The following is a 72,089-nucleotide window of genomic DNA, read 5'->3' on the forward strand; positions in this document are numbered from 1 at the left end:
TTGTATCTTGAGCAGTGTACCTTGTACCTTGACTGGCGGCTTCTTCAGATCGCGACGTAGATGGCGGTATGACGCTGGACGTGAGAGAGGGATGGGATCAAAATGTGAGAGGACATTATTGGCTCCAGTCTCTATTCATTGTGGTAGCGGTTCTCCTGATGGAAATTACCTCCCTTATCCATTCTGATGGGCGCTATCTTTTTTTTTTTTTTTGCCAAGAATACGGCTCTCGTTCCCTTGGATGGAATGGTTACTGAGGTTCTAGGACTTCTCCCCCGGAGGACAACTCCCCCGGGGACTACTCCCACCTGACAACTCCCCCGGAGGACGTCTCCCCCGGAGGACTACTCCCCCGGAGGCGATTTTTTTTTTCCGTAACCCTAACGCGTCGAAATTGCCAATTGTGTCACTTGAGCAAAGACTATCGGTGAACAAGTTGGTTTTTGTACGCATGTGCGTGGACTTACCATGACTTGGGCAGTTTCGTAGCTCCATGGTAAGGCCAAGGAGGTACTAGGCGTTGAGTTTGTACTGTATATCTACAGTACCACTGGCATGGTCGTCTGCTAACTACAGAATCAAATTACAATGTGAGAATGGGACGCCGTCCTTCAAACAGAAACATAACAACGGGTTTATGGGTATATGGGTATGTGATGGGTGTGTTTGTGTGTTTGTGTGTGTGTGTGTGTGTGTGTGTGTGTGTGTGTGCGTGGTTTCCACTTCACATGTCATCGGCATCGCGTTCGCCTTTGCCTTAGCTTACGTGGTATTTCTGTGGTTTTGTTCGCCGTCTGCTGACACTTTTCCTGTATCTCGCAAGACTTGCGTTTCTAGGATGCATGCAAACTCGACGTTGTCATCAATATCTTGCAAAAAGTAAATTTGAAATCTAATTGAAGCTTGGAATAGATTAAAATCAATATCTTGCAAAAAGTAAATTGGAAATCTAATTGAAGCTTGGACTAAATTAAAATCAATATCTTGCAAAAAGTAAATTGGAAATCGTATTGAAGCTTGGAATAAATTATAATCAGAGTATCATATTTAGGCCAACAGCTGCAGCATTGCTATTGTTATCAACATTGATCATGTTTATTAAGCCCCACAAAATCAGATTCAAAGTGGGCATTGGGTCTTGGGTAGATGAACTACTGGGTTAATTTGGGTTTATCCTCCGACTTCACGATGATTCAGAAAGCCGTAGTATAGGCTCCTTTTTAGTTCAGGTTCATATATATCAAGATATATGATTACATTCTCAATAATATAACATCCAAGATGAAGATGGGGGAGGGAAGAGAAACTGTGGGGGGGGGGGGAGCTATAGTAATCATCGATTTTGATCGATAATCTCTCTATAAATAGTTTTATTTAATCAGCTTTAAAAGGGCATTTTGGATCGGCCAAAAATCAAAAGATGTGCTATTTCCAACAAATTCTATTCATTTTCCCAGTCCATACATGTACAAAATTGTTCTAGTATCACGGTTTGAATTGCTCTATCAATATTTTTTTTTTTTGATTTTCACTTTATCATTGCCAACCCTATAGTCCTTCTCATCACGTACCATCGTCACCTCTACCACCTTTGAAGGAAACCAAAACCCAAAAAGAAATGTGGATTGAGTGAAAGCAGCAACATTAGTAGAACACATCACTGAAAGTTTAAGGAAAAGCGGGCAATCAGTGCAAAAGTTATAAATTTTTAACGTTTTGATGTTGGAACCACTGGCTGCATGACATCAGGGGTGGGCAACAACATAAAGAAAATATAAAGAAAACAAACATGTTTTCACTTTTCTTGAGTAATGGAAGAGCATTTGATTAACCACTTTCAGAAAGTAGGGGGAATGATTACTACCCTCAACATAAATTATGTCAGTATCAATTAAGTGAGGGAATGTGTAATTTTATTGATTTTTTTTTTGGTGTGGAATTCTCTTCATATTTTCTTTACATTGTTGTCCACTAAAGACGTCATGGTCTCTAGTAGTCTCTTTATTAAGTGATTACAACACCAAAATATAAAAACGAATAACTTTTGATTGTCCGATTTTTCCTCAAACTTTCACTGATGTGTACTGCTAATGTTGCTGCGTTCACTCAATCCATATTGTTCTTTGGGTTTGGTTTCCTTTCCCAGGTCAAAAAACCAGTAGAAACCAGTAGAAACTAGTCAGCATTTTTAACTGGTCGTTACTGGTTTTAACTGGTCTTAACTGGTTTCAACTGGTTCCAGTTGAAACCAGCAAGGTAACTCTAACTTTCCAGTAACAAAATGAGCAATTCTAATTGAAACCAGTTGAAGACGTACTGGTACCAGTTGATACCAGTTTAAACATACTGGTACGAGTTTATACCAGTTGAAACCAGTAAAAGTCTACTGATGGCCAGTTGTAATACCAGTTCAAGCCTCACTGTACCAGTTGGTAACAGTTTCTGTCGGTTAAAGTTTTACTGCATGGTATACTAGTTGATACCAGGGGGGGGGGGGGGCGTTTCATCAACGAGTTCGTCGGAGGTTTTCACCGACAAATTTGCTATCAGCCAATCAGACGCAAGGATTTCAGTAGCTTTTAACAGTTGTCGGAAAAACGTTTCATGAAACACCCCCCAGTTCAAGTGTCATTTTGTACCAGTTGATACCAAATGAAGGCTACTGGTCTATTATAAGTTAATACGAGTTGAAGTTCCCAGTTGATACCAGTTCAAGTCTTAATGTGTACAACGGTACCACTTGATATATTAACCAATCATCACTATACCATCATTGCTTTTATCGGATTACCATGCACGACCATAAACATCATTACTATCATTTCATCTTATCATCATCACCACGATTATCACTCGTATTACCATCGTATACATATCACCACAAGCAATGAATCTTCCACCACAGTAGTTATAGTAGTCTAAATGGTGACGCCCTATGGGAAATCGCGTGTTGTAGGCGAATCGGGGGTGTTCACTTTCCATAGGCCCTGTGTTAAAGTTGGACTTAGAATTTCTCCATAGACGCTGTAGTTAAGAAATTGGTCGAAATTTTTTGGTGACGCCCTATGTTATAACGTGTGAAGTGATGTTGATATTTTGTCTAAGTCCGAGATATGTTGGAACTTAGAATTTTTTGGGTGATGTGTTGAGTGAATGGGTGAACATGTCTTGGTGACGGTTGTATACAATGTTATAACGTGTGATGTGGTTTGCGTGTGAAGATTGTACATGAATGTGTTAGTACCGGTTTTGGTGTTGCGTTGTGTGCGTGTGTGCGTGGTGTAATGGTCCTATGTTATAACGTGTGATGTGATGTTGATATTTTGTCTAAGTCCGAGATATGTTGGAACTTAGAATTTTTTTTGGGTGATGTGTTGAGTGAATGGGTGAAAATGTCTTGGTGACGGTTGTATATGTTATAACGTGTGATGTGCTTTGGATTCGGTTGGTGAGGACCGTGTGAAGATTGTACATGAATGTGTTAGTATTGGTCTGGCGTTGCGTTGTGTGCGTTGTGTGCGTGTGTGCGTGGAGTAATGTGTGGTTGATGTGTGATTGATGTGGGCATGTTTTTTCTTTGTGTGTGTGTGCGCGTGGTCGTGGGATACAAGGGGTTCTTTCATATTTCTTTGTTTTACTCTTTATTTTCTTCTTCGGAGAATGTGTTGCGCTGTGTGCGCGTGATCGTTGGATATAAGGGGCTTTTTCATATTTCTTTGTCTTCTTCTTCATTTTTTTCTTCATTTTTTTCTTAATGGTGGACATGCGTGGAATATACATCAAACATCGATGTAGGTAAAGAAGTTCGTTGGTATTTCTTTATTTTTTTTTCTGAATGGATGAGGAGAATGATATATAATATATTTATATATATATATATATATATATATATATATACAAAAAATGATTTTGAATGACGTTCTTTTATGCATTTCTTTATTTTCCTCTTTATTTTTTATCTTCTATATGTTACGTGTGGTATACTATGTTAGATTTGAAAGCATTGTAAACACAATGAGAATATATCATCGATAATAAATCTATCGAATTATTTAGTTTTAATGATTCTATGCTTGTAATGACTAGATAGGACTATATACAGTACATATACAGCTTAGCTACAAGGCAGCGAAAACTCGACATTTTTTTTTTTAAAAATCGCTTTCCTCTGTATCGGTTATACAAGCAAGCTATGTCTATACAACAAATAGCAACCGAGTTATATGGATTTTCGTTATTTATCGTCTTTTTATTGGTAACACAAGTGATATACGAGGAACATGGCAGAGACGTATGTACTTTGTTTAAGAATTAATATTACAAATGTACTAAAAAATTATCCGAGATATACCAATAACATATATATCTAGGTCTATATTACAAAGGTACTTAAAATCAACCCAAGATATACCAATAACATAATAGGTCTATACACTAATTTTTTACCTTAACCCGTTCCTTCCGTAATTTCCCGAGAACTGTCGATGCCCCCAATTCCTTTACGCGTAAGAACGAGAATGGACAATATTGGTCATCCGCCAATGCGAATGCACTCACTCATTATTAGTTGAGAAGTTGCTTGGTTGTTCTCTGTCGTTTTTATATACCTGTACATTGTATCCGAACACAGCTTAGATACACCCAGCAGCGAGAGCTGCTCTTGCGTTCGTGTCTGTACTCGCGCGTAACATGATAGTCTTGAACGTATGGTCGGCCGATTCTGCCCGGGCTCGTCCACTTACCATGCGTCGAGGCTGCGTGATATTCAATTTTATATTTCGTATACCAGTAACACTTTCTGCCACGACTGTATTGATAAAGCTGTATTGTAGACCTATGGCAGCGCTTACACATTGAATATATTTATTGAATATATTTCGTATCGGATCATATACAAACAATGTCATAAAGAAGGGATATGGGTGTGATGAATGCAAATAGCGTGAAATAGTAATATCATATTGTATTAAACATTTTCTGTGAATATTTGCAAATAGCGTGAAATAGTAAGATCATGGGCAAAATATGAACGTGAAAACAAAAGCTGTCAATCGTAATTACAAAGAGGTAACGCGGCAAAACTAAACCTACATGCCGATGACGTATGCAAACTCGCCGATTTCTCACGATTACTTACATCGATTCTATGACGCCGCAACCCATAGGGCAGTGTATCCAAATATTGCAGACTGATTGTGTACAAAACGATATTATGTTTTGTATTCCTTAGGAATTATTCTATTTGACCGTGTGATTTTTTTTCTCACTATTTTATGTCTATTTTTATCTTCGTGCAGGAGGAGGCATGATCGATGACTCCATTAAAGTATCTCTATTTTGGAAGAAAGTACGAATTTTATAGATTAGGGTTGAAATGGTTGAAAGTCTGGGTGTGAATGAAATCGGGATGTATCACGATTGCCTAACTGCAGAGGGGTCTGCCGCTGTTAACAAGCACCAATGATTTGAAACATTACATAAGGCAATTTTAACGAAATCTAAAGAAAATGCACTGGATATATTTTGAGATCAAACGTTGAAATCAGAACATTGTTGAACCACCTATGCTAGACGTACCTTACCAGTGGAATCAGTTGAATCAGGCTATCCATTGCACTTCGAATGTTAACTTTTTTGAAAAGTTGCACTCATGACTCATTTGTTCGTAACCGCTTTCGAGCATACAAAATGCAGATTATAGTTGTTGTTTTTTGTGATCATTATTGTTTCATTTATTTTTATGTACATGCGTGTGTAATTACTTTTGTATTCCATAATTTACTTTTCCTACTGCACCTTGAGTACATAATTATTTTGTCATGTGGAATTGGCGCATCAACGAGTGCCCGGTATACTGATTATTATTAGAATATAAGTGAATATTTTCTATGCAAAACAAAATAACAGTATGTTGATGTGAAAACTGCAATGATATGGTATAGTATAACATATAGAAAGAACGTACATCTTCTCGTGCGCTTGTACAAAGGAAGAGTGTGAGGTCAAGCAGCTTCGTATATGTACATTGTATTACATAACTTCTTTGCTTCCGACCGACGGCAGATTCGATATCATTGTGCTGGTGGGCTATACACTAAAACTGAATTGAAATTGATGTGAAAACTGCAATGATATGGTATAACATATAGAAACAACGTACATCTCGTGCGCTTGTATTGAGGAAGAGTGTGAGGTCAAGCAGCTTCGTGCGTATTACATAACTTCTTCGCTTTCGACCGACGGTAGATTCGCTGTCATTGTGCTGGTGGGCTATAACACCGTGACAAGTCGATGTCGTGATTTTATGCATATCGCTTACTGATTGTTTTTACGAGTTTGGTCTCCTGATTTGGTGAATTGTAATGGAAGGATACCTGTGATACGTCTCTGTTAGTTCTGTCAAGAAAAATACCATCATTTCATTTCATTTATTTCCACATTAAAAAGACGATCATTGCATTTCAAGTCATAGTATAAATAAATTCATTGTGGGGGACCAATTAAGGTATTTCAGGCTGGTTGGGAATAGGCCCCAAAGTAAATACAAGACTTTTTCAACTTACAATAATATATAGGTACAAAATACATAGGACACAAACGGTACACAATCAAAGCAGGCTACAGGAGGAAAAAAGAAAACAGTGAAATACTGGCAGAATATACAAAACTATGTTGCTATTAAGTACGAAAGTGCGTCTAAAATTCTTTATGAAATGCGGCAATGATTTGCAGTTTTTCAGTTCCTTTGGTAAATCATTCAACAAAATGGAACCTTGATAAAAAGAAATTGTTGACTTGGGTAGTTCAGTTCGGTAGAGGGGAGGATGAATTTTTTTGGTTCTTGTATTATTAGAATGAATGCTGCTGTTGAGATGTTAACATTGTTGTATAAAGGGCGTTGGTAATGCACCGAATAAATACTGTTGCATAAAGATTCCCGTTTGAAAGCAGATTATATCTTGAATTGGTAATGTATTCATATTTTTTTTGATAATGCAGATGTTTGCGACAAGTAATGTGAGTGGGTTATAATACGGAAAGCTTTTTCTTGCGACAAATGCATGCGTTTTACATTCTTTTTAGTTGAATGGCCCCAGACGGGAGTACAATAACTCAAATGAGATGAAATGGAAATGGTCGTCTGAGTATTTCAACTATTGTGGATTATGATATGAAACGAGAATTCCATCGTGTGAGATCCCTTCTTTTTAAATTTACTGAAGTGAAGGAATCAAACAGAAAAACACTGCTAATCCCGCAAGCTGTACATTCGGTATATACATAAGAACCTGACTGCGTGGGATTTAAATGTATAAAACTCACGTTGTTACTCTTCGGACTGTTTGATGAGCAAAAATAGTAAAACAGAATTTAATAGAACAAAAAAAAAAAAGCATTTCGCCTACAAACTTGCACGGTACATACAGGGGTTGTATATAATAACCACCACTATACGAATAATTGATGACATTGTTCACGAATCACCTATACACTCACGCATAATATTCACCACTCATGATACGAATTGACAACGATCAATCCATTGGGACTCACCTATATACCAAAGAAACATACTCTATATACAAATCGTATACGAATGAATTAACTTAACCGAAGCAAATTAATCAGACGCTCTGCTTGTCATTACCCCTCACAAATGCAAGGCACTATGCCCCAGGGAACGGCACCTGACAGTACGATAGATTTACCGAAATCAGTGGAAATGATTATGAGCACATTCGACCGTACATGGCACTGCATGGTGAATGAAGTTAAACGATGTGGACGAGGTTTCTCCCCCTTTCAAGTTGAAGAGAAGTTGTGGCTTTTGAAAATGGAGAAATACCGGTGCAAATGACACTGGGAAAGAACCAGGTGAAAGATGAAAGATGTATAGGGTGCCATGCTTCAATCTCTTGGTTAATTCTCGCTGACAACGCGTACCAGCACCTATATAAGATGGCTACTCCGAGCGAACTTTGCAACTCAGTGGAAACCAGCCAATCCTCCATGGCATCCGAGGGATCTCCTTCTATGTATCAGGGAAAAAGGGCAATGCCTCCTCTTACGGCTATACGGGTAAGTTAAACAAACATTACATAAAGTTGTAAATAATTTCACGTTTAAATCAAATGTATTAAAATCTTTGATGTAGAATAGAAAATGAGTGACTAGAAATATTTAACGTATCGAAATGTTACTGCAAACAAACACCTCTCGCACTCGAACAGCTTATATGTAGGATAAGTCACGCACCACACACACACACACACACACACATCCAGACACACACATCCACACACATTCACACACACACACACACACAGAGACACACACATCCAGACACATTCACACACACACACACAGACACATACACACACACAGTACATGTAACACGAGCTTATCATAATGCAGTCAGAAAAATAACACATTTTCAAAGATTGTAATTCCTTTGTTCACAATATTAGCTATGTTTATGAACGAGAAATAGACCACGTTTCAGTTTTTTTTTCAAACTGCTTCATTTCCTCTTGTCCTTTCATTTAATACATTTACACACTTGAATGACTGTATGTTTAAACGTTCACAACACATAGGTATATCAAGACACTCAAATCAACTATCAAATTGAATCTCCAAGTACCAAAGACATTCTGACGAGTTACAAAATATTTTTAATCGTTAAGAAATGCGACTGAGCAGGACAAACAACCGTACAAGTGTAAATCAATGCAGTATAAAATATTCGTCAAACATAAAAAGGTCCTTACAAATTAAGATATTGTTATTTCTCCTGTAATTATTTCATCCTTGAATCATTTTGGCGTTTAATCATAATCATAAGAGAGATAACTTTGTCAGTGTTTGTACGCCCTACACATTTTTTTTTATACAATTTACTCGCATGATCAATTTTGTCATTGAAAAATTAGGCGAATTGCCAGTCCTACAGGACAAGGACAAGGATACACGAATACTAATTTCTGCTAAGTTGCATGCATAAACAGTTCAAACTTTAAAAAACAATTCCACTTTGATTTACAGGAGATACGGTATCATGACATGCTTAATTTGAGGGCTGGAACTTACGCTTTTTGCTATAATCATTCAGTGGCTAATGCTTTTAACCATCGTGAACGTTACGGTTATCTAACGAAACAAAAAATGGATTTCCCTACTCGTTTGATTCAAACGGAGATCTCGTGTATGATAAGTCATAAGTCATAACCCATGCGCGTAGAAGATGCCGCTCCATTCCTTCACGGTAAAGAACAGGATGTATAATACGCTTTAGTAGTGGTTCCGTCGCGTCATCCATGCAGCAGAACCCAAGGGAAGACCAGCTAGTACAGCCGAAAATGGACTATCCATTATATAATCTTGCCAGATTGAAAATGAAACGAACGAACGAACAAACAAACAAACATAATAAGACTACATTGTATTGAGTTTTGCCAAACTTTAACAAAATATATCGACATATCATTCTTTCAAAACATATTATTATATATCATGTATTTTATATAGTATATTATATTTCTGTCATATATGTGACCGTGCATCACAAAACGAACAAAAAGTCGCACATTGATTTTGCGTGAGGACTGAAAATAAGTGAAATTGGGCAACCTAGCCGATCTTGACTTTTTCATATTTTCTCAAAGAGCAAGTCTTCTTTTACAATATGCTAAAATTTGGGATCATGAAACGGGCGGGAAAGTGTGTTTTTTTTTAGCAGTTTATCTCGACCATATGGTAGAATAGTGTGATTAGGTGTGTCTTTCGAGTCCCCTTTTCATTTCTGAAAACCTGGTACACACTCTTCACTTTCAACTCTAATTAAACTTTTGAAAAGATAACGCTACTGCTTTGAAAGTTGGCATTACATATGCCCCATGGACAGAATGTGTTAATGAGGCATGCTTAATTTCAGTTTAATCTGATAATCCCTTCATTGTTGTTACTCCAGTGGTTTACTTCCTGTTTTTTTTTTTTTTTTGTCACATTCATCGCACAGCCAGCGCGGCTTGGTAAAGATTTAGCGCTTGAATGGACACTGCACTTCAGAGCCTCTTTTCTCAGTTCACACTTTTCCGGAGTATGTGCTTTCTTTCCACTCTTTAGATAAGTTAGGAGAGTCCATTTGATTTTATTTATACATCATTTTCAAGCTTAAAGTCTGCTCTCTGAGAATATGGTCTTAACTAAAAATTCATGTCTGGCAACTTTTTTGTTCATTTGAGGTGCAGGGTCACATATATAACAGAAAATTACAAGTTTATAACAGGTTGTGGTAGGTGTCAATTTCGTTACAACTGATTGTTGTCATATTTGACAACAATATACTGTTTTTAAACAATCACAGATTCGATATTAACACGAAAACTTTCACCTAAGTATTTATTAAAGTGCAATTCATCCAATATGTTTGCAATACGTCACATTATTTTGTAAAGAAAAAAGGCGTTGTACCAAAAAGCGTTACAGTAGCTCTTGAACTGAAATGGAGATAGGCAGAGTTAAACTATACAGTGGCATAGAATACACGAGGGTAACGTAACAAGCATGCAGTATTTCTCTTTGTTTACATTAAAATAAGGTTGCGAAAATCGAAAAAAAATCACAGCGGAATCTTGTCAAAGATATGGAAGTACGTAATTATGATTAAACTAACGATATTCACAGAAAATGTTTAATACGATATACTCTTCTGCCCCTATAAAATCCGCTTATAAGAAATCTACATTAGTCTTTCTCATCGCAATATGCAAATTAAAATTCACCGAGAGTATGTAATCTAAAAAAAAAAAAAGTAGTGGAAGAAACTCGGTTGATTTATTGGTTTGACAATAACATCATATACACGGTATAGTTTTAAAATCATGCGTTATGATTCTCTTGTTGAACACGAATTTTGTGCGATCTAACGGGTCTGACAGAGACACTGTTTACCAAATTTCTTTACCTGCGTGTTTTTGTTTTTCAGTCTAACAGGGCACTCTCTCTTCCAATGTCCCACCTTTCCACATCGAAAGCATCGTGCTTGCCTCCTCTTTTCAAGAAGCTCCATCAATGTCTTTTCCAGCTCAATAACCCAGGCAGGGAGCGGCAACTTTGGTCTTTCTTGTTGATGAATTTTGTTTTTCACTTCAGTGTGAGCATCCTGTTTTAAAGCATTCGATGATAATGCATTGTGAAGAAATCAAGCGTAAAATAATTCCACACTATCTTCAGTTATTCTTCTTTTTTTTTAGAACACTTCAAATCTACCCCCTCTCACACAATTCACTCTCCGTTTTTGTTTTTTTTTAGTCTTTATATTCTAGTTTTATAGTCAATGCTCTCGTTCCTCGTATGTCTGCTTTTTTTAATCCATTTTGTAAAATCAATCTTGTTACGACTATACATTAAAAATTAAATCTTCGAAAGTAAAGTCACACATCGGTATCTTTTTTTCTCCTGAAAAGTCAATCGTATAAGTACATCGCATAAGTACAGTCATTTTCAGATACGTGTTTTACCTACTAGGCCTACATCATCACCTGTCACAATCATCTTTACTCTCCTCAACATAGTTAAACTTTCAATATCGAGTTGAACATTACTCACACCATCAAAAATATGGCAAGCGACACTCGATCATTACAATATAATGAATTATACACAACGCAAATAGTACGATACCAGAGTGGGTCTTGCATCTTACATGAAAAGCATTTTCTGACACTTGACGCGCACAGTTTTCTCAAGTAGCTGCTATACCATAGGTACAGCTGTGTATGAAAAAGTTGAAGATGGAGCATGTTTGGTACTTACCGGTGAGAAAGTAAGAATGTCGAATATAGGAGCCTCTGAAGTAATTGCATGTGGTTCTCAAGAATTCTCCTCTTCATTGTTGTTTCTGTCTTTTTTCTTTCTTTCTTTCTTTTTATCGTGTGAAAAAAAAGACAACACTTTGTTTCAATTCTAACAACGCAAATGTTTTTTTCATAAAAGCCAGAGGCATTTTTTATGATCTGAACGGTGAAAATGAGATTTGGCACTGTATACATACTTTTGAACAAAGACCCCGTCGTAGCGTTTGAATTACGTGCTATAAATCCACGTTCGATTCATCTCCAAATAACCACTTGCAGTAATCATTGACAGCGTCATCTCCTGAAAACACTTTTTCATTTCATCACCGCATGATATTTGATCCTCCCTCTCAAAATTACAGTCGCAACGTTTGCAACATATGATATTTTTGGGCTATGCAATAATTTGGTACGTGTTCGCCAGTTCTTTGAGTACACTCGAAGTAAAGAAATAATAAACTTGATCGGACCATCTACGTTTCACAGTTTACTTTTTTTTTTTTTTGTATCGTTATACACTGCGACTATATTAGACTTTTTCATGTAGCATACATTTTATGATCGTGCCAGTCGCTACAAAAAAGCAAGTCAAAACCCCCCAAAACATACAAGCAAAGAAATCTCCCCGCATATGTATTTTTTTTTTTGTGCGTTTCTGTTAATTCTGTTCAATCATTTCGTCAGTCCGGTGGATAATCTTGACTCTTGCATAAACGGCACGTAAATTCACATTTCAGCGATATATATTCATATAGGTATATACATTTCTGTTTTTACCGTAACCGACCATACAAGATGCATAAAAGCAAATTTTGACCATCAAATCGTTTTTTTTTAAATCGAAGCATAGTGTTCATCAAGTATTACGCGCTCACAATCTTCTTACCAGCGCAGACTACATTAAAATATTGTTAAAGGTGAAAGTCAGTACGATTTCCGTAATGTCATATAAAATGTAGTAAGCCCTATATAAATCGAGAGCTACATATCTTGATTTGTGGAATTATATTGTGGTGCCTGAGCAGGGAAAAATGCTCTAAAAACCAAAAAACACGTAAAAGAACTGACATAGATGCTCAAAATTAATTTCAGACATGTACCAAAGTAAATTTAATGACATCGCCTTTGTAAAATGTATGCATGCTTTCTTCTTTTGTTTTGCTTCCTTGAGCCCCCAACTCACGCTTTCATAATGGCAAAGCTGCCATGTTATCACCCTTGTTCGTTGTAATTTGTCATACATTTTGAAAGCACTCTTACTCCTCATCCAAAGCAATGACTTCGAACACCGTGGACAGCAAATATTTTATCGCTGCCTACTGTCAAGGCAATGATGGGAAAAACGAATAAAAGCGACAACGCCCTAGTGATATGTAAAAACAGAATACCACGTTTAGTCATAAGTGACTTACCGACGGAACAATATAATAATCATCATCGTAATATGAATTCAATAGTCACTCATTAATCATTTCATTCATGCACTCCTTTCAAACAATAACTCTTACTGAAAAGCCTAGACCTACTATAATACTCTGATGTAATCATCATGCCAAAAGTAATGTTATATTGCAGGGGGGTTGCTACAGACGGGTGTAAAAATAAATGAACGACACAAGACTTTATTACTTGGATCCTTCTTTCCTCAATGCAATCCCTCAATGATGGGAAAAACGAATAAAAGCGACAACGCCCTAGTGATATGTAAAAACAGAATACCACGTTTAGTCATAAGTGACTTACCGACGGAACAATATAATAATTATCATCGTAATATGAATTCAATAATCAATATCGCATCTATCATAAAAGAAAATATATTGTAACACAGCTGGAGGATGTAATTATGCTGTTCAAGCTTTGCACGATCATAGAAAATAAGCCAACACGATGTTCAAAGAAGAAAAAAATAAGTCTATACACCCAAAATCCATCCTTGGTTCAGCACACCCGGCAATCTACACAATAATTATACATCTACATTTCTAGCAAAATACAATCGGGCATTACTGTTATCTACACTTTATGGTGACTTTATGCAACATCGCTATCTCCAAAATGATTTCTGTAAGCCACAACTTCTCTTCAACTTGAAAGGGGGAGAAACCTCGTCCACATCGTTTAACTTCATTCACCATGCAGTGCCATGTACGGTCGAATGTGCTCATAATCATTTCCACTGATTTCGGTAAATCTATCGTACTGTCAGGTGCCGCTCCCTGGGGCATAGTGCCTTGCATATGAGGGGTAATGACAAGCAGAGCGTCTGATTAATTTGCTTCGGTTAAGTTAATTCATTCGTATACGATTTGTATATTGAGTATGTTTCTTTGGTATATACGTGAGTCCCAATGGATTGATCGTTGTCAATTCGTATCATGAGTGGTGAATATTATGCGTGAGTGTATAGGTGATTCGTGAACAATGTCATCAATTATTCGTATAGTGGTGGTTATGATATACAACCCCTGTATGTACCGTGCAAGTTTGTAGGCGAAATGCTTTTTTTTTTGTTCTATTCAATTCAGTTTTACTATTTTTGCTCATCAAACAGTCCGAAGAGTAACAACGTGAGTTTTATACATTTAAATCCCACGCAGTCAGGTTCTTATGTATACACCGAATGTACAGCTTGCGGGATTAGCAGTGTTTTTGTTTGATTCCTTCACTTCAGTAAATTTAAAAAGAAGGGATCTCACACGATGGAATTCTCGTTTCATATCATAATCCACAATAGTTGAAATACTCAGACGACCATTTCCATTTCATCTCACTTGAGTTATTGCACTCCCGTCTGGGGCCATTCAACTAAAAAGAATGTAAAACGCATGCATTTGTCGCAAGAAAAAGCTTTCCGTATTATAACCCACTCACATTACTTGTCGCAAACATCTGCATTATCAAAAAAAAATATGAATACATTACCAATTCAAGATATAATCTGCTTTCAAACGGGAATCTTTATGCAACAGTATTTATTCGGTGCATTACCAACGCCCTTATACAACAATGTTAACATCTCAACAGCAGCATTCATTCTAATAATACAAGAACCAAAACAATTCATCCTCCCCTCTACCGAACTGAACTACCCAAGTCAACAATTTCTTTTTATCAAGGTTCCATTTTGTTGAATGATTTACCAAAGGAACTGAAAAACTGCAAATCATTGCCGCATTTCATAAAGAATTTTAGACGCACTTTCGTACTTAATAGCAACATAGTTTTGTATATTCTGCCAGTATTTCACTGTTTTCTTTTTTCCTCCTGTAGCCTGCTTTGATTGTGTACCGTTTGTGTCCTATGTATTTTGTACCTATATATTATTGTAAGTTGAAAAAGTCTTGTATTTACTTTGGGGCCTATTCCCAACCAGCCTGAAATACCTTAATTGGTCCCCCACAATGAATTTATTTATACTATGACTTGAAATGCAATGATCGTCTTTTTAATGTGGAAATAAATGAAATGAAATGATGGTATTTTTCTTGACAGAACTAACAGAGACGTATCACAGGTATCCTTCCATTACAATTCACCAAATCAGGAGACCAAACTCGTAAAAACAATCAGTAAGCGATATGCATAAAATCACGACATCGACTTGTCACGGTGTTATAGCCCACCAGCACAATGACAGCGAATCTACCGTCGGTCGAAAGCGAAGAAGTTATGTAATACGCACGAAGCTGCTTGACCTCACACTCTTCCTCAATACAAGCGCACGAGATGTACGTTGTTTCTATATGTTATACCATATCATTGCAGTTTTCACATCAATTTCAATTCAGTTTTAGTGTATAGCCCACCAGCACAATGATATCGAATCTGCCGTCGGTCGGAAGCAAAGAAGTTATGTAATACAATGTACATATACGAAGCTGCTTGACCTCACACTCTTCCTTTGTACAAGCGCACGAGAAGATGTACGTTCTTTCTATATGTTATACTATACCATATCATTGCAGTTTTCACATCAACATACTGTTATTTTGTTTTGCATAGAAAATATTCACTTATATTCTAATAATAATCAGTATACCGGGCACTCGTTGATGCGCCAATTCCACATGACAAAATAATTATGTACTCAAGGTGCAGTAGGAAAAGTAAATTATGGAATACAAAAGTAATTACACACGCATGTACATAAAAATAAATGAAACAATAATGATGACAAAAAACAACAACTATAATCTGCATTTTGTATGCTCGAAAGCGGTTACGAACAAATGAGTCATGAGTGCAACTTTTCAAAAAAGTTAACATTCGAAGTGCAATGGATAGCCTGATTCAACTGATTCCACTGGTAAGGTACGTCTAGCATAGGTGGTTCAACAATGTTCTGATTTCAACGTTTGATCTCAAAATATATCCAGTGCATTTTCTTTAGATTTCGTTAAAATTACCTTACGTAATGTTTCAAATCATTGGTGCTTGTTAACAGCGGCAGACCCCTCTGCAGTTAGGCAATCGTGATACATCCCGATTTCATTCACACCCAGACTTTCAACCATTTCAACCCTAATCTATAAAATTCGTACTTTCTTCCAAAATAGAGATACTTTAATGGATTCATCGATCATGCCTCCTCCTGCACGAAGATAAAAATAAACATAAAATAGTGAGAAAAAAATCCCACGGTCAAATAGAATAATTCCTAAGGGATACAAAACATAATATCGTTTTGTACACAATCAGTCTGCAATATTTGGATACACTGCCCTATGGGTTGCGGCGTCATAGAATCGATGTAAGTAATCGTGAGAAATCGGCGAGTTTGCATACGTCATCGGCATGTAGGTTTAGTTTTGCCGCGTTACCTCTTTGTAATTACGATTGACAGCTTTTGTTTTCACGTTCATATTTTACCCATGATCTTACTATTTCACGCTATTTGCAAATATTCACAGAAAATGTTTAATACAATATGATATTACTATTTCACGCTATTTGCATTCATCACACCCATATCCCTTCTTTATGACATTGTTTGTATATGATCCGATACGAAATATATTCAATAAATATATTCAATGTGTAAGCGCTGCCATAGGTCTACAATACAGCTTTATCAATACAGTCGTGGCAGAAAGTGTTACTAGTATACGAAATATAAAATTGAATAACACGCAGCCTCGACGCATGGTAAGTGGACGAGCCCGGGCAGAATCGGCCGACCATACGTTCAAGACTATCATGTTACGCGCGAGTACAGACACGAACGCAAGAGCAGCTCTCGCTGCTGGGTGTATCGAAGCTGTGTTCGGATACAATGTACAGGTAGGGTTGTATATAAAAACGACAGAGAACAACCAAGCAACTTCTCAACTATGAGTGAGTGTATTCGCATTGGCGGATGACCAATATTGTCCATTCTCGTTCTTACGCGTAAAGGAATTGGGGGCATCGACAGTTCTCGGGAAATTACGGAAGGAACGGGTTAAGGTAAAGTGTATAGACCTATTATGTTATTGGTATATCTTGGGTTGATTTTAAGTACCTTTGTAATATAGACCTAGATATATATGTTATTGGTATATCTCGGATAATTTTTAGTACATTTGTAATACTAATTCTTAAACCAAGTACATACGTCTCTGCCATGTTCCTCGTATATCACTTGTGTTACCAATAAAAAAGACGATAAATAACGAAAATCTATATAACTCGGTTGCTATTTGTTGTATAGACATAGCTCGCTTGTATAACCGATACAGAGGAAAGTGATTAAAAAAAATGTCGGGTTTTCACTGCCTTGTAGCTAAGCTGTATATGTACTGTATATAGTCCTATCTAGTCATTACAAGCATAGAATCATTAAAACTAAATAATTCGATAGATTTATTATCGATGATATATTCTCATTGCGTTTACAATGCTTTCAAATCTAACATATTATACCACACGTAGCATATAGAAGATAAGAAATAAAGAGGAAAATAAAGAAATGCATAAAAGAACGTCATTCAAAATCATTTTTTGTATATATATATAAATATATTATATATCATTCTCCTCATCCATTCAGAAAAAAAATAAAGAAATACCAACGAACTTCTTTACGTACATCGATGTTTGATGTACATTCCACGCATGTCCACCATAAAGAAAAAAAATGAAGAAAAAAATGAAGAAGACAAAGAAATATGAAAAAGCCCCTTATATCCCACGATCACGCGCACACAGCGCAACACATTCTCCGAAGAAGAAAATACAGAGTAAAACAAAGAAATATGAAAGAACCCCTTGTATCCCACGACCACGCGCACACACACAGTTGTATATATTATATTCATCATTCATTCAGAGAAAAAAATAAAGAAATGTCAACGAACTTCTTTACATCGATGTTTGATGTATATTCCACGCAAGTCCACCATTGAGAAGAAAAAATAAAGAAAGAAAAAGAAAATAAAGAGGAAAATAAAGAAATGTGAAAGAACTCCTTGTATCCCACGACTCTTTTCTTCACAACCCTTGTCCTGTACGTGTAATTAATTAGTCTCGTACTCTCTTAAGATCAATCGTTTTTTACGACCAATCACACCACATTCCAATCACTCCCCATCGCACACAAAACAAAAAACATGCCCACATCAACCACACATTACACCACGCACACACGCACACAACGCAACACCAAAACCGGTACTAACACATTCATGTACAATCTTCACACGCAAACCACATCACACGTTATAACATATACAACCGTCACCAAGACATGTTCACCCATTCACTCAACACATCACCCAAAAAATTCTAAGTTCCAACATATCTCGGACTTAGACAAAATATCAACATCACTTCACACGTTATAACATAGGGCGTCACCAAAAAATTTCGGCCAATTTCTTAACTACAGCGTCTATGGAGAAATTCTAAGTCCAACTTTAACACAGGGCCTATGGAAAGTGAACACCCCCGATTCGCCTACAACACGCGATTTCCCATAGGGCGTCACCGTTTAGACTACTATAACTACTCACCACTATCAATATTTTTTTTCATGTCATCAATCCATCAACAACAACTTCACGAAATCTCTTTCAAAGTTTTCAGCATCTTCATCATTATCCTCAGTCTAAATAAGCATTGCGACTGGCAATACATTCCTATACTCGATCCCTCCCTCCAATGCCCACAGTATATGGCCTAGCACCCTTTATTGAATTGATGAAGAGAAACGATTGAATATCAAAACACTGATTTTTTGTTTGTTTGTTTGTTTGTTTTTGTATGAGTACTAGCTGATTTATTCAGAAGTCTTAAATGGATGACACGACGTTTTGAGTTCAGTCGCCAGTGCGTCCATAACTTAGCACCTTCGTACCTTCAGGTGCACTTAGTTAAGCCTAGTGATGTACATGAACATCATATACAAGGCTAATAGACAGTGGAAATCTACATGTGCCAAGATTTCGCTCTGATTGTCACAAGTGCAGCCCAATCGTATCCTCCTTGAATGGAACAGGCTAGATCATTCAATTAGATCGGCTTCTTCCATATATTCATTTAAGAGATTGTTTAAGCAAAGTTGTTATTTGTAAGTAACACACGAAATTTATTCTGGGCTAGCTTAACATTCCTGTATAATAGCGTTTTAATTGTTATTTCGGCATTCTGGTGAACTCTTGCTGTGGCATGTACTTTTTAATGTTACTTTGCAATGTACAATATGCTGGTATGTATCTACACTGTATAATTATGTCATCTTCTGTATATACCTTTTGCTATTTAATGTACATATGTTCATCATTCAGGGCTCCATGGAAGACCAATATTTATTGGTGAATGGGCTACCCTGACAAAAGATTAGAAATAAATAAATAAGTAGATAAATAGATAGATAAAATAAATGAATAAACTAGCCGCATTCACACGTACAAAATAGCTGGTTACCGAGCGCGCTTCAAAACTTGAGTTCTTGTTATACTCGCAACTTTTTATGAACTTCATGATGATCGATATATTATAGAAACAAACACCTGGCTTTAACTGGTATCAGATTCCCAGGTGGGTTCATGACTTTAAATGTGTATAAACCATTTGTTGTCGACCGACACCCGAAAAAGGAAGCCATGAGTAATTTGTCGTCTCGAAGTCGTGCAGTATCGTACACATAAAAAGTGATGAGATATTAGAGCTGTGAAAGAAGTTTACCAGTATGAAGTTTATCAATATCAGCATAACCATTATGTCTACTATGTGAGAGAGAGGAAAAAAAAATCCAACCCACCAGCTCCGATTCTCAATTAAACACATTTGTAGAAGAGATTTGAAACGATCGTTTTGTAATGTGTTATGTGGCACAAAATAATTGCACTTATTTTTAATAATGGTAATCGATAACCAAATGAAAATCAATTTGCCAGATATTAGCGAATATAAGATCTTTTCATTTAGTTGGAGTAACGAGCATCAGTTCAGAGTCACAGAGGCTACTTACGAGCTTTTATAAAATGCATTCATAGGAAACTGATAACTACAAGTTTGAACGATGATATCACCCATTATGATGGTTACAGTTCGTTATTGAGGTGAGTATTCCGAAGGTTCGTTATTCCGAAGATTCGTTATTCAAAAGGTTCTTTATTCCGAAGGTTCGTTATTCCGAAGGTTCGTTATTACGAAGATTCGTTATTCCGAAGGTTCGTTAATCCGAAAATAAAACAAAGCTCGTTATTCCGAAGGTTCGTTACGGACCCTATTTCATTGTCGGATCAACGAACCTTCGGAATAACGAACCCTATATTTTATTTCCGGATTAGCGAACCTTCAGAATAACGAACTCTATTTCAGTTTCGAAAAAACAAGCCTTCGGAAAGCGAACCCTATATTTTTTTTTTTTTCGGATGAACGAACCTTCAGAATAACGAACCTGCGGAATAGCGCCAAATATGTTCGGATTAACATAGGCCTACCGTTTTTTTATGTTAGGAATAACGAATATCCGAAACACACAAATCCCCTATACCTAGAGGTTTGTTAACCCGAAAATCAAGAAAGGTTCGTTAATCCGGACATTTGTGACGTTATTCCGAAGGTTGGTTAGTCCGAAAATAAAATAGGGTTTGCTATTCCAAAGGCTCGTTTATTCGAAAATGAAATAGGGTTCGTTATTCCGAAGGTTCGTTAGCCAAAAATCAAACAAGGTTCTGGAACGGGTCACAAGACTTTTTGAACGTTCTTAAAACGTTTTTAAACGATCTAGAGGGCTTTCAAAAGTTATCTGAATGTCTATAACGTCCAAACGTTTTTCTGTCGTCCTTAAAAATCATGTATAGTAAGGTTTTTAATTGTTATTTTTTACGTTTATGAAACGTTTTTATAACGTCCAATTGAAACGTTATAAATACGTCGAAAAACCTTCCAGAAAAATGACGTTCTGACAACGTTTTGACAAAACGTCCAAATAACGAACTTGGAACGTTTCAAGAACGTTTAGAAAACGTCCAAATGTTAGCTAGGAACCAGATTTGTATCATGGTTGTCTTAAGGTGCTCACATGCACTTTATTAGACCTTAACCGGCCACGATCTAAAAATGACATCAAAATCACGTCCATTTTCCTTGTTTATTTTTCCTGAAAAAGGCGTCTTTCAGACATCTTTCTTGTTTTCTTTACCAATATACATCAAAAAGGCATGAATTGACGTGAGATGACGTGCTCATGACATTATTCTGAAGTACATCTTGTCTTTAGAATTGTGTTTTACACATCATTAAGACGACTCTAATGACCACCAATGACATCTTTGGGACAACTTCCATTTGAGCAAAAATACGACATATTCACGTCAGTTTGAAATGTTTATATGATGCAATTGTATCTGCCTGTTATTTTCGTTTATGAGACATTCAATTAGTAATTTACACGTCTTTACGATATCTTTGTATAACCAACCAGGCGTCAGAAAGACGTCACAAATATAACGTCTTTTAGATGTCTTCAAACAATAATACGACTTTTTGGCCTTAGGTTGAGACGTCTAAGTAGCGTCTGTTTTCTTTGCTTATTTAGTAATACGTCAAACAAACGACAATTATTACGCCTTTCTGAAGTCTAGATAATGAATTCTCTCGATGTCTTCCATTTGAGCAAAAAAAAAAATCTTATTTTTGACAGTTGACTGACGTGGAATTGTCGTCGTTGTGACGACAGTATAATATAATACTGATAAAACTCTGTAAAACTATAATTCGTAAGCCTTAATTATATGAAGTCACAAAGACATCGCAAAACTGACGTAAATTTAACGTCACGTCATTAATATGACGTGGTAAATAGGTTGCAAGGCAGCGTAAATTTTATTTCACTAATACGTCGTAAATATAAAGTGGATAATACGTCACAAAACTGACTTGAAATTTACGTCTTTACCCAGCTAACAAAAAGACGTTTTCTAAACGTTCTTGAAACATTCCAAGTTCGTTATTTGGACGTTTTGTCAAAACTCTTTTAGAACGTCTTCTTTCGGAAGGTTTTCGACGTATTTAAAACGTTTCAATTGGACGCTATGAACACTTCTTTTAAACATTAAAATAACACTAAAAAAAAACCTTTCTAAATTTTTAGGACCGACAGAAAAACGTTTGGACGTTATAGACATCCAGATAACTTTTGAAAACCCTCTACAACGTTTAAAAAAGTTTTAACAACGTTCAAAAAGTCTCATGACCCGTTCCAGAACCCTGTTTGATTTTCGGATTAACGAACCTTCGGAATAACGAACCCTATTTCTTTTTTGAATAAACGAGCCTTCGGAGTAGCGAACCCTATTTTATTTTCGGACTAACGAACCTCCAGAATAACGTCACAAAATGCCCGGATTAACGAACCTTTCTTGATTTTCGGGTTAACAAATCTCTAGGTATAGGGGATTTGTGTGTTTCGGATATTCGTTATTCCAAAGGTTCGTTAATCCGAAAATCAAAAAGGGTATGTTAATCCGAATATTTGTGACGTTATTTCGCAGGTTAGTTTTTCCGAAGGTTCGTTTATCCGAAAAAAAAAACTAGGGTTCGCTTTCCGAAGGCTCGTTCATTCGAAAATAAAATACGGTTCGTTATTCCGAAGGTTCGCTAATCCGAAAATAAAACAGGGTTCGTTATTCCGAAGGTTTGTTGATCCGACAATGAAATAGGGTCCGTAACGAACCTTCGGAATAACGAGCTTTGTTTCATTTTGTACTCTCTTTGCAACTTGTTCTGTGTTTGTTTATTTGTTGTATATCATTGCATATGTTTGCATTTTCGCCGTGTGTTTGTATACTTTGTTATTCTATGTGAAACACGGCCTTGCTGAAAAACAAAAAATAAACTCAACTCAACTCAACTCATTTTCGGATTAACGAACCTTTGACAAACGAAACTTCGGAATAGCGAACCTTCGGAATAAAGAACCTTCTGAATAACGAATCTTATGAATAACGAACCTTCGGAAAAAAGAATCTTCTGAATAACGAACCTTGTAGATAACGAACTGTAACCATAATAATGGGTGCTATCATTGTTCAAACTTGTAGTTATCAGTTTCCTATGAATGTATTTCATAAAAACTCGAAAGTAGCCCCTGTGACTCTGAACTGATGCTCGTTGCGCCAACTTAATGAAAAGATCTTAAATTTGGCTAATATCTGGAAAAGTGATTTTCATTTGGTTATCGAATACCATTTTTGAAAATAAGGGAAATTATCTTGTGCCAAATAACACATTATAAAACGATCGTTTCAAATCTCGTCTACAAATGTGTTTTACTTGAGAATCGGAGCTGGTGGGTTGGATTTTTTTTTCTCTCTCTCTCTCACATAATATGGTTATGCTGATATTGATAAACTTCATACTGGTAAACTTCTATCACAGCTCTAATATCTCATCACTCTTTATGTGTACGATACTGCACGACTTTGAGACAACAAATCACGCATGGCTTCCCTTTTTGGGTGTCGGTCGACAACAAATGGTTTATACACATTTTTAAAGTCATGAACCCACCTGGGAATCTGATACCAGTTAAAGCCAGGTGTTTGTTTCTATGATATATCGATCATGAATTTTATAAAAAGTTGCGAGTATAACAAGAACTCGAGTTTTGGAGCGCGCTCGGTAACCAGCTATTGTGTACGTGTGAATGCGGCTAGTGTTCTTACAAACAAACAAGCAAACACACAAACAAACAAAAATCAGTGTTTTAATATTCAATCGTTTCTCTTCATCAATTCAATTAAGGGTGCTAGGCCATGTGGGCATTGGAGGAAGGGATCGAGTAGGAATATATTGCCAGTCGCAATGCTTATTTAGACTGAGGATAATGGTGATGATGCAGAAAACTCTGAAAGAGATTTCGTGAAGTTGTTGTTGATGGATTGATGACATGAAAAAAAAAGTATTGATAGTGGTGGAAGATATATTGCTTGTGGTGATATGTATACGATGGTAATACGAGTGATAATCGTGGTGATGATGATAAGATGATATCCAGTTGTGAAATGATAGAAATGATGTTTATGGTCGTGCATGGTAATCTAATAAAAGCAATTATGGTATAAGTGATGAGTGCAGTTGTTAAGAAACCAAAACCCAAAGAACAATATGGATTGAGTGAACGCAACAATATTAGCGTTACACATCAGTGAAAGTTTGAGGAAAAATCGGACAATCGATGCAAGTTATTCGTTTTTATATTTTTGGTATTGTAATCACTGAAAAAAGAGATTACTATAGAGACCGTGACGTCTTTAGTGGACAACAATGTAAAGGAAATATAAAGAGAATTCCACACACAAAAAAATCAATAAAATTACACATTCCCTCAACTTAATTGATACTGACAAAATTTTTGTTAAGGGTAGTAATCATTCCCCCTACTTTCTGAAAGTGGTTAATCAAATGCTCTTCCATTACTCAAGAAAAGTGAAAACATGCTTGTTTTCTTTTTTCTTTATGTTGTTGCCCACACATGATGTTATATGCAGCCAGTGGTTCAAACATCAAAACGTTAAATATTCATAACTTTTGCATCGATTGCCCGATATTCCTTATACTTTCAGTAATGTGTTCTACTAATGTGGCTGCTTTCACTCAATCCATATTTCTTTTTGGGTTTTGGTTTCCTTCAATGATGGTCGTGGTGGTAGAGGTGACGATGGTACGTGATGAGAAGGACTCGATAGGGTTGGCAATGCAAGTGAACATCAAAAAAATTATTGATAGAGCAATTCAAATCGTGATATAGAGCAATTTTGTACATGTATGGACTGGGAAAATAAATTGATTTTGTTGGACATAGGACTTTTTTTATTTTTAAATGCCGATTCAAAATGCCTTTGTAAAGCTGATTAAATTTATAGAGAGATTTTATCGATCAAAATCGATGATTACTAGCTCTACCCCAGTTTCTCTTCCCTCCCCCATCTTCATATTGGATGTTATTTCACGAGAATGTAATCACATATCTTGATTACATGAACCTGAACAATAGGCCTAAGGAGCCTATACTACGCCTTTCTGAATCATCGTGAAGTTGGAGGATAAACCCAAATTAACCCAGTAGTTCATCCATGTTACCCAAGACCCAATGCCCACTTCAAATCTAGTTTGCAGGCACAAACCCTTGTTGGTCGTATTAGGAGTCTGCATGTGCCAAGACTAATACACGCACCACTGCACTGCAGCCTCTCCCAACAAGGGAGAAGCTACAACACAGGGCCTATAGGACAGTGCCGAAGTGGTGCATATAGTAGTCTTGGCGCAGACTCCTTTACGACCAACAAGGGTTTGTGCCTGCAAACTACTTCAAATCTGATTTTGTGGGGGTTAATAGACATGATTAATATTGATAACAATAGCAATCGCTGCAGCTGTAGACCTAGATATATAATACTTTGATTATAATTTATTCCAAGCTTCAATTGGATTTCCAATTTACTTTTTTTGCAAGATATTGATGACGACGTCGAGTTTGCATGCATCCTAATTGGGCTCACACCTGTACAAATAAAATGGAATGTCCCAGACCCCTTCACAAATTCGTACCAAAGATACCAAAATAAATGAAGAAGAATTAATTTAAAATCAATGATATAGTTTGGCAAAAACTGAATAGCTGTAAATATTGAGTATGAATTCTTCTACAAACTGCATTTTGGTTGGACATCTCATTTCTTCCAGCTGTTTTACAGAATTTTTTCTAAGGGGAATTATTTACCCGTGTGAGCCCAGTAGACACAGGAAAAATGTCAGTAGACGGCGATCAAAACCACAGAAATACCTACAAAGGCGAACGCGATGCTGATGACATGTGAAGTGGAACACACACATACACACACGCACACACACACACACACACACACACTCACACACACACACATACCCATACACACAAACCCGTTATGCTTCTGTTTGAAGGACGGCGTCTCATTCTCACATTGTAATCTGATTCTGTAGTTAGCAGACGACCATGCCAATGGTACTGTGTGTAACAGTACAAACTCAACGCCTAACTGCCCAAGTCATGCAGTCCACGCACATGCGTACAAAAACCAACTTGCACACTGATAGTCTTTGCTCAAGTGACACAATGGGCAATTCGACGCGTTAGGGTTACGGAAAAAAAAAATCGCCCCCCGGAGGATATGACAACTCCCCCGGTGGACCACTCCCCCGGGGGACCACTCCCCCGGTGGACCACTACCCCGGGGGACCACTCCTCCGGGGGACCACTCCCCCGGAGGACCACTCCCCGGAGGACCACTCCCCCGGGGACAACTCCCCCGGGGACAACTTCCCCGGAGGACTACTCCCCCTGGGGACCACTCCCCGGGTGACCACTCCCCCGGAGGACACTCCCCGGAGGACCACTCCCCCGGAGGACCACTCCCCCGGAGGACCACTCCCCCGGAGGACCACTCCCCCGGAGGACCACTCCCCCGGAGGACCACTCCCCCGGAGGACCACTCCCCCGGAGGACCACTCCCCCGGAGGACCACTCCCCCGGGGACAACTCCCGGGGACAACTCCCCCGGGGACAACTCCCCCGGGGACAACTCCCCCGGAAGACTACTCCCCCGGAGGACTGCTCCCCCGGAGGACCACTCCCCCCGAGGACAACTCCCCCCCATACTTATTACCCAACAGGCCTGAAAATCTCCCTCTCACTTGGGATGGGGGGGGGGGGGGTGGTTACATGCACTTTTTATCTTGCAGCTGAAAGGGCCGATATCCTCTTTTGATCCTGCAAAAAAAAAAGGGGGGGGGGGACTCATGCACTTTGTAATAAGTGAGAGTGAAGTAGATTCTGTTGATATATTCCAAGTGCTTTTGAGACATCAAATATGAAATGCGGGAATGTTATCCTGTAACAAAGCAGGAATTTTAAGTAGCCCTGAACATTCCCTTCTAAAAAAACCCCAAACAAACAAACAAACAAACAAACAAACAAAAACAGTGCAGCAGCAAGGGATTCATGATGCGGCCTCTCCGAATCTGGTCCGCAGTCTCTTTCCACCTCCCTGCTCAGAGCTTGCTCAGTAGCGTAACAGCCGGGGGCAGACTGCCCTCCGGAAGTCCTCCCTAACTCTGACCGTAACCGGGAAAATGAAGGGAGAGGAATGAAGGAAAAAAGGGAGAAGGGAGAGAGGGAGAAAGAAAGGAAAAGGAAAGAAAAAAGGGGAAAGAAAGAGAGAGGAAAAGAAAGAAAGGTAAACGGAAGAAAAAAAAGGGGAAGAGGAAAGGAAGAAAGAAAGAAAAAAGAGGGGAGGAAGGGAAAGGAAGAATAGGAAAAGGAGAAAGAAAGGCAAAGAGTGGAGAAAGAGAGAGAGGAAAGGGAGAAAGAAAGAGAAAGGAGGAGGAGGAAAAGGAAGAAAGAAAGGAAGGGGAAGGAAAAAGAGGGAAAGGAAAAAAGAGGAAAGAAAGAAAATGAAGATAAGAAATGGGAGCAGTGAAGAAACAGACGGAAATTGAAAGCAAAGAGGAGTTGAAGAAAAGGATCAGGGGAAAACAAATTATGTGAGAAATAAGGAGGAGGCAATGAGCAAAAAGAAACAGGAAATCGGGAAGAACAAAACGGAGCGTAAAAGACGGAAAACGTGAAAGGGGAAAGGAGGATGGAAAAAATTAAGAAAGGGAATAGAGACTGAAAGTGGGAAGAAAGGAAAAGGAAAGGGCACGGCCAAGCGGCATATTGCATATGCCTAGATTGGGAGACGCGAGGGCACCCAGTTATTTAAAGGGACTGTACAGTACTGGTTAAAGACACCCAGTCGCGAGGATACATGGACATATTTCAGCCGCGGGCGGCAGCACGTAAACTCGCTTCCGAAGTTGCTACGAAGCGAAATGTGTGTGTGCGCAAGACATCCCTAAAGCAATGTATCGCGCTATAGCATCTCGATTGCTCGCGATCGCTTGCTGAGCGCGGGACAGTACGTTTTGTGTAATGTGAGTTTAATGTATGGTATACTGTATGTACTGTGTGATGTTCGCATGAGCTAGTAGCTAGCTGCGTATACTTCGTACGACTACGCATTCTCTTCATCGCATCGTCGATCGTCGTCACTCGTCAACTATACTGTAATCTAATCATCAGATCAGATCAGATTAGTGAGTGCAGACCACATTATAATAGATAGGGTGGCCATCATGGACGATGACACATCGTCATGGGTAGCGGATATTACCGCCGAGTTGTCTATTCTGAACGCGGACGATTGGGTCGGAGACCCTGCCTGTATCATGTACTTGCCCTGGCGTGTGTAAATTCAGGACGGGGAAGCGACTGTGCCCGTGCAGGGCCAACGGCCACAGTTGCACTGCACATTTATGCAGTATTTTTGCACTCTTCATTGTTTTACTAACTAATATGAAGAAGGTGAGCGTTGTATCACCTGCCTGGAATATACTATATGTAAGAAGCAATGCCGAAACCCTTTCACTTGACTAGGTAAACTCACAGTTATAGTTCTGTCAGCTTAGCCTGGTGTGAATAATCTTTAAAAAAAAACACACACACACAAAGTGAACATTAAAACTCATAGATAAGTACATGACAAATAAGATGTAATGCCTTCTTCAGACAGGAGCATAAAGAAATTATTGTCTATCTCCCTCTTACACAAACAAACAGAACACTATTGTCTCAACAATACAGTGTGAAGGATAACCATTATAAATAAACCTATCACAAGTATCAGTATTTGAGGTTATGTGTGAAAAATGCCCTACAAATCAATGAAAATCGCGGACAGTAGACCTTTGTCCATAGTCAACTCAGTGTAACATCGCAAAGCCATTGTAATGGGTTAGCTTTCTACCAAACACTGATAAATACCAATCAGAGGCGTACCTTTGATCAACAAATAAGGGATGTGCCACGGATACCAATTAATCGTACTTGATGAAGCTCATACCTGTACATATTAGCATGTTGCAAACTGATAGGTTCATATTGCCCCTTGACCTATGACCAATATCTGTATTAGAATTCAAACAATGGATTCTTATGAACTGTTGTTCATCAACAACTTCCACACCAATCAACATCCCTATTAGACACTCCTATATGAAGATGTGAAGGTAAATAAAACTGTAACTTTCACGTACAAGGGTATTGTACGTACACTACTGTAACTCTGTAGTACTTACTACCACTGACCTGACACTGTCAGTGTAACCAAACTTTAACGAATTTCAACTGTAAAGGATCAATTTTTTTTCTTCAGAATTTACATTTCAACATACTTGTAGAATTTACATGAAAAGATGTACACTTCACGGGATCACTTGAATTTGGTTTCAAATTATTGGACCAAATGCATTGGAAGTTTGACTATAATGCAACATAGATGCCTGAAACTTTGCCAAGCTTATGAAAATTACAATCTTTATCAAAATTCCTTACCAAACTTAAAATGTAGGGCCCCTAAATATGATGAAAGAGGAGACTTTGCTATACAGTTAAATCAATGGGGACAAACAGTATTTGAATCGCAGCCATGAAATCTGGCTATGCAAACTTAACCTGGATTGTTGACGCTAGCTGCTCAGGAAAGCGACCTCTCTGTATCTATCTAGATTCTACATTTGCACATGAAATACTTTAAATTCTCAATACTGTGATGACAAAAGACTTACCACTACTTGCGATTCCCTGACGAATGACATTTGCTGCCTACTGCTAGGTCAGTTTTTAAGAAGCGATAAACTGACCCAGCAAATGTCATTTCGATTACGGCGTTATCATAATTTGACATAAATGAGAACTTAGAGAAGTTTTTCGCGGAATTATACATAGAAAAATAGGCCTACTTGTCGATGAAACGCAAAGGCCCTAGCAGTTAAAGATAGATTAGAAAAAGTCATTCCACTTCAATCATTGATTCATGTATAGACTTCTAACGTTACTTACACATCATCTGGATCTGGATTCCTTGAAGTTGTTGACTTGGTCAGCTGGGTTGCTTGATTGGCGTAAGCCGTGGCATTACAATTCCACCGTGCATGCCGTAACACGAATTTGCACATTCTAAATTCCTGCAAAAACTGTTCATGCAACTCCAGCAAGTGGAAAGCAAATTTTTCATCGGCACGCTGACGCTGAAGCTTCCCCTCTGCCACTGGTCTCTTACTTGTCCTAAGCAGGGAGGTGAGAGGAAACCTCCCTGTCCTAAGCATGCTAAGAACACGTCTCTCTGCTTTCTCCACTCGTCGATAGCGTCAAACAAGTAGATACGTTTTACTCGAGTTGGACGGCTGTTTTGATCTCCATTGTGAGGTTTCATTACTAACCAAAGCCAAGGCTAATCCGAAACAGTACACGCATACCACACACATTATTGATATTGACATACCGGTACCGACGACTTTATATACCAACTTTGTTACTGTTCCGATCCGGCCCAACATACTGTAACACAGCTGACGCAGCAGACAATATTGCCCATGAGATCAAAACAACCCGCCATATGGCCATAAGCATTGCAACTTGCTATACATGAAGTTTAGAGTTTTAATATTTCTTCATCAAAGCATATTTATAAATACCAAATATTAAACAACGTAATATATGAATGATTTAAAATATTGTTATATAATATTTTCAGACATTTTAAAATATTATTGCTTAGATTGCTGAAATTGGCACCATAGTGCAAATAAACAGAGACTGCAGCCAGATACGTACAATATGTACGTACGTACAACCGCACAGCTCTACTGTTGTGTCGCGACCGGGACCCGTAGGAGAGATTTTCATGCGCATGGCTGTTGTGCGGTTTTGTGCGTGCACCCATTCGGCCCCATTCGGTAGGTATTCGGGCGTCCATGATGAAATTACAGTGGACGGCTCGCACAGCTCTCGTGCCCTATCTGGTTTTCGCTGGTGCGCTGCGTAGCGTCGTGTTCGGCATTCGGTACGTACGGGGGTACAATAACGGGAGGAGCAGCTGTCGTGCTTTTCTACTGAGCTGCGAATCGCCTGCGACGACCGGTTGCCTTTAAGGTGGGGATTTCATGTTTTGAATATTCCAAAGTGAGATAATGAGAAACCTCTTATGAAATATGAAAGAGCATGTAATTTCAAGAAGGATTCAACGTTTATATTGGTGAAAATTGGTTTTCAAATGGATGAGATATCAAAAAGAGTGATAGAAAATATAAGCGACGCCACGCCTCTTATTAGGATCTCATTTAGTTTCACCTTATTTTGTGGATATCTCAGCCATTTCAAAACTAATTTTCATCAGATAAACTTTTGATATCCCTTAGAATTGCATGCTCTTTAACATCTCATAGAGTGGTTTCTGAGTGTCTCGCAAAACGTTAAAAGCTAAATCCTCACCTCAACCCAGAACCTGTACACACCTTTTAAAAGTGAAGAAAGACAGAAGTTTTTATATTGTCGAAAGTGTTTGCTTAGTAACGAGCAGCAAGGGGGGGGGGGGGCAATCGCCCCCGAAATTCCCCAAAATGTGCAACTTATCACTCAATTTCAGTTCTGAAAATGCAAAAATTTCGAACTCGGGGGCTTCGCACCCTTGCACCATTTAGGAAAATGGTGCCCCTCCATGCAGGAAAAACTGTGCGTATGACCTTTTGTAAGGTATATGGGCATGTCACTGTTAATTAAAAATCTTTAAGCCTTACAGTGCTTCATATCGAAAGCTTCGGGGGGGGGGGGGGAGCTTCACTCCCGGACCCCGGGATGAGCTCTAAGTTTTACGGTGAAGCGATGTGTTTTGTAAAGCCAGCCATGCTATTTTTTTTTTTATAGCTGCCAACTTCAAGGTTTAAATGTCTAAATCTCTAGAGCTCCCCCAGACCCCCGGCAGGGGCTCTGCCCTGCACGCTGCACCCCACCAGGGATCCTAAGATGGGCCCCTGGATCCTACCCGCATAGAACTGGCGCAATTTATTTTGTAAAGCATATATAGGCATTTCACATTTTTATTCAAAATTGCAGCCTTCTTCATGGTTTAAAATAATGTATATATCTCGAGAATTTCAAGGGGCTCCGCTCCCCCCCCCCCTCTTGCCTTTTGTCAAGGCCCTCTCGCTGTAATGGGCGAGCGAAGCGAGCCCAGCCCACTCAGCTGGGCTCTCTTCACCATACAGCGAGAGGGCCTTGACAAAAGGCTACTCCCCCACCCCCCACCCCAACCTCCCCCCCCCCCACAGGCTGGGGCTCTGTCCCTGCACCCCACTTACACTAAGATTTTACGCTGAAGCAATGTGTTCTGTAAAGCCGCCCATGCCTAATTTCGATTGAAACAGCGCCCAATTCCAAGGCTTACAATGTCTAAAATCTCGGGAGCTTCCGGGGGCTCGGTCCCCGAACCACGACGGGGGCAAGGGGCTCTGAAGCCTGCACCCTATGCACATACATCTTGATTATATTGTGTAAATAAAAACATACGCGCGTCACATTAAAAAAAAAAAAAAAAACATAGTTGACATGTTCAATTTAAAGTGGCTAAATCTCGAGGGCTTCCAGAGGCTCCGTCTCCCGGACCCCCAGCAGGGAGACTCTGCACCGACCTACATTCAAGTTTTAAGCTGAAGGAATGTGTTTTGTAAAGCAACCTAGGGAAAATTACTTCCTCCCCCCCCCAAAAAAAAAAAAAAAAAAATCTGTACATGCCACTGACCGGGAAAATGTTGATCTTGCCCCCCCCCCCCCCCACACACACACACACACACACCTGTTACGTCCCTGAGATCGCTATGATACAGTTTTATTGGGTATGTGGCCCGGGGGGGGGGGGCTCCTAGAAAAATGGAGAAGTAGCTTTAATTTACAGGGAAATTGCGTCAGATGTGGTGACTGTGATACTCGGGTGGGCGTCTAGCACAACCCCCCCCCCCCCCTTTCCCCCGAGCTCTTGTTTTCTTTCTACACCAATTTGAAAGGAATAATAAGCGAGCAATAAACAGATAAACTCGGATATAAAGGCCGTGTCACACCATAACGCGGGCTTGTGGCGAGGAGGTAGTTTCCAGCACGTAGAAGATTTTCAGCGGGCGAACAAGAATGTTTGCAATTTTCATATCATGCCTTGTCATACCGTACGGGGGAACTCCTGCGGCTTGACTTGCGGGGAAACAAATTTACTCCAAGTAGCTCTACGCACTGGTCCGCACCTGACAGTATCTAGCGCGTAGTTGCCCGGAGGTGCTCACGCAAGTCCGATTTAACCGCAGCCAAGTTTTGAGCATGACCAAAACTTTTTCCGGGTGAGTCGCGGGAATGCCCGTAGAGGTCCACGCAGAACGCCAGTAGGAGACCCTTAGCGGTACTTCCCAGGCAATTCCCACGCAGGTACTTCGCAGTCCCCGTATGCAGCCAAGATAATGAAATTCTGTGAGATTTCAGCCATTCCATTAGAGGAATTCCTTCACTAAGTTGTCAGCCCCCACGCGACTGGTACAAAGGTCACACAGTATACTCGCAAGTATAACGCGTCCAGCAAGTAAGACACATGCGCTGACTCGCACAAATCCTTTTCCGCCCTCAGGAATGTCCGGTATGCTAGAAAATCCCTACACGTAACAAGCCCGAGTAGCTTGGCCCGGAAAGGTGTGACAGGGCCTAAACACGGTTGCGGGTAAAAAAAATATGCGTGCGCACATCCGGGCGACTACTTTCGAGATACATGCTATAAAGGTACTGTCATGTGCGGATATCTACGGGAACCTCCGGGTAGTCAAAATTGTTCTTTGCAAGTCGCACGCAAGGCTGGTGTGACATGGCCTTAATAAAGCGACAACGAGCAAGTTTGGACTGCAAAAATGCAAAAATTTTCAAACGCGCTCGCTCCCGTCGCTCCCACAATGACTCTTATTTTGTTGACTTTGGTTCCTTACCGGCCATCAGTTTTTCATAACGTAATATCATAATAAATACAAGGAAAGTTTACCCATTACTATTAAGAGTGTCTAAAAAACCACAGAAAAAACATATGCGATCACATTCAAACCTACATTGTAAAAGTCTTCAAAAGAACGGATGGTTTGTGGAACCTTCCTCTAGATGTAAAAGAAAGGAAGAAACTTCTTTCAAAAATATAACATTACAGTGACGTTCCTATATTGTGTGGTATATTTTTTCACGTTGACAGTTTTTTGTTAATGGGATTTATATGAATTTTTTTTTCCAGACTGTAAATAATAAGAAATAAGATATGATTGCCAAAAGCGCATTAATTAGATAGACAACAGATGGGAATATGGGAATTAAGGGACGAGGTGAGCCCCTTAGTTTTACAGAAATAATGATGTACAAACATCTATTTTTGCGTTATTTCTGAAATAAAATTCCGTATACTTAGCCGAAGCTCCATTACAGTGTATCATTCTAAAAATGAAGGAATGAACAAAGAATAGAGGAACTAGGTTACGTTCACACAAACTTAAAGTTAACTCTGTCACTCTTGAAAGATCAGCGTCTACAGGAATTTAAATCGAATTCTTTCATTTTTAAAAAAAAGTGTGGGGGGGGTGGTCACCCAGGGGATTAGTCAACCTGGGAGTTGTCGTCCGGGGGAGTGGTCCTCCGGGGGAGTGGTCCTCCGGGGGGAGTGGTTCTCCGGGGGAGTGGTTTTTTAAGACGGCACAGATTGGGGCATGGCGCGTGTTAAACCTATGGGAAAAACGTTGGGTTAGGGTTTAGGGTTAGGGTTAGGGTTAGGGTTAGGGTTAGGGTTAGGGTTAGGGTTAGGGTTAGGGTTAGGGTTAGGGTTTGATGGTTAGGGTTAGGATTAGGATTAGGGTTAGGTTTAGGGATAGGGTCCCCAATAGATTTTTAGGGTCCCCAATCTGCGCCGTCTAAAAAAAACACGCCTCCGGGGGAGTAGTCCTCCGGGGGAGTAGTCCTCCGGGGGAGTAGTCCTCCGGGGGAATAGTCCCCCGGGGGAGTAGTCCCCCGGGGGAGTAGTCCCCCGGGGAGTAGTCCCCGGGGGAGTAGTCCGCCGGGGGAGTTGTCCTCCGGGGGAGACGTCCTCCGGGGGAGACGTCCTCCGGGGAGACGTCCTCCGGGGGAGACGTCCTCCGGGGGAGACGTCCTCCGGGGAGACGTCCTCCGGGGGAGACGTCCTCCGGGGGAGACGTCCTCCGGGGGAGACGTCCTCCGGGGGAGACGTCCTCCGGGGGAGACGTCCTCCGGGGGAGTGGTCCTCCGGGGAAGTTGTGAGGTGGGAGTAGTCCCGGGGGAGGAGTCCTCCGGGGGAGTTGTCCTGATTCGGGTTACGGTTGGCAACATGATCCCAATGGCTGACCATTGTTGGATCTCGTGCTCAATACAAACATATTTCCAATTTGATGGGATGATCTATCGACAAAAGTGCGGTGCAGCCATGGGCAGCCCGGTATCACCAAATTTATATCATAATTATTATACTATATTTTTCTTGCCAAGATAAGATCATCGTACATCAAGATGGATAAGGGAGGTGATTCACATCAGGAAAACAGGTAACACCATGAATAGAGGCTGGGGCCAATGTTCTCTCACATTATGATCCCATCCCTCTTTCACGTCCAGCGTCATACCGCCATCTACGACGCAATCTGAAGAAGCCACCAGCTGGAGGCGAAAGTACTCACTGCTTAAGGTACAAAATAATTTTACGTGATTTGGAAAGAAGAACATATTTCTACGAAATCACCAATGAGATAAACCTCATCAGGAGTACAACGTATTACAATGTACAAGTATACATACTGGTACATATGAAACTAACATTTAAAATAATTGTGATATTGGAAAAGAGAAGCCCACGTAAAAACCAAGCTTGTGAACATGTGGGCCACTCAGAAAATCGAACTAGCAATACAAAAAATTGTATGTACAGGAACAAAAGCACAAACGCAGGGACAAGACGCTCACAGTTGGCAAAGACGTATAGCGAAACATAAAGAGACAATAGGAAAGGGAAGTTAGAAGGAGAAGGAAGGGAAGGAAAAGAATGAATGAATGAATGAAGGAAGGAAGGAAGGAAGGAAGGAAGGAAGGAAGAAAGAAAGGACTACAAAGAGGTAGCAGCTTATATCCTCAGCGCATGCAGGGCTATTGCCAGACACTATCCATTGGCGTGAACAAAGCAATTAACATACAAGAAAATAAGCATGATGAGATGAAAAATATGTTCTTTTTTCAAATGTTGTCTAAAACAACCAAAACTGTCTCTTATTTTCTTTTAAATACACCAAGGCATTGTGCATCTTTCAAATCATCACTATTGGTTCCAAAATCTCGGTTCTGTAATGAAGAGTTTGTTCGCAAAAACCGGTAAGTTCATATTTGCCAAATGGAGATATTTGCGATTAAAGGTCAAGAAAAACAAAGAGAATAAAAAGAACAATTTAGCTTTTTTTGACCATAACTTCAAAAATGTACTTTTACATGTAGTGACCAATTTATCATTTAAACGGTATTATTTTTTACTTTATGACAGAGACCGTACTTCAAAATCTTCAAAAATGGACTTATCAGTTTTTGCGAACAAACTCTTCGGAAATAAAACAAAAATTATTCTGGGCGAAGATGATGCAGAGCAAAAGTAAATGAAATTCATTGGATATTCTGGTCGGATACGTATGAAAATTTAAATGTCTACAAACACATCACTAAATACTTTATGCAACTATTTTTATTTCTAAAATCAAACATAAAGTGTCCTAATTGATATGTATTTAACTCTTTAACATTCAAATTTTGACTATTCAAAATCAATACTGTGGCCACATGATCCTTTTAAGTCATTTTTTTTTTGCATTTCCATTAAGTAATCAGGGAAAACGATATACAATGCATTAACGTAACATATTTGTAATGATTAAAAAAGGGAAGAAATTAATAAAATACATGTGATCACGAGTAACAACAAAACAAGCATTTTAAGGTTTACCATGTTTACGGTATATATGCGTAATACAGCCGTAATACAAGGATGGGAATATATGCGTAATACAAGGATACAATAGAGGGTCCTACTAAAAAGCAAAACCCTCAGAAAATACATAAGAGAACGACAAAATGAATAAATGAAATTACAAACACATATAGGAAATGAAATCAATTAAACCAATGTCAACTGACATAAAATCAAATTAGGAAGAAAACAAAAAGAAAAAGAAAAAAGGGGAAAAAGAAACTGCAACACGTGCCACCATCGACACAAGCAGACTGGATTTCATGATGTAAGAGTAATGATAAGATGCACCCTGGATTGATATTGAGAAGACTTGGGTGCATATACCGGTAAGAATGCAGAAGAGCAGACATATAAAAAGGAGAGAATAGACACAGTAAAGCAGTACCTCCATTTAGGGCGCCAATCAACAACCACGTACGTGACAGGGAGGCGCCACGCTTCAGATTGCACATACAATGAAACACAATCATCACCTGTATACTACGAGTATTACACTTGGGTGTCACAAATAGCATACATACAGCATTGTTTACACAGTACAATACAGTCATGAGCAATTCAATCGATGGGGAAATTACTGACTGACATCACAAGGAATTTACGCAGTGTAACACGGTCATAGGCATTTCAATCCATGGGGCGATCACAAAGCTGTAAATCACACGAAATTTACATTATCCCTACATAAAGAGGGAAGAGATAATCACATGTGTGCAACAATGAGCTTTTAGAATATTGAATAAATGCTTTTATAATCTTACCTCATTTAGACCTTTTTAACATTTTTTAATCTGTGTTCTACCATCAAATGTTTCACGTGCAGGAGAAGGAAGTAAAAAATAAAACTGAATTAAGTAAATTTAGAATTAAAGTAGGGAAATGTAGGCCTCCTCATATTTTGCAGAGAAATAAAATATTATTAAGTCAGCTTTACAAAGCGATCGTTGCTTTCACCATACCATCTGAGGACATTAGTCTCAATGTGTGTATAAAACAATAAGAAGACTTCATGACATGCCATATTAGGGGGTGACATATTCAGTGTGAATGAACAACAGCACAGGTACAATACTCAAATGAACTTTATCTTAGCAAGCGATATATGATTCTCGAAGATAATGATATCTGCCGCTAGAGAACTAAAGCTATACAGTTAATTACACACTCTGCCTACGTATAGCTTATTATTGACACACAAAATAGTCAAAGTCTCAGTCATTGATGGCACAACAGCGTTGCCACCTAGCTGGTTTACACCTTTTCTTTCTTTCACTTTCTCTCTCGCTGTATCTCTCTTAACGCTTTTCTTCCTCTCTCTGCACATGAACAAAACATGATGATTTGTCTAAATGAATGACCGATATAACAGCAATAAAATAACATACATGAATGGGATATGAAATGCATTTTCAATGTGAAAGTCACAAATACAATTTTGGAATAAAATGTTGATGAGTTTCTACAAGCAAGTATATCACTGTAATATATAGTACTATAAATATGATGGAAGTATAAGACTGTAATATGAATTAAGTAAAGCATTGGTTGAGAAAAAATGCTTTTACTTTATGAATTTCTAATGATGACAACCATAGTAATAAAACAATAGTGATGATAACATAATAATACTTATGAATGAGTAAAAAAATAACAGATAATCATGCACAAACAAGTGTGAGTAAATCTTGTGACAAGGGATAAGAGGAGACTGTGACGTCATCCTAAAAAGTGCAGGATCTGCTATGATGTCTCTTCAGTAACTTTCATTCGTTTTGTTAACCCTTTCAATGTCAATGACTCAACAGTGCACAAATTTTGCACACAAACCTATGAACAGGTAAGTAATGTGGGATGCAGAGTTAAAATATCTATAAAATGCATTGATCTTACCACATATCACATACTGCAATATCGTTTGGGGAAACTGTGGCTCAACTAAAATTAATCCAATTCTTACTCTCCAAAAACGTGCTGTACGTTTAATTACCAATTCCCGATACTTATCCCCATCCAATCCCCTATTTTGTCAACTAAAAACATTGAAAATCGAGGATCTCCACACCTTTCAAACTGCTGTTTTTATGTATAAATATACATTTAATTGTCTTCCAAAAATTTTTGATGGCTTTTTCACTCCAAATTCCACCGTTCATTCATATCCAACACGTCAGTCGTCCGATTACCATCTCGAAAACCCCAGAATCATTTTAGCTCAAAAATCATGAAAACATAATGGACCAGATATTTGGAATTCTTTACCCCCTAATTTAAAACAATGTACGTCGTTGAACATTTTCAAACGAGAACTAAAAAACACCCTCATAATCCAGTATACTTCTGACACATAAATATTCATACCACCTGGTCAACAAACACCCTAAACAATGAGTTCACGGCCATAACTGAAGTAACATTCACCTCATCACACTGATACACAAAATAACACTCAACGTACAAACCAAGATTCATCCCAGCACAATGCACACCGCACTGCACCGCACGCCCTTCGCACAATTACTTGCCACTCAGTGAGTGACAAGATTTTCTTTATGTATCTTTTTATTGTGCCCTTGGCACAATTACCTCCCACTCAGTGAGTGGCAAGATTTTCTTTATGTATCTCTTTACCTGGGACCATCTTCCTCGTCAAGCTTAGCTTATGATGATGGTCCCCTGCATTTCATTTTTATCATTTCCTATTGCTTCCTTTTATGTATAATATTCGTTTTTGAAAAAAAAAATGTATGTATGATCCAAACGTTACGAATATTAGCTCTGTAAATGACTATGTAAGCATTTTGTTGATTTGTTGATTTGTATTGATTTTGAAATGCAGAAATAAAAACTGAACTGAACTGAAAATGAGGGAATACAAAGATCGGTTTGTATAGAAGATGGATCGGGGTGCTTTTCTCATGTCCATGTGGAGCCAACATTTTTTTTTTTTCAATTCAATTCAATTCAAACTTTATTTCATTTTTCGAAAAGAACATAAACATTTCACTTTCTTTGGTAACAGAGAATATAAGGTTACATATAATCAAAACAAAGTAAAATTGAAAAGAGAACATAATTGTGGAACCTTGGGTAACAAATAATGTTGTAATGAAAATTGACTGAAGTGATATAGACGATATAACATTACACAAAATATCGAAAAATGGAGGGACCCACTAAAAAGGCAATGCTTGTAGAATGTGGGCCCCTCAGGTACAGAATGTCAATAGAAAATGAACTGATGCAAAAAGGGGAAAAAAGATTGGGAATAAAGTCAGATTAAAAAAAGGTCTGGAAGCCCAATAAGAAGACAGAGTAACGGACAGACACACATACACAGGCGAATGAACATTAAACTAGACTGAGACGACAAAACTTATGAAAGGGGACTTAAATACAAGACAGAACGAGACAAGATTGACATAATAGGAAGACAATACAGTAGACAGAAAGGAAAAACAGATCCAGCGATCCTCGACAGAACTTGGTATCGAAAAAATAATGGGATGCGTGGAAGGGATACAGAAATATGGAAAAATAGAGAGAAATAGATGCGAAGGTAATACAAGTAGAATTGAATCTACTCAGTAAGTGTCTCAGGACAACAGGGACGAGAAAATATGTGACAGTATATTATTGGTAATCAAAATTCTTCGAAAAAAATTAAAACAAGCCAACAGGCTGATTCACTTCTGTAGGAACATAACATTGCAATAAAAAAAACTTTAATCTCCTTTTAAATGAAAGTATAGAAGGTGATAGAATATAGAATATAGAAAATTCCAATAAGTTGTACCAGTATAAATAAGTGTGATCTTAGCAAGAATCGTTCGTAAGAGAGGTAAGTGAAATTCATTGGAACGTCGAACGGGATAGTCATGGAATGATTGATTTCTTTGAAACATAGAATCGAAAATGGAGGGGAGTGAGTTGTTGCTGTACGTATACATAAATTGCCCCAAATTAAATAAATACAAATCTTTTATTTTTAGCAGCTTATTAGCGGCAAATAACATATTTGAGTGGGAGGGTATGAAAGGATAACTTATGACACGGAGAGCTTTCTTTTGTAGAAGGAACACTCTATCCAGTAGGTTCTGGTGAGTGTTGCCCCAAACTAGAACACCATAATTAAGATATGGCAATATCAATGACGAATATAACATAAGTCAGGGCTCGACACTAACTTTATTTTTCGGTGGCCCGATGGGGCCACCAAAATCATCAATTTCAAATTTTTGGTGGCCCGAGAGAAAAATTTGGTGGCCCGAAAAAAAAAACATTGATAAAAGTCCATTTTTTTTTAATAAGTCGCACACTCACTGCATGCATTTATGCATTTCCGGCGCAAAAAGTTACGAATTTATTGACACACTTTTCAAAAAATTTTGGTGGCCGTGGTAGGCCACCAAATTTGCCCTTTTTTTAAAATTTGGTGGCCCGACTTTCATTTTTGGTGGCCCCGGGCCACCGGGCCACCGTTAGTGTCGAGCCCTGCATAAGTAATGATTTTTGTGGGATATACAATTTCATTCTATTTATAACATTGTGACCATACTCTGAATGTCAAAGGGCAATTCCAGCACCAGCTTGTTAGGAAGTTTGCCTTGAAAAGAAAGAGTAACATTTGTTAGGTACAATAGTGAAAATTTGATCAAAATCAAACTAAAATGAGAAAAGTCATGACATTTCGAAGTTTTGTAATTTTTCACAAACTAGTAATTGAACATCTGATATGAATACGCAAATGTGTGCTTTGATGATGTCATCGCATGTCATCTTGCAATCATCATGTTTCTGTTTTTTTTTTTTCAAACGCAATTACGTCCCAGTCTCAAATCCTAATATCTATGATCATTATATTGAAGTTTTCAGCCAGGAGTAAGAATAAGTTTTTCCCCTTCAGAGCAAAGAATCTTATTCTCGTTAAAACACCATCAAATTGTGAGGTGCTGACGCCATCAGTTCGTTCATGTGCGTATTCATATCGACTGTTCCAAAACCGTTTGGCAATTTGGCAAAAATTAGCTATATTTCACAGTTTCGTGATTTCCCCAATTTTTATCCGATTTTGATCAAATTTTCGCTGCTGTGCTTATAAAATATCACTCTTTCTTTTCAGGTAAATTTTAGTTGGTTCGAAATTGGTTCAAGCTGGTCACTGCTGGTAGGACTGGTTTCGCCCTTTGACAGGTTTGATCTCAACACAATACTGTCCATTCTTCTCGAGGTGAGAACAATAATGTCATGTTTGGTTCTGATAGGAAACTGCATCCGCACAGTAGGTGAATCGATCGGACCTTGAAGCATCACGACATGAGAACGGAAAATGATAGTATGATAGAATGGAGTATTCACGTGACAATTTGACCAACACCAAACACGCTAGATGCCCGTTTTGTGACCTGAATATACAAATACTTAAAGCAGGAAAAACATCTGGTGAAAAAAGCCATATGCTGAGATAAATCCCAGAAGCTTAATTTGTGAAATTATAAACCTCCACTTAAACATCAGTCCCATCAGTTTTGCAGTTTTACATAATTACGTATACGGCTACGTACCCGTGTGTATACTGTCTAGCAATACAAGCGGTAACAGCAGTGTACTACTGTGAAAATTTCGAATGCCATTATAGAAAGAATGGTCAAGAATACTTTATCTATGTGTCTGAAAATAATAACTATAAAAAGAATAACCCGATGTAAAATGTTTTGTTTTGCCTGAGTCTCTACATGCAGGTCAGACTCACACCACTCTAGATACTCTCTCTACCCCATGTCGATGTCGGGATATGGAGTGTGGTGATACATTACAGCGAATGCGGGGCAACCAACAAAGCAATCGAGACGCATCCATATCAAAAGCTCATTATAAATCTATACAAGCCATCTGAAGAATTCACAAATATTTTTTAACTATTCCGAACTTCTAGGATTAAGTTTTTATGGTATTTACATATTTTGTGTGACCAAATGTCATCTTTAAATGGAAGTCATCAGTTATTGCCGAGGGAGCAAAAATCAATCATTTTCCAATTCCTCTTTTTGGTAAAGTTGTAGGCACTATTTCCTTTTTAATCAATCCACTGACATATCCTCTGAATTCGTCAACTTTGAAGATATCAAGCTAATGTTTATAATATAAACTTTTTCTTATAGATCATGATGTTTCTTCCATCACACCAAATGAGTTTGCCATCACGGGTGAGGATGAGCCTTGAAGATATAACATGGAAGACTCTGTCAAGTCCTGGTCGCAATCCCTCCCACAGGGGCAGGGTCAATTGTCTTACTCCCGCCTCGCCGTCGTAAGACATACGATCAATGGAACATACATTGCTCTCTGCATCGTAGCATACAACATACGAGTCATCGGTCAAAGGATCGATAGCCGCAGTTAAAATTGTATCACTATGTTTTATCTTCGTCTGATCACCATGACGATCGATTACGAACAATGTGGTGCCATCTAAGGAATATGTGAATACGATCAACCGACGAATAGCTACGATCTTCCCGCAGGTCATAACTCCACGCATCCTGATCATATTCTCAGACTTGCATGTGATGACACTTTCGATCTTTCCACTTTTCGAATCGATGACGAAGATAGACGGACCAGCCTCACAAGCAAGGAGCTTACCGTTCACATCGACGGCAACTTCTACCCTGGCGTAGTCTGTCTGCCTGTCTCTTGGTATGTCCAGGTGTCTGAGGAGTTGCCACTGTCTGTCGTACAGTGAGATGCACTTGCTCAAGACTGGTCCCGAACAGACTCGCCGCTGCTTGCCACAGACTATCGTGTTGTCATCCAGTAGTGTACATGAAACGATACATGTTTCACTGTCGTTCTGTGCCACTTTCTCCGTGTTTTTGGATTGGATATTTGTCACATATGTTTGAACGTTGCCAACAAACCTTTCTGAAATAACCAGCTCTTCCTCGTCGATACACCCAGCTATCATTGGGGATTTTACATCCTCTGGAATTTGAATTGAGTCGATAAGTTCCCACTTCCCGCCACACCAATCAACTCTCCCCTTGTAACCCTTGCCTTCCTCACTTTTCACAAATCGGACAGTTTTCACTTTGCTTGAGATGCCTTCAGGGTACTCCTCCTCCTCCTTCCTCTCATCAGCTGCCCCAACGGCCTGGTTCAGTGACCTTACGAGATCTTTCCCTCCCTCGATCAGCCGTCTGTTACTGAGGAGAAGGGTTTCAATGTCACTCAAAACTTTTCTCATGGCGAGCTGACTCTCCCTAATTTGATGGTGACAATGTTCGAATTTCCTCGTACACTCTTCACGTATATCTGTAAGTGAGATCGATAGTTCCTCTTGTGCTTTGGCTACCTTTTCTCTCTTTGCTCTTGCTTTATTACGGCTCTGTAGCAATCGCTGTTCTTTTTTCTCATTAACTTTAGAAATTTCTTCTTCTGCTTCCCGTTTTATCATGTCTTCTTCTCGCCGTAAGTTGGCGTCCTCGCGACGAATAATCTTTTCGAAGAACAATTCTATTTCACTTTCCACTGACATCAAGTGATTGGTCGCATCAACTTCTTGTTGCTTGGCATGCTGCTCACGGTTTTCTAATTCAGCTATCTCTTTTGTTGCCATGACGACCATGTCTCTCAGAGTAGTCTTTCTCTCAGTGACAATGTCATCCAAGTCGTGTAGGACACATGGCGGTTGGTGACGGACGGTTTGGCAGGACTGGCAGATTCCCAGATCATGCGAATCGCAGTAGAATTTGATGGCTTCTGCGTGTTTCTCACAAAACCATTTTTTGCCTTCTTTTCCAGTCTTGATTGCGAAGTCTTTCTTTTCTACGCATTCATCACATAGCATTTGTTTTTCGTTCACATCGTACATCGCTCCAGCTTTTTTCCCACAGTCGACACATTTCTTGTCCTCCTTGAAGTTTGCTGCCATGGTAACGTCGAAGTGATCCCAGTCGTCTATCGACACTATAATATTATAGAGGAAAAACCACAAAAATCACAGCTTTGCACAAAATACTATCGAAATGGCCAGTTCGAGGTTTTGAAAATGCATAATTTGACATATCATTACAAAATGTGAAAGACAAGTAAATCTATCAATGATTAGCCATGGTATAAGAGCAGAGTGATGGTCATGAAACACGGAAATTACAAGGGACACCCCTACAAATGCCCTTGTAAAAAGACAAGCAAACAACAAACAAAAACAGAACGAGAGTCATCAGACCTGGCCGTAAGACGAAGACTCGAAAGGACTCATAGAATGACGATCCTTATGTTTTTAAACACCAGTGTTATCACTTGCCACGAACATACTCGTGATTTCATCTATTCTCAGTGACCCTTGCACAAATCCTCACTTGATTTCCTTCTTTGGCTAGAATTGAAATGATACACTCAGCCAAACAGAAAATGAAGAGTAATTTTTTTCCAGTTCGTATTTTCATAGATTTTGATAAAAATCATGCTGTCATATACCATAATAAAGGGTATCTAATTAGCTTTCAACCTGTTAGTTTTAAAGCATGAGTGAACACATTCGATTTTGTCCTCGAAGGTGCAAAAAAAAATTGCAGAGAGTGACATATTGACATTAATATGCAAAGCCCTTCAAGATAACAAAAAGAACAAAAGACCAATTCAACCCAATGAGAGACTTGAATAAAGTAGTAGTAATACGTTTTCGTTCCCTTGTTCCTCTTTATACTCTGAAAAAAAAACCAACCACACACATTGTGGGGAATTTGAAGGTAGAACACGAGGATTTTTCTGTCAACCCAACGTTTATATGACACAGGGAGTGAGCCGTAAAGGTGATACAATGGACAGAATTTCTTTATTTCTTTTTATTTAAGGAATTCAAGAACTCCTGAGATAAGTTTGCCTTCTCTTTATTTGTTTATAACCGCAAACAAAAGCAAAGTTGGAAACTAAAGTTGTAAAAAAATTCTGTCAACTCAAACGTCAAATGACAGGGAGTAGGGGCACAAAGATTATCAAATAAATAGAATACCTTTATTTCATTATTTTGATCTAGTAATCAAGATTTCATTAGAAATGCAAGAGTCTAATCTTATTCACACTTTTTAATATGAGGAATCAATTCAAATACACGATACCAACCATTTTTGTTCATAATTGCTTCTTCTCTCATTTCTTATGAATCTGTATTGGAAAGAAGATTCTTAATTTTCCTCAATGTTTTTTTTGAGCTTTTTAGTTTTTAAGATATTATAGGGGTCAAAGCTTTATTTTTGCAACTTCATTCATTTTTTTATTGTCTTAAATTTGTCTTTTCCCTTATTGTTACACGGTCTTTTCCCTTATTGTTACATGGAAAAAGCACTTATGAAGAGCACGCATGAATAACAACTTGCTGATTTTTGCAATTTTGCTTCTGTGCCCTTGAGATGAGAAACAAAGGTGCTCACTCATGCGCAAAGTTTACCTTTTTATTGACCCACCAGGTTGATGGCCAATTAATTTACCATTCATATGGTACATTACCTTTTAGATCAATAATGTATGAGAAATATAAACTGGAAAAAGTATTTACTTTCGTCTTCTTCTTCTTTTTTTCTTGTTGTTGTTGCTGAGTCTACTTTGTCAACTTTTCTAATTTCGTGATGTAGGCCTATACCTAAATAGTACCATGTTTAGCCCGAAGGCTACATTGGGTAGATTATACGCCTTTCAGTAAGTGCAGGGGTTGATTGTAAGAACACCTTAAGTTGTTCATATAGGGCTCTTACGTCTTTCGTAAGATGGCCGTAAGTCTGACGAAAGAATAAAGCTACGGTCACAAAGCTTTGTACGAACGATGCGAATGTTACTGTTCTTACGAATTCTGGAATTCGTAGAGATTCGTAGATCGGACACAGATTCTTACGGCCTTCTTACGAATTTCGTACGAACGCTGTTTAATTCGCAAGAACAACTAAAGACCTTTTAGAGAAACAAAATGATTTTCAGTTATACAATGGCCGTAGAATTCGTACGTTTTTGGTAAGAATGCCTTGTGTTATTCTTTCGTCAGACTTACGTGCATCTTACGATTTCTTTTTGTCGTAAATTGGTCGTACCTGCAACTCACGGCACTCTCAAGTCATTCGTAAGAAGATTTCACGATTTTTTTGTATATTTTGTCGGGTTGTTGACGCTGCCATGTCCTGTCGAAAATTCTGTAACAGTTGAAAGTTTTATACTTCATGATGGCAGTGGTGCCAAGGAGACTCACTGCAGGTGCATCTACAAGTAGCGGAGGAGGAGTTGCTCCAACTCTCCCCCTCTCGCTCCTTCCCCTCATCTCCCTCCTTTCTTTTCTTCTCCTTCCCCTTTTCCCGTTGATTGCCTTCCCTTTTGGTCCCATTTTAACAGAGATGCCTTTCAGTCGAAAACCTAGAACAGAGTGAGGATTGAACTTCGCGCGTTTGGCGTTATACCCCCTAAAACTCAACAGTTGTGCAAATTGTGTATTTATACTACGCCTTACGAGTCCCTTACGAACGCCTTACAAACTTGGAAGAGCTGTTCGTAAGAACGCCGTACGAATCTCCGTTCGTAAGGCATTCTTAATAAAGACGTAAGAGCCCTCTTTAAACGACTTAAGGCGTTCGTAAGAATTTAAGGCTTCTAGAATTGTCTCTCGACCTTACAAAATCTTGCGTAGTTCTTACAATGTTCGTACGACGTTCATACGGCCGTCTTACGAAGAGAGGATTTCGTACGAAGTAAAAAAAAAATCTTGGACAAGACCATCGACCAGGCTACGCACTTACGAACGGTCTACGAATGGTCTACGAACGGTCTACGAACGCTGGTTTCGTACGGCCTTCTTAAGAAGATCTAACGAAATTGTCTAAAAATCATTCGTACGGCGTTTAATTGTAGCAGTTCGTAAAGGCATTTGTGACCTAGCCTTAAATCAAGGCATTCTTACCAAAAACGTACGAATCCTACGGCCATTGTATAACTGAAAATCATTTTGTTTCTCTAAAAGGTCTTTAGTTGTTCTTGCAAATTAAACAGCGTTCGCACGAAATTTGTAAGAAGGCCGTAAGAATCTGTGCCCCATCTACGAATCTCTACGAACTCCAGAATTCGTACGAACTGTGACATTCGTACGAACGCATCGTTAGTACGAAGCTTTGTGACCGTAGTTTAAAGGAACTAAATGCTGTCTTATTGAAATATTAAGTAAGGTACCGTAAAACAGGGTAAATAGGGACAATAATGTTCTCATAATTAATTTTTTTTTTTCAATATAGCCCAAAGACTCAATCTTATGTTGGGATTTTATGTCCACCTAAAATACCTTTCTATTGTGAAAAATATGAATATTAGGGAGATAATTATTTTTCTCTAATAAAAAGGCGTTGTCCCTGTTGACCCGAATTCGGGGTCAATAGGGACAACACTAGTTTTGAAAAAAAAATATGTTTAGAGGCAGTTTTTCAAATCCATCCAGAAGATTGGATTAAGGGAACGACTAGAGAGTTAAAAAAATTATATACAAACATTTGTTAGCAATCTATTCCATCGTTACATCAAGCTTTAAAAAAAATGCAACAGCCCAGCAAAATGAGTTGACAAACAAGAATGTGACCAATCAGGTCAAAGGTAAATATTGCATTGCAAAGTAACTCAAAATTTTGCTTATCCACTGAATAGGACTCAGATGTTCATCCACTTTTTCAGGTGGCAAGTCGTGTCGTACAATCTCATTCATACACTCTAGATTCAGTGATATTTAACCAATTGTTTACTCTAAAGATGTCCAAGTAATGTCGTGGAAATTTTGGGAGTTCTTTTAACAGTAATTGTAATCTGGGAACTGAAGTATTGGTCTGACAGCTATTGGTCTGGCATCAAAACATGCAGAAAACAGAGAAAAAGGTCATGAAATACAAGTGCAAGAGTCCTAGCTTGTCTTAGGCAGTGAAAAAATTCCATGAGGGTGGGTGGGGGCGGGGTTTCCAGACCCTTCCTGCCTTCGTTACCATTACAACTGCAAAGTTCACCCTCATCTATGAAAGACAAAAGTGAAGCGCCACATATCCCAAGATCTTATTACTCTCTTGTCAACAGATTTAAGATAAAAATTCACAATTTTGGAAATAGCTGGACATAACAAACGTTTCAGGACACTTATAACATTATAATGATTAATCGTACAGGAAGTCTAAAGGGGCAATTAAACGACACCATGGTGTCCCTGTTCACCCCAGTCTAACTGATTTTTTTTTTGTCTTTTTTGCCCAAGACAAAAAAAAAAAAACATGACGTCATAGATTCCTGTTTGAATAATGATTTCACATTATAAAGTGTGATGTAGGACCTAACAGGCTGGGTTCATGCACATTTTCAGCGAATTTTTGTTAATCAATGGCCACAGGAGCAGAAAATTTTGACCACCCTGATTTTTTGTGATATTTTTGAAAACTTTTTATTTGAACCTCCTGTACCCTTAAAGAAGTTTTTCACATCAGGTGGACCACTTTCTGGACACTGTTGGATGGTCCTTCAATCCTGTGATAAAAATAAGAAAAAAAGTTCAGGCAAATATGAAATGCGTAGATTCAAAAAAACTTCCCCGGGTTTTGTCCCTATTCACCTCGCCGTCCCTGTGATGTTCACCCCGTTTTACGGTAAATGAAGTTAGGCTATCAAGGATAACACATGTATTTACCAAGTTTCAAAGAGCACGCCTATCAACTGTATTTCCTCCGTCCGTCTGGTGTATACCCTTATCAATCTTGGCAGACTCAAAGTCGATGAATGTAAAGCACAACCGATGATTAAACACCTTCATAATGAGTGAAAGCAGCAAACAGCAGCAAACTATATGTTGATGCATGTCCCCACAACACTGTGATTAGTCGAAAAGGAACGGTCCTTCAGATGATAATGTTCAACTCGAACAGTATGATATTAGGAGAACAATATTTGACGGTTGTACACATTCAGACGTAACGTCTAACAGGAAGGACTGGCAAATTACTCAACCCTGAAGTGTTCAAAAGCAAAGGTCAGGACTTTTGAACGTGTGAACGTTATACCGTGGAATTCAACACGTCAGTGCTCACCTTGAAGTAGACAGGTAATCACCACAATACGCAAACGAAAATGAACGACGTCAACATAGCATTATTCATGGATCTTGATAATACCTTATCTAAATGTTTCCACTTAATCTTATCAACTAAATTGCACTATGTATTGTGTTTGCGATACTCGTATTTGCTTTTTTCTAGGTGAGCACATTATCATATAAATATGGAGTAAGGACTTCGATCATGAACCTCAGTTTTGAAGGTTATCCGAATGGCAATGCCGATAACTTATTTTAATCTTTCATGTTATTACGAAAAGCCTTGACCCTTGATTCTTGAACTGTAGGACTAGGTTTGTAGAATTCAGAAAACTTTTGTGCTCATTCACGTTTGTTTAATTATTAACTCCTCTGTAAAAGACACGGACTTAGTTACAATCTTTATTCCTTGTCATGTCCCATCTTTTCGTATTCATTCAGACATGAACGTGCATGTGTAGTAAAGTGACGACAGAAAAGAGAAAAAGGAACCAACAAAGCAAACAAATGAACCTGTCTTTTTCCAATGACAAAGCAAATGATGTCTGTGAATTGATCGTGACTACAGCTTGTTCAGAGGAATACATTTGAGCTGTTCATCTGAGTAAAGACTGGACCATTATTGTCTTTACCTATTACATGCCTCCTCTGTACATTATCGACATCAACTTCTTGTGGTGAATAGATGCTAATGTAAATCTTTAATCAATGAACATACTACAATTGATATCAGAGTTTGTTAATAAGCATTAAGGTAAAGTGTCGATATAATGGCACTTATTCTACACATTTAAAACAATACAATATAGTTACGCTTTTCTGTATAAACTACAAAACCAGACATAATTTTGTACTGACAGTAGATGTCACATATCCTCACCATTTTTACGTAAATAATTACTAACATTTAGATTGAAAAAAAAAAATCCGAATTGTTCAGGTTTATAATTGTTACCCAGAGAGGGCGCTAAAAGAAGATCAGAATCGCAATAGATGCAGTAGCGTGTTTTGTCAGCTGCTCCACTTGAGTTGACTTGATAATCCTAGATATAGGCCATGGGCTAGTAGGGGTCAACGTGCACCCCCTCTGCACCTAACATTCATTGGTGTTTCCATGTAGCCCTTGGTCTGGAGGGTCAGAAAAGTGATGTTAACAAAAAAAAAGTTGGGTCCCAAGACCCGCCCCGTGACGTTTTGTGACGTCACTTCCGGAACGACCTCTTTGCGAATATGGGGGGAATAGCATTTGGGTATTATCCTAATAAAGTGGTCCCCATGCCTTTATTTTTCATTGATAACCAAAGATTTTGGTATTTCTAGATTCCTCAGAAGATGGGAAATATGATGCAAAGCAAAGTTTGGCAATATAAGCCCTCAGTTTGTCGTCATCGACAACGAAATGGGCAACGATGTCGACAAAATTCAACAAAATTTTGAAAAAATTGTGCAATTTTTCAAGTTTCACCCTTTAAGTTTGTATATTTTTGTGAAAAATTTGTTGAATGACTTGAAATTTGGTCTGGATATTAAATGAATATCCCTTTTTACGAAAACAAAAGATTTTGGCCTAATTGTAATCCGATCTTCTTCTGTAGACATTCAAGTGCGCATGCGCGGTGTCTGGAAATCAGCCTCCAAAATGCCTTTTTTTTTATGTCCAGTATCAAAAATGAATCTTTTTATCATGTAAATTCACAACCTTAATCAATTTTTGCAATCAGCAATCACCTGATTAAATAAAAGTTGCCTTAAAATGAGAAATCAAAGGTGACCATGGTTCTTTTTGATGATGACATTGGTCACGACATCGAAGATGAAGACGACGTCAAATACTAGAATTACGACATAGCAGAGATTATTTAAGATATGTTTTAGTCTCTTTTAAAATTTCGTAAAATATTGTAAGTCATGTTTGTAATTGGGTCAGTCAAATATGTACATTTCCTCGTTTGTAATGATTTTATCAACCTCAATATCTGATTGTTTGTTTATTCCGTTGATTTCACGGAATTTATATTCATTTGATTAATACGCAGTATGACCTAAAATATTTTATTTTTTTTATTATTTTCTTTTGAAAATTTGGCAATAGAGACTTACAGGTCATCAACAACAAAATGGGCATTAGTGCGGTCGACAAACTAAGTCAGCACAAGCTCTTCTGCTAATTTAGATATTCATTACTTTGTGGTTAATTCACCATATTAATTGGAATTTAGTCTGGATGTTAAAGGATAAGTCCAACTTCGGGTACATGTAGGTGAAGTAAATGCGGCAATCGTACGAATTCCACATCAGTAAAAGTTTGGGGAAAGCGGACAATCCATTCAAAAGTTTTGAATTTTTAAAGTATCTGCACTGTCACTGCTGGATGAGAAGACTACTACAGTCTGTGATGTCACACGCGTAGAACGATATATACAATGTAAGGAAAATATAAAGAGAATTCTACAAAATCTTGTTTTTATGAAAAACGTGCATATTTCTTCGACATGTCAGTGACTTATATTAAGGATATTATTCTTCCTGCCTTCTGACAGAGACAAGTCAAGTGTTCTTTATTTTGTAAGAAAAGTGAAAATATGTTGAATTTTCTCTTTATTTTCTTTATATCGTTCTACACATGACAGTGACATCACAAGCTGTATTAGTCTTCTCATCCAGCAGTGAGCGAGCAGAAACTTTAAAAATTCATAACTTTTGAACGGATTGTATGATTTTTCTCAAACTCTCACTGATGTGTTCTACTAATATTGGTGTCAATCCACATGTCACATGTCTGTCAAGTTGAACTTTTCCTTTAAATAAACAGCCATCTTTCATTAAAAAAGAACAAATGAGCCATTATTCTAATCCTGGCCTCTTCTGTAGATGTTGAAGAGGGCAGGAGGAGTGCGAAATAAGAACCAACAAATTGTCCCTTTTGGTGACTAGTAAATTGATATATTAACTCGTATATTTCAAGTAGAATCGGAACTTTAATCATTTTGTTGAAATCATCAAACACCTGCTGAAATACATTTGACTTCAGTGATGACGGCAAAGACAGCGGCATCGATGACAAAATTCACAGTGGAGTTTCGTCTAAATACCAAATTCAACTGAATCTAGTAATTACTTTAAGACGACCCTTAAAGGTTGACACCATTAGCTATGAGGAAAAGAAGATTTTGATTACATCTGCATTTTTCCTTCTCAACAAACTCGAATCATTTAAAGAGAATTTAGTATATATATATATCTTTTTAATAATCCTGAAGTCTTTTAAGATGTCTAGTGTGCATGCAAGGTGTGTGACACAAGCCGCCGTAAGTTCTTTTCTGCTGTCTAGCAATCACTTTTCGTCAAAGATCAGAAACTTCAAGTATTTGCATTAAAGAAAATATAAAAGAAAATAACTAGGAGAAATTCAGCTTAAAATGAGAAATTGGAGACAACTACAGTTCTTTTGTCACCATTTCTATTGATCATAATGACAACACAATTCTATCATAATTTACCACGACAAATCATTTAATGTGACTATAAAGGCATATAAGCAATTCCCCATTTCATGGGACATTATCTGAAATGGTTATTAGACAATGATAGTTCAGTAATAAGAGTTTGATTTCATAGATCATATGAGGCATATAATACATTCATTCTTTGCTAAAAGTTGGTTGCTGTTAGATACTCAAATTCCAATAGCCTTTTTTATGCCTCCGCCACGAAGTGGTGCCGGAGGCATTATGTTTTCGGGTTGTCCGTCCGTCCGTCCGTCCGTCCGTCTTTCCGTCCGTCCGTAATGAATTTTGTGGACAAGGTAACTATCAAAACCTGTTGAGGTATCCTAATGAAACTTGGCATGTATGTGTATTAGGGGGTGAAGTTGTGCCTATCAACTTTTGGGTGCACGTGCTCAAGGTCAAAGGTCAAAAGGTCAAGGTCAAATGCATTAAATTTCACTATTTCCACCATATCTATGCAATGCCGGAAGATATTTTCTTGAAACTTAGTGTATACATGTATTACCCAGTTTAGATTCTGTGGTGAAAGTTTGGGTCATGAGGTCAAAGTTCAAAAGGTCAAGTGGTCAAGTAAAAGTATTAAAACTTCTTTTTTTTCTCTGTAAATTAGAAAATTGTTCAAGGTATCTTCATGGAACATAGTATATACATGTACTGACTGGCAGTGATTATCTAGAGAATGTAGGGTTCATGGGGGTCAAAGATCAGGGGTCAAAGGCCAAGTGCAACACTTCAAAATTTTACTATTTCCCTCATGTTCATGCAATGCCAGCAGGATTATCATTTTTTGTTTACACTTGGTGTATGCATGTGTAACCTAATAGAAATTCTCTGGAGAGTTTTTTTTTTCTTTTTCTTTTTTTTTGCCTCAAAGGTCAAAAGGTCAAATATCAAGTGAAAGTGCTGAACTAACTTTTTCCTCCATATCTCGGAAGTGGCTCAATTTATCGTGAAACTTACTGCATATTTATGCATGTTCTACCTGAAAGTGATTATCTTATGAATTTTAGGATCAAAGGCCAGATGAACATGGTAACAATTTACTATTCAGTACAGAAATTGCACTTTTTCTCCATACCGGTACCATGAAAATTACTCAATGCATAAATGTATGAATGGGTCAAAGTCAAGTTAAAGTCCTTAAATCCCCAAATACATGCTCTCCTATTCATCCAATTAAACAAAGGTCAAGGAAGGTGAACATTCAACACATTTGTGACAAACTTATCATTTGAATATTTTGCCAGTTTTGTGAAAATGTAATCACACATTGTCCACATGTACTATCTAGAGAATCATGCATTATGGCGGAGGCATACCAGTCGCCATAGCGACATTTCTAGTTTCAAGAGTATTTTTTGTTTAGTCAGGTTTCATAACTTATGCTTTGAAAATATTATTATCATTCATACATAGTCAACACTAACCAATTATATTTGTGATACCTCTTTTTAAATTTTTTGTATTCCATCTGAAAGTATAAAGAAACTTTGTAAATGTAACATTGTTCACAGGAGAATTGGTTATATGATGTTTCATAAAAATCGTTTGCTAATTATTATGTATTTTTTCCAGCATGATTTATTTCCGATGAAATTATTGAGGGTCCAACATCGAAATGCTTCAAATGATAACCACTGGTTTAATACCGATAAGTTGAAATTGATGGAGTCATTTACCAGCTCTAAGTTATCCTTTCAAAGTCTGACACTCGTTTGCCCATGAGCACTATTACAATTAAATTTCGATGTCACTATCATTGTAACTCTGTGATTCTGTTGGTTGAATGAATTATTTTCACTACTTTCACTGTCACTATCAGTATCGGGCTCCGATTCATATATAGGTCATGGTGCCTAACAAGAAGTCCCCAAGCTGATGCGGAATCCTCTCCCCATCCTGTCAGTGTCTGATATTCATTTGCGCTTGAGTTCTGAACCAAATCAAATTCCAATGTCCATAATGGTCATTTTCTGAGTGCGGTATATGTTGAATTAATCCATTTTTACTCATGTCACTGTTGCCATACCAGTATCGGCTCAGATTCATCAGCCACAGTGACTTCCAGGATGCATGTCCCCAAGCTGACGCGGCAGCACCTCCCTTGAGGTCCGCAGAGGTCGCATTAGATCTTCATCCTTTGTCCATCCATGTCCTTCGTTTCGGTTTGTTGCTAGCTTTCATATTCTTGTTTGATAATTGCATAGGACATGCTGCTCTAAAACCTTTCAGCAGGGTGGTATCATAGCCAGATCAAAGTTTTTTTGCCTTTGTGACATTAGCCATTTCACCGCACTTGGACTGTAAAGAGTTTGGAGGGCATTCACCTTCTTCTGTTACCATACAAGGCACAGGTAAATCGTTCCAGTTCATCATCATCTCAGCTTTAACATTTCAAGATTCATCAAGCTTTGGAAATACAGCATGAAATGACTCATCAGCCTCGACATTGTTTTTCCCTTCCCCTTACCTATAAGGCACTAGTGGTATTGCAGCCAGTAAATGCGTGGAGTCCTAGAAATCATGTACATACAAGGGCTGAATCATGAAATGGGACAGCTGAGGTGATGGATGAACTGAAAATATTTTGCTGTGCTTTGCATGGTAACACAAGACTTTGGAAGTGAATGCTCTGCGATTCTTGACAATACAGTCTAAGTGCGGTAAAATGATTTATGTCACAAAGGCAAACACTTTTGATCTGGCTTCTCTGAACATCATGTCCTCCGTAGCAATTATCAAACTAAGAATATGGAAGCTAGCAACGGACCAAAATGAAGATCATGGATAGACGAAGGATGAAGATCTAATGCGACCTCTGTTGACTTCACCTCAGGGGAGGTGATGCCGCATCAGCTTGTGGACGTTCTGAAAGGCACCATGGCTGATGTATCAAAGCACGATACTGGCATAGAAGCAGTGACAGGAGCAAAAATGAATTCATTAAACCTATATGCACTCATAAAATGACAATGATGGTGACATTGGAATTCGATTCAGGGCTCAAAAGAATTTCAGACTTTGAAACGATGGCAAAGCGATTCGTTGTCATCCCATGAGTTCGACATCCACGAATTATACAGCAAACAAGTCGTACAGCCCATGACTTCGACAGCAGGCAAATAAGGCCCATGAGTCCGACAGTATACAAACAAGGCCCGCAAGTATGACACCAGGCAGACAAGGTCCACGAGTTTGACACTTTTCTAAGCAACAACCCCCCCCCAAAAAAAAACAAACAAAAAAACAAAAAAACAACAACTCACAAGTTAAAAACGATCCACGAGTTCGATATTCCCATCGCAGGGCCGTAAATGTGTTTTTCTCGTGGGTCTTGTTTATTACGTGTCAAACTCGTGGGCCTGGCTTGCCTGGTGTAAGACTCAAGGGTGTCAAACTCATGGGCTGTAGGACTCACAGGCTGTATGACTCGCGGGCTCTATGACTCATGGGTTGTATGATTCGTGGGTGTCGAACTCGTGAAGTGCACCCGGTGAATCAGCGTCAGCTTCTGGACATCCATAAGGCGCCATGGCTGATCTAACAAAAGTATTGACTTTAAGTTAAATGTCTACAGAAGATGCCTGAATTAAGATAATGCCTTATTTGCTTTGTTTTTTTTTTGTTAAACATGGTTATTTATCTAATATCCAGACTAGATTTAATTTCATTTAATGATATTACCACAAATAATGGATATTTAGATGTTTTAGCGAGAGAACTTGCAAAAACCTGCGTGGACTTTTAAGTTTGTCAACCTCATGTATGCCAACTTCATCGTCGATGACCTGCAAGTCCATATTCCCACATTTCCGAAATAAAATGAAAATGATGTTAATATCATTCTTACCATCGAGAAATTGTACATCGTGATTGAATCGTGACTCCAACTCGGGTCCTCCGATCGGGAGTCGAAAGTTTTAAAGAAAGAAAATGGGGGACAAATCATGTCAAACTATTATCCACGCCTGATACAGTATTTAGAAATGTGCCAGTGAGTGCAGCGTAGTTGAGATTAGTGTTTTAATTGTGAAACTAGTAACATGTATAAGCCTTTATCTAAAGGGGAAATCCAGTCCAAATAAAAGTTAATCCGACAAGAAAAAGTAAACAACGAGTTCAATGGCATGAAAAATATGGAATAAATAGAAATATGACATTTTGAAGTTTCGCTATTTTTTGAGGAAATAGTTCTTGAACGGTCAATATGAATATGCAAATGACAAAGTGAGCATGTCATCCCCTCACATCTTGCCATACAGTTTGTACATACAATTTTGACAATTCCAGTTTTTCATTCAAACGCAATTATGCTCGAGGCTCAAATCATGATATATCTAACATCACTATTGCCAAGTTATGCAACCAGGAATAACATCATTTGTCAGACTTCAATGACTGAAACATTGAATTTTCTTTATTTTTTGTACACGATCAAATAAAAAATTGTGAGGTTATGACATGGTCAGGTTACTCATTTGCGTATTCTTATCCACTGTACAAGAAATGTTTTGCAGAAATTAGCACAAAAAATAGTAACTTCCTTATTTTTCATCAGATTACAGTCAAATTCTTAGCATTGAACTCGTGAGATTTTACTCTTTTTTTATCAGACTAAGATTTAGACTGGATTTCTCTTTAAGCAGGATTTGAGTTTATTGCAAAGAAATAAAATGCCAGTAGAATTGAAAATTCATTATCTTGATTTACTTTACTGTAAATTTATCGCTAAAATCAATCAATTGAAAATAACATTTGTAAACGAATCCCTGCTATGTCGTATTTCTAGTCTTTGACGTCGTCTTCATCTTCGATGTCGTGACCAACGTCATCATCAAAAAGAAACATAGTCATCTTTGATTTCTCATTTTAAAGCAACTTTTATTCAATCAGGTGATTGCTGATTGCAAAAATTGATTAAAGTTGTGAATTTACATGATAGAAAGATTCGTTGTAACTCATTTTTGATACTGGACATCAAAAAAAGGCATTTCGGACGCTAATTTCCAGACACCGCGTATGCGCACTCGAATGTCTACAGAAGAAGATCGGATTATAATTAGGCCAAAATCTTTTGTTTTCGTAAAAAGGGATATTCATTTAATATCCAGACCAAATTTCAAGTCATTTAACAAATTTTCCACAAAAATATACAAACTTAAAGGATGAAACTTGAAAAATTGCACAAATTTTTTAAAATTTTGTTGAATTTTGTCGACATCGTTGCCCATTTCGTTGTCGATGACGACAAACTGAGGGCTTATATTGCGAAACTTTACTTTGCATCATATTTCCCATCTTCTGAGAAATCTAGAAATACCAAAACCTTTGGTTATCAATGAAAAATAAAGGCATGGGGACCACTTTATTAGGATAATACCCAAATGCTATTCCCCCGTATTCTCGAAAAGGTCGTTCCGGAAGTGACGTCACAAAACGTCACGGGGCGGGTCTTGGGACCCAACATTTTTTGTGTTAACATCACTTTTCTGACTCTCCAGACCAAGGGCTACATGGAAACAACAATGAATGTTAAGTGCAGAGGGGGTGCACGTTGACCCCCACTAGCCCATGGCCTAATACCACGTTAAACTGCTTGCAAAATACGTCTACGTATCGAAACCACAGAACTGTGTGATTGAAACAATAATGTTCTGCCCTCCCTCATTGGTTCCTGTAGAATGTGTCAGCTGAACAAGAATACATTGGCTTGTGCCGAAAGGGTGGGTTGGGTGGTGGCGCGTCGCGTTAATGGGAACACCACCCTTCGTCCAAAGCCCCCCCCCCCCCCCCCCCGGTTTTGCCGAAAGGGTGCGTTGGGAGCGTTGGGTCGTGTCGCGTTGACTGGAACCCCACCCTTCGTCCAAAGCCCCCCCCCCCCCCCCCCCCCCCGGTTTTGCCGAAAGGGTGCGTTGGTACTTTTTCTCATGTGATATTAAAAGACGAGTTTTGAATTTATATTTAACCTTCAAACAACGATTTCAAAGATGCTATCGTCCGGATCGGTTTACACTCTATTACAACTTGGTCTACAGCCAGTTGGTCTAATAGACTGTTTAATATCAGTTGGTCTAATATATACCAGTTGGTCTAGTCATCATTTCGTCCAATTACTGTTTGGTCTAATTGCTATTTGTTGTTTAATATCAGTTGGTTAAATATGAATTCAAAACTCGTCTTTTAACCCTATAAAGCCCAAGGGGGGGGGGGTACATTGTGCCCCCTACCAGATTTTCATTCGCCACTCCTTCGCCCTTAATCCAGTTTTAACCAAATTTGGTGACTTTTCCAAAAATCTTATTCCGAACATTTTGACATATATAATTTAGCTATATTTGGTATTGCTGGTTGCCATGGCAACAATAAAACTGACAACCATGTCAGTCAGATTTTGCATATTTTTCTGTTCCAATTCCAATTAACCATATTATAATGTATAAAATGGACGTTTCTTGGCTGAAATTTGCTGAAGGAGCAAAATGTGAAGTAATTATGGCCCTGAAATGTTTTTCCTATTATTTCCTTTGTTTTTCTGTGACAATGCCATAAAACAGTAGATATAATAGAGATACTTGAAAATAACAGTATTTTCCAAAGATTGCCATTCTATTTTGTGTCATTTTGATTCCTCCACCCAAGTTATACCTCTAATATCATTTGTTTATCACATTATCAATCTGCAAACTTAAAATTCCGATATTATTGGAATATGAAATATGATAACTATGCATGTACCTATCCCTAACAATACATCACAGGTCTCATAATGTATTTCTTTATTTTGTTATGAATAGCGCCTCCATGTAGTGACCTTGAGAAATCATTTGTGGCAAATATGAAAAATATTGGTCTATGATAAGACATACTGGGGATAAAGAAATTATACAGAAAAATCATGTTTTTAGCATATTTCCTATGTATTTCTTTATATTTTGGTAAATAGCGCCCTCTATGTGTCACCATGAAAAAAATCAAGTATGCGGTCATGTAGACTATGAGTTGCTCTACCCATGTGCCAAATGTGAAGATGAAACATCAAACAATAACATCAAAATAACTTGGGCTTTATAGGGTTACATGAGAAAAAGAGAAAAAGTACCAACGCACCCTTTCGGCAAAACCGGGGGGGGGGGGGGGGGGGGGCTTTGGACGAAGGGTGGGGTTCCAGTCAACGCGACGCGATCCAACGCTCCCAACGCACCCTTTCGGCAAAACCGGGGGGGGGGGGGGGGGGGGCTTTGGACGAAGGGTGGTGTTCCCATTAACGCGACGCGCCACCACCCAACCCACCCTTTCGGCACAAGCCGAATACATTGTAGTGCACACACACTCTACACACAAGCTACTCGTCTTTTATATGACAATGATTGATTTGGTGACACAATCTGCACTTAAGTTTTCGTTTACAAAATATCACGTTTCTTTATTGAATTGAATTGAATAACTGAAACTGCATTGGTCTTATACTCGAGACACAGTGAACAGTTCCAGCACGTTTATTTCCATATTTCACTTGACATCGAGATACATAAAAAAAGAAGAATACAAACCAAGCAAGATACAAAATATGATGTAAATCGGGTCATGAATAGAAAGTCTGTCAGCATACATAATGTACATTAGACAATTCTCTATAACTTGTGAAATATGATGGAACCGCAAAAGCAAAGCTTGTAAACGCAGGTTCATGAAAAAATACCAATGTAAATTTGCTATGCAATCAATGGAGATAGGACACAAAGTAATAATGACGAAACTATAATGAAAGCTAAAGTACCAAGGTATAGGGGAAGAAGAAATAGAAGAGAAGAAAAAAAAAGGGAAAACAATAACCCTAAGAATAACAACTGAGTGAAAAAAAATAGCATTTAGATACACAAGTATACGAGCACATATCCAGAATAACTAGTTCAAAATGTAAATACAGGTACTGATGCACTGATTATATAATGGGAACATAAACCAGAGGTAAAAATCGATCATACAACGCAGGTTGTTCTGCAGTTTATTTCACTTATCACACAGTTTCGTGCTCAGAATTATAGTCATGTTGTGCGTATCGTAACTACTGGTGTAGAATTATCATTTTGTACTCTCAGTCTCAGACCATTAGTCATACAATGCATTTTGAATTTGCACAGCAGCAGAAATAAAACGTTAAAATTCAAACAGCATGAAACCCAAAGCGAGGCACCCCACGGTCAGACGGCCTTTGAGTATTAAAAGCGAGGAAGAGAGAGGGGGAGAGAGGGAGAGAGAGAGAGAGAGAGAGAGAGGGAGAGGGAGAGAGGGAGAGGCGGGGGGGGGGGGGAGAGAAAAATAACAACCACACAATGGTCAGAAACACTACGAGATAAAGGGAAATCTCGGAGAAAACCATTTTTTTCATTATGTACTTACCCTACAGATGGCGCTAGACTATTCTTATCCGGTAGGATTGTTGACTCATTGAGGTATGATGTCCCTCCTTACGCAGGTTTTCGCTTTTTACCATAATGACTCTTTTTGAACACCACTGCAAAAAATCTTTATGTAAATCATGAATTGTTTCTGTGTTTATTTTGCTCAATCCAACATTGCTCATTTTAGACATTTTTTTTTTCTCCATTGTTCCTTAATGAGAAGAACTTAGAACAGTTTAGAACAATCTATCAGGCTTGGGAAGAGTTTTACATGGAAACCTGTCATAGTGGACACCTGTGTAGAGCAGCCATCCTAACGGCTATCACATCATACCAATCATACTATCATCCCATTCAAAGATTCATGCAATATTTCAGAGATCCTTCCCATACCAAAAATATCACAAGAAACATTTTGCTTTTTTATTTTGAGTGGTTTTAAGACAAGTTTCATATTATGTATACACCTGAAATATGAGATTTTTGTAATTTCTGTGTATAAAATGAATAAGAAATTGTAAGAACATGACATCATCAACTTGCTGATTTGAATATCATAACGACTGGTCAAGAAATGCTTTCAGAAATTTCCGAACGTCATAACTTCTTTATTTCTTATCCAGTTTCAATCACTTTTACACTGTTCTGCAGGGATTTTTTTTTCTCTTTCTTACGAAATTGATAAAACTTTGGAGTGTATATCGTCTTTCAAACTTCTAAGTCGTAAGCCTGGGTCTACTTCTTACCACAGGCATGTCTAGCGTAGCCGAATCTCACACAATGAAATACAAAGTTTACACTCAGCTGATTCAATATCTAAATCGAAGCAGTCCATGACACTCCATTTTACCTCCCCCCCCCAAAAAAAGAAGTAGACATACACATTTTTAATCACAGAAATTCTATTCATGTCACAAAAATAAAATATGCTAGGTTAGGGGGCTCTGCCAATACTCCAACAATACTCTCTGCATCCAAAGTATTTCTTCCCAAGTTGTAAGGCCCCAGTCAAATAATGCTCTGCGTCAGGCGTTACGTAAAAAAAAAAAAAAAAATTCTGCGGACTCCCGCGGATTCCTTGCCGTCACCAGAAAATTTTACAAAACATAAACGGGGAAAAAATGCGGGCGATACGGACAAATACGGATACTTGCGTCCACTTGCGAATAATCTCACGAATTGACACGTAATTTGTTTCTTCAACTTGTGTTAACTTCCGAATACTTCTGAACACTTGCGGAGAGTTGCGAATATTTACGGAGAGTTCCGGATATTTTCGGATAGTTACGGATAGGTACAGATTGTTACGAATGATTATGGACAATGTGGTTTTCTGTGCCGATCCCTGCTCAGTCAAGGTTATCACATATTGGACAGTCATATGTACACTGGGGAAAAATGAAATATACTACGAACAAGTTGTGAGGACTATAAGTATTCATTGAATATGTTTTATAGCAATGAAATAAAAATGAAATTTTGAACTTGAAGTGGGAATTTTGTTTGTTCAATTCAAATATTGATATATATCATTAATGTTCAAAATATATAAAACAATTATACCACAAATAAAATACAACATTGATCGATAAGTTAAACAATACAGGAAGAAAATATAATTTACAGTCATGGAATGGCCAAACTTTGGTTACGTTGTAATTGTTCATCGATATTCATGACTTAATGGGTTATGTTAAGGAGACTGTTATTATAAAGTAATACTTAATAAATTTCCAGATAAAAAAAGGACTTTAGAACACCCCCTCCCCTATCCACATACAACATAAAAAATGTAATCCACATTCAGTAGTGTAAAGTGGATATAAAGGTTGAAGAGCAATACCAAATTCGTTCTCATTTTACATACATTCTGTAGTTTATCGCTGTCCCACACCCTCCTCGGCCAGAAAAGTAAATGAAATGCTGTCACCCCATCCCCTACCCTAAATATTGACCTCTTTCGAATAATATTAGCCCAGTCACACAGTGCTTTACGATGGGTTACGTCCGCCGCGGATAGATACGGATAAGTGGACGCAGGGGGACGCAGCGTGGACGCAGGCATCTGCAGGGACGTATGTAGACGTAACTGTCCGTAACTCATCCGTAAAAAAACAAAACAAAACCGCAAAATGACGGCGCTAAGCCTGCGAAATTTTGAAATGTTCAAAATTTCGCAGAGGGACTCCAACTACCTGTAGCTTGGACGCAGACCATCCGTTAAAAATCAACCTCCCGTCCGTTTGCGTTCGTTTACGTCCACTGTAAGTATCCGAAATTAACCGCAAGTTTAACGTATCACAACACTTTCGTCTGCTTACGGATATTTGCAGACAGTTACGAATGCTGCGGACGATTACGTCCTTCGGCGGTTTCCATTTTCCACTCGCATGGGAACACAGAGACTCGTGGGAAGCCACACAACTCGTGTTGCTGCAGCGCATTATTGCCTGAAGGAATGCTACAACACAGTCGGAGCAGTGGAGAGGCAGAACCGCATGGTGAAAGATTATGAAATTTCTCCCACAAATGGTCATTTTAGGGGGCACCCATATACTCATGACATCGGTTGACCCTTGGTGCTGAACTTTTTTTTCTTGCACTCTTTGAACGTATATTTTTTTCGAAAAAGGCAATATTTTGGGTAGGGGATGGAGTGACAGCATTTTATTCACTTTTCTGGCCGGGGAAGGTGTGGGACATCGATAACTATACAAAATGAGAACGAATTTAGTATTTCTTTATAGTCTTACCCACTTTACGCTCCATGGAATGTGTATTACATTTATGTATATTTATATATATATATACACTGACATCAAAGGACTTAAGCACAACATGGCGGGGCGGTGCAAGGACAGTAAATGTATTGACAGCAAATCTTGCATCTTGAATTGATATGTACGAGTAATTGTAGAAATTATAAATGTAAGTATGTATATATTATGTTTTGTAGCTGATTATTTGAATTATTGGGAAGTATTGAATAGATGTACGAAGGTGTATTATATAGAGATAGATGAGAAGAGATCAATTGAATGTTAGTGTATAAAAATATGTTATTTTATGAGATGATTAGAATAATTGTTAGATTATTTGAATGTTAGTATATAATAAATATATTATTGTTTGAGATGGTTAGAATAATATTTAGTTAGATAGAATTGTAAGTAGTGATTGATTTAAATGTAGGTAGATGTATAATAGGTAATGTAATAATGGTATATGTATTTGTGGGAAGGTTGAATTGTTGTTAAAGAAATGTGGGTGTAGGTATGTAAGTATTTGTATAAATAGATTTATGTGTATGAATTATTTATGTATGCGGATGTGTATGTTCGTATGTATTACAAGAAGTGTATTAATAATGTAATTGTAATTTGGAAGTTTTTCTTTTATATTGTTGGATGGGGAAAAATTGAGTATTGGTAGTTTATGATTGATTAAATGAGAACGAGCCTTCGTACAGAAACGCCCCCCCCCCCCCTCATATACACAAACACATATAAGATACACTCGACCATAACTTTCACACAGACAACATTACAAGCACAAGACCACACTCAGCACCAACACAGTAAGTTTTGTTTTGAGATTGTATTTAGTAATAGTATGTTGGTTTGTTTTCTGTTATAAAATGCGTTGAATTGAGGTATGTTTTATGTTGAGTATATTTTGAAATGTATAATAAAAATAAGGTTAGTTAAGTTTAGTATGATTTTACACCTAGGTTGATTTTGTTTATACGTTGTTGTCATTGACTGTGTAGATCCTGAAGAAGGACATTTCGCCCGAAAGCTTGATGATTAAAGGGGTGCTACCCAACACAAGCCACGTCTATATGTGCAAGATTTGCTGTCAATATATATATATATATATATATAAATATATATATACATATATATATATTTATATTTATACATATATATAAATATATGTATATACATATTACGTATATATGTATATATATGTATATACATATTTTTATATATTTATATATATATATATATATATATATATATATATATTATATATCGTACTTACAATAACCCAATAAGTCATGAATATCGCCGCATAACGTCAGCGTAACCACAGTTTGTCTATTCCATGACTGTATGTAATATTTTCTTACTCTTATGTTTCATTTATCGATCCATACTGTATTTTATGTGTGGTATGATTATGTTATGTATTCTTTACATTTATGACGTTTATTCATATTTGAGTTGCCCAAATAGAATTTAAACTTCAAGTTCAAAATTTCATATATCTTTTATTACTGTAAAGCAAATTAAAGGAATACGACATTTTTTCACAACTTGTACGTAATCAAATTTCAGTTTTCCCCAGTGTACAATGTAAGGCAGTCCAATATGTGATAACCTTGCTGTCATGATACACTGACTTAGCAGGGATCGTCACAGAAAACCATATTGTCCATATTATTTATAACAATCTGTAACTATCAGTAACTATCCGAAAATATCCGCAACTCTCCGCAAGTGTTCAGAACTATTATGTTTGGCTTCTAATGGTACTGTAGCCACTATCTACTGCTCTAGATCTTTCATGAGGAAATTTGCAATGATAGGCGATACCCATGGCTGCATCAAACTTCTGTAAATAGATAATCTTATGAAATTGGAAATAATTATGTTGTATTGAGCTCGAGATTCAACAATAGTCAGCCATTGGGGATCGTATTTCCATCAATAACTATTACATCCAGCCGTATTCTTGCAAAGAAGACTTGGAACAACATATACATATACAGGGCACTCCCGGACTGGAACAATTTTCTGTGTCTCCCAACGCGTAGTTAATTACTGACATACAAAATAGTTCATGACTCGTAATTGATGGCACAGTAAATTGTTGTACACATAACATTGTCACCTGGTTTACACCTTTTCTCTCTTTCACTTTCTCTCTCGCTGTCTCACTGGTTTTTTTTTTTTCTTTCTAAATCTCTGTCTCCTTTTCTCTGCACATAAACATGGTGGTTTGCTTAAATGAATGACCGATATAACAGCATCAACGTATGCAAGTATACGTGAATTAGATATGAAATGCATTTCAATGTGACAGTGATTAACATTTTTGCAATCAAAATATTGATGAGTATTTCCCCGAGCAAGTATATACCATAGTTCAGATGTGATGTAAATGTAAGGCTGTAATATTAATTAAGTAAAGCATGGGTGGGGAAGAAATACTTTAACTTCATTTCTAACATGAAGAAGTATAGTAAATACAACTATAGTGATGATAACATAATATAAATGAGTAAAAGTAACAGATATGCACAAAATGTGTCCAACAAACAAGTGTGAGTAAATCTTGTAAGAAGGGATAAGAGGAGACTCTGTGACGTCATCCTAAAAAGTGCAGACTTCCTATGATGTCTCTTCAGTAACTTTCATTCGTTTTGTTAACCCTTTCCCTGCCAATGAGTCAACTGTGCACAAATTTTGCACACAAATCTATGAACAGGTAAGTAATGAGGCATGCAGCGAGTTAAAATGAGGGAATAGAAAAATCGGTTTTTTAAGACGGATTGTGGTGCTTTTCTCTTTTTCATGTGGAGCCAGCATTGTGACCATGCTTTGAACATCAATGGGCAATTCCAGACCAGATTGTTTGGAAGCTTGCTTTGAAAAGAAAGAGTAACATTTATCAAGTACAATAGTGAAAATTTGATCTAAATCGGATTAAAATGAGAAAAGTACTGACATTTTTTAAGTTTTGCAAATTTTCACTAACCAGTTATTGAATAGCTGATATGCAGACGAAAATATGGCGTTGATAATGCCATTACCTGACATCTTGCAATCATCATTTTTCTTTTTTGTTTTGGTTCGAACGCAATTACGTCCCAGTCTCAAATCCTAATATATCTGTATGATCATTATTTTGAAGCTTTCAGCCATGCAGGAGTAAGAATAAGTTTTACACTTTCAGAGTAGACAAATCTGATTCTTGTTAATGTTTTAAACGCCATCAGTTCATTCATTTGCATATTCATAATCAACCAAAACCGTTTGGCAAATTAGCAAAAATTAGCTAAATTTCACCATTTCGTGACTTCCCCAATTTTTATCCGATTTTGATCAAATTTTCACAGCTGTGCTTATGAAATATCACTCTTTCCTTTCAGGTAACCTTTCGTTGGTTTGAAATTGGTTCAAGCTGGTAGGACTGGTTTCGCCCTTTGACAGGCATGACCTCAACACAATAATGTCCGTTCTTCTCGACGTGAGAACAATAATGTCATGTTTAGTTCTTGTGAGAAACTACATCCGCTCGGCTGGTGGATCGATCGGACCTTGACGTATCACGACGTGAGAACGGAAAATGATATTACGATGGAATGAATATTCACGTGTTTAATCAACACCAGATCCCCAGATGTGACCTGAATACACAAATACCTAAAACAGAAAAACCACCTGGTGACAAAAGAAATATGCAGAGATCCATGCTCAGATAAAGCCAAGAAGCTTCAATTGTGGAATTATAAACCTCCACTTAAACCTCAGTCCCGAGAAAAAGTTTTATTACACATCAAGAATCAAAAGTTTTGCCGGTATGGAATAGGACGTATTTCGTCTACGGCTAAGTAACTGTGAAATTGATTACTAGTATACACTGTCTAGCAATACAAGCGGTAAGAGCTGTACTACCGTATAACTTTCGAATGACATTGTAGAAATGAAACCTACAGAAAGGTTGAGAAACCTTTATTTTCGATGTCCCGAAATCTGAAAAGAAAGAATGACCCACTGTAAGACATTTTTGTCTTGCCTGTCATGCCTATGTCTGTACATGCAGGTCAGACTGTCTCCTTACACCAGTCCTGTCCAAGTATATGTACTCTCTGTACCTCCATGTCAATGTCGGGATATGGAGTGTGTGATACATTACAACTAATGCGGGACACATGATAACGAATCGAGACCCATGATTCATACAAAGAGCTCACTGAATCTATGAAAAATTATTTCAAGAAGGATCTACTCTTACAATAGGGGCCCCAGGGAAGTATTTTAGGACCTCTTCTCTTTTTGATCTTTGTCAATGACCTTCCGAGAGTCTCAAAGTCACTCACAATGATACTTTACGCGGATGATACCACCATCTTTTTTCGCAGATACAAGCTTAGATAGACTTTTGTCTGTAGCAAATACTGAGTTGGAAAAGGTTTCAAATTGGTTTCAAGCTAATAAATTGCAACTCAATGTATCAAAGACTAAGTATATGTTGTATAATACGAAGAATAAAATTGCCTCTGCAGATATAAAACTGAAACTTAATAATGATTATATTTCACAGGTTGACGATGTCAATGTAATTGGTTTAATTAAACAATATATTTCCCGCAAGATAGGCATGAATATTGGTGTAATGCATAAGCTACGTAATATATTACCATTACATGCCCTGTATGCACCATACAACACCACTATATTACCTTACCATATAACTACTGTAATGGGGTCGTGCATCTGCCTACCTTTTAAAGAGACTAATGGTATTACAGAAGCAGATTATTCGTCTTTGTACTGGCTAACATTATCGTGCGCATGCCCATGATCTATTTCGACGCCTCGGCGTCTTATCTCTGTCTGATTTGGTTTTGTATAAGACTGGTTTTTTTAAGGTATAATTTTATTCACAATAAATTCCATCTGTTTTTATGGATAATTTTAAAGTTGTAATGAAATTCACTCAAAAAAACAAAACAAAACAGGGCATCAAACTAATATTTATCCATTTTGTTTCCGAACAACTTGTGCCCGCAAACAGTCGATAAGGTTTCATGGACCTAATATTAAAAAAAAAATCTTAAAAAGCTGCCTCTGCACAATTTCAAGAAAAAAATTCAATATACTCTTGCCTTCTTCTCATTTTTAGACAAGATAGGAAATTTGAATTACATTTTTATTATGTATTTTACATGTGCTGCAATCGGTAATGCTTTCTCGAACTATTAACACGTATATTTGCAGTCTCGCTCTATACCTCGTTTTGTTTTGTTTGCTTTGCTTCATGTGGTGTTATTTGTTTTCTCCTCTGTCTTAGTATGTTATTCTCTCTATGTTCCCTATGTTGGTGCTATCGGTAATTTTTGTAAAATTTAATTTTGTGCTTATTTAATATGTTTTTATTCTCTCTGTGCTCCTTTAATCATTTGGTATTTTAATGTTTAAATTGCAATATGTGTATGATTTGTCTTCAAGGGTACATTCTTTTTTAACAAGCCTCTAGCTTTCTCAGAACTGTACCTGCTACGTTTTGTAAACATGTTTATATCTAAACGATTTTTATTACTGAATAAATGTATGAATTGAATTGAATTAAACTTCTAGGAGAGTATTCAAATGTTTTGTGTGACAAAATGCCATCTATAAATCGAAGTCATCAAATATTGGCAGAGCGAGTAAAACAAAAATGCTCCAATTCCTCTTCTTGATAAATTTTTCTTCTCCCATCAATTGAAATATCCTCTGAATTCGTCAACTTTGAGGATATCAAGCTAATATTTATAATGTAAACTTTTTCTTATAGATCACGATGTTTCTTCCATCACACCAAATGAGTTTACCATCAGAGGTGAGGATGAGTCCTGATGATAAAACATGCCAGAGTCTTTCATTTCTTGTATTCAATCCCTTCCATAGTGGGATGGACAATTCTCTTACTCCCGCCTCGCCGTCGTAAGACATACGATCAATGGAACATACATTACTTTCTGCGTCGTAGCATACAACATAAGGGTTATCGGTCAAAGGATCGATAGCCGCATTCAAAATGGTATCACTATGTTTTATCTCCGTCTGATCTCCGTGACGATCGATTACCAACAATGTGTCATCTAATGGCGCACGACGAGCTATGATCTTTCCGCAGGTCATAATTCCACGCATCCTGAACATATTCCCAGACTTACATGTAATGACACTTTCAATCTTTCCCCTTTTTGAGTCGATGATATAGATAGTAGGATCACCAATCTCACAAGCAAGGACCATACCATTCACATCGACATCAACTTCTACAATGACGTTGTCTCCTTGCACGTCGTGTCTTGGTATGTCCAGGTGCCTAAGGAGTTGCCACTGCCTGTTGTACAGTGAGATGCACTTGCTCAATACCGGTCCTGAACATCGTCTCCGCCACTTGCCACAGACTATCGTGTTGTCATCCAGTAGTGCACATGAAGTAATACATGTTCCACTGTCGTTCTGTGCCACTTTCTCCGTGTTTTTGGATTGGATATTTGTCACATATGTTTGAACGTTGTCAACAAACCTTTCTGAAATAACCAGCTCTTCCTCGTTGATACACCCAGCTATCATTGGGGATTTTACATCCTCTGGAATTTGAATTGAGTCGATAAGTTCCCACTTCCCGCCACACCAATCGACTCTCCCCTTGTAACCTTTGCCTTCCTCACTTTTCACAAATTGGACAGTTTTCACTTTGCTTGAGATGCCTTCAGGGTCCTCCTCCTCCTCCTTCCTCTCATCAGCTGACCCAACGGCCTGGTTCAGTGACCTTACGAGATCTTTACCTCCCTCGATCAGTCGTCTGTTACTGAGGAGAAGGGTTTCAATGTCACTCAAAACTTGTCTCATGGCGAGTTGACTCTTCTTAATTCGAAGGTGACAATGATCGAATTTTCTAGTATACTCATCGCGTATATCTGTCAGTGAGATCAATAGTTCGTCTTGTCTTTTGACTATTTTCTCTCTGTTTGCTCTTGCTTTATTACGGCTCTGTAGCAATTGCTGTTTTTT

This window comes from Diadema antillarum, unplaced genomic scaffold, assembly GCF_040938485.1.
Source record: "Diadema antillarum isolate AM-2024a unplaced genomic scaffold, OU_Dant_1.0 seq00000603_RagTag, whole genome shotgun sequence".
Taxonomy (NCBI): domain Eukaryota; kingdom Metazoa; phylum Echinodermata; class Echinoidea; order Diadematoida; family Diadematidae; genus Diadema; species Diadema antillarum.